We start from the raw sequence: 61,661 nt of genomic DNA, 5'->3' as shown, positions 1-61,661 counted from the left end.
GGCCAGTTATGTGGACAAAATTAAGTCCATAGGGAGCGATCCATACAGACTACCAACAAAGAAGTTTTCTTCTGTGATGAGTGCTGGCAATTATCCAAACATCTGTTATCCGGACATATATATATATATATATATATATATATATATATATATATTATACATAATCCTTCCCCATACAGAGGAATGGAATTAAAAGCCTACAAATACTTCACCGCAGGTTTTGTAAACAAGTTCATGGTCACCTTTATACAAGAAGCTGGATCTTTTGTTCTCACTGTCACTTGTAGATTTTTTTTTTTACACACTTATGTACCCACTGTCTTGATTCAAGATTGAAGATAGATCCGCATATAATAGTTACAATTTTCACAAACCGCAAACATGCTGTCATAATGACAACACTTAATTACATATTGATTTGTATGCTAAATCCACAAATACTTGTTATGCATCTAAGTTTAATTTTGAAAAAGCTAATAAAATCAGAAAAATATTGTTTCATTTTCAGGTTGATCATTTTCAAGCATTGAATGAGGTGCCTTTGAAAGTTTGGGTTATCACACTGTACTTGTAAGGCAGGCCTCAGTTAAGTTTGTTCACGTTACAGCAGTTTTGTTTGCCATGGAAGCTTAAGTCAAAGACAATCCAACATGTACACAAACAAGTTACTTGGTTATGACGAGATCCAGCATCAATCCGAGCAAATATGCAGTTTGAAAAACTGAGAGCTATTGATTTTACCAGACCACATCAGAAGGTAATGTCAATGAAACCAAACATCATTAAGAAACTAGAGAAATACCATGAGACATGACAAGTGGTGTAATTTGTGCTTGAAAATCGTAGCGCTGTGTAGCACATTCAGAAACCAGGGACCTTTTAATATTCAGTCTCACACTCTCCCAACTAAGCTATTTAAGCATTGTGTCTTCGGGACCATTTCTAGGTTGCAACTCATTCAAAGGGCCTAAAAAGACCAGAGGTGAAATAACGACAGGAGGAAATCTGCCAAAAACTTTCCATCATAGGGCAAGGTATTATGTGTAGAAGTGGCGCTAGTCAGGACAGTCAGATCTTCACTCTCACACTTACCTGGTTGCAACTCTTTCAGATAACCTATACATAAACACCGCAAAACACAACCAGATGTTTAACCATGCATCCATTTTCTTTGCTGCTTATCCTCACGAGGGTCAAGGGGAGTGCTGGAGCCTATCCCAGCTGTCAACGTGCAGGAGGCAGTGTATACACCCTGACACAAAAATGCCGCAAAACACAACTGGATTTTTAATAGGTGCCAGAAAAGCACACAACTCTGTACTAAATGCTGAAACGAGGGATTGAACCAGGGACCTTTAGATCTTCAGTCTAACGCTCTCCCGACTGAGATATTTCAACTCCATGGGGCATGAACTGTTGCGTGGTTGCAACTCATTCAAAGGGCCTAAAAAGCCAATTGGCCACAACCAGAGATAAAAGAACAACAAAAGGAAATCTGCCAAAAATGTTCCATCATAGGGCAAGGTTTTATGTGCAATCGCAAAAATATGAGGAGATTAGGCATAAGTGAGGACAGATGTTCACTCTCACATTTACCTGGTTTTAACTCTTTCAAAGAACCGATACATAAACAACACGCAGCACAACCAGATGTTTAATAAGTGTCATAAAAGCACACAATTAGGAACTAAACACCGAAACCAGGGACCTTGAGATTTTCAGGCTAAGCCTCTCTCAACTGAGCTATTTCAGCTCCGTGAGGTTAGCAACTGTTGCCTGGTTGCAACTTATTCAAAGAGCCTAAAAAGCCAGATAATTGGACACGACCAGAGATAAAAGAACAACAAAAGGAAATCTGCCAAAAACTTTCCATCACAGAGAAAGGTATGATATGCAGTCGCAACAATATGATGAGATCTGCCGTAACTCAGGACCATCACATCTTAACTCTCACATTTGCCTGGTTGCAACTCTTTCAAAGAACCAAAACACTGCAAAACACAACCAGATGTTTAATTAGTGCCAAAAAAAAAAACACATAATTCTGAACGCAGCGACTGAACCAGGGACCTTTGATCTTCAGTCTAACACTCTCCCAACTGAGCTATTTCCGCTCCATTAGGATGGCAACTGTTGCCTGGTTGCAACTCTTTCAAAGAACCAAAACATGCCGCAAAAAAGGATATGTTTAATAAGTCCCAAAAAAGCACATAATTCAGTACTAAAAGCTGAAACCAGGCATTGAACCAGGGACCTTTAGAACTTCAGTGTAACACTCTCCCAACTGAGCTCTTTCAGCTCTTACTACCATAACTCCCTCATTGCAGCATATCTGCCCCACTTTTGTCCAGTCTTGTTAATGTTTCAAGTTTTGTCTCACAGTTATAGGACCTCGTTTTTGGATTTTTGGACTTTGCCTTTTTGCCACGTGTTTTATGTGCTTCTGTCATTTTGGACTGCTCTCTTGCATATGACCCCTGCCATAATTAATTCATCGAAAATCATGTCCCAGCCTCTTATACCTTCATTTGGGTCCTACCCTTTGCCACATGCTTGTGACAACTTTCTACTTCAGGGACAAAGCAGCAACAAAGTCTCCATTTTGCTGTTTACGTGTTGCTTTCTGATCTCGACTCAAGTCCAACTCAGTCATATTCAAGTTTTTCTTTGCCCTTTAAGATACAAAATAAACATGTTTAATTATACAAATTTGTTTTTAATTGATAGTCATGCTCTGATTTAACGAAAAAGAGTTAAAGTTACTCACTCGCATGTGCATCTTAATTGGTAATTGAGATGACAAGTGTCAAACTCTCGGCCCGGGTGAAAGATCTGGCCCACCACATGATTTTGCATGGCCTGCGAAGGCAAATTAGGTTTGCCAAATTTCATAATTCTTGTTAAAATCTGGATCAAAATTTCAAATGGTCATATCAAAAATGATATTCAGATATTAAAAGCATTTTTATATTGAAAAAATAGTTGAAAAACCCATGACCCTTGATATCTAATTCCAAAACAAGTTCAGAAAGTTTATGTGTAAATATGATGAGACAACTAAAGATTTTTATGGTTTCATAACAGCCCTCTATGGGAAATCATACCTACAATGTGGGCTGTGACAAAATGAGTTTGACACCCCTGTGATAAACTAATGTGATCTTGATAAATCATACTTTTTAAAAAAATAAGAACAAGCACAGGAAAAACAGCATGAACAATAGCACAGTAACAGTAAATGAACACGATGCTCGGTTTGTGTGACGTCACAGCGCCGGAAAAAGATGAAGACCGTCAGGCACGAGATGCAAATAGCAGAATGTGCTTTCTGCATAATATTTCATGATTCAATTGATGCATCTCTGCGATATAATTACTTTAAAATGGCAGATGTGGTTTATAAAGGAGTTCTCGAGGTATCAAGAAAAATATATGTATATATTGGTGATCTAAACTTCAAAGAAGACATTTAAGGTGAACGTACCTAAAACATCATTCTGAACTGGTTTTGATAGCACATGCAAAAAAGACACCAAGCTAGCCAGGAGTTAAACCTAGAATCATCTGATCCTTCATCAGACACGGTATCCATTGCGCCACTAGCCCTACACAAAACCTACAGCTTCTTCAAACCCAGGTATACAATTTTCACTCTCCCACACCCGTCAAGTAACAGCATCGAAAAAGGCAACTGAGGGGCTTCATACCTGCTGTGACCCTGAATTGAAAAAGGATTGCGTGGCAACAAAGCAGAGAACTAACCACTACGCGATCACAGCTTTGTGGAAACTGCCACGAAAGTTGTCTGTATAAAGTTTTTGGCTGCAGTGAGAATGCTTAACGATCCAAGACTGACCCGTTTTGGGAATACCAAGTCAGATCGTCTCGTGGTAAGGATGCGGTGCTTTCATTGGCACAGGCCAAGTTCGTCTCCGGGTCGTGACAGGCAAATTCTTAAATTTGTTTAGTCAAGTGATGATCAAGATTGACAATTCTGTGGATTAACCTGTTTTATCAACGAAAATATCAACTTCAGCATTACATATGGATCCTCGATGCCAAGTCTCTCTAATTTTTCCACGTACCTGAATTTATTATTACCTTCTAAATGTTTAACGGTATCGGACAAACTCTGGGTGTCGTGCGATAAGATGTATTTTTGTTTTTCATCTCAACGTACTTAGCATTGAACAATGCTTTACCTGCAATATGGCGACGTCGAAAAAAGTCATGTGAATTTATGTGGAAGGCAGTGTACAGTTGATTCCATAATGTAGTGGTTATCACGTTCGCCTAACATGCGAAAGTTCCCCGGTTTGAGACCGGATGGAAACAGGCATCATTTTGTTGCTTGCTCGTAAGGGAGCTGTTGTAGGAAGGAGAGAAAAAAAATGAAGGGAACACAACAAAATGAGGGAGGAAGGGAACAGGAAATGACAAAGGGAGGAAAAACAGGGAAGGAAGGAAGGAAACAACGTAGGAAGGAAAGAAATAAGGAAGGAAGCAAAGAATGTACTGAGGAAGAAAAACGAGGATAAAATGATGGGGAAAGAGGAAGGAAAAGATATTGGAACAAGGAAAGAAGGAAGGAAGAAAGCAAACTAGGATTGGAGGGAGCAATGAATGAATGAAGGAAACGAGAAGAGAAAGAAGTAAACAAGGAAGGAAGGAAGGAAGGATGGAAGTATGAGGCAAATGAGATAACTGCTCCACTGGAAATTACCATGTTGTTTTATTGCAAAAAAAAAAATACATGAAACTCTATTTCAGAAAAAAAACTTTATTTATTATATTCAGGAGAAAAATGTTTTCAGGTCTGACTTTCCCTGGAAATTTAAGTTCAAGCGAAAAACAGAAATCAAAACAACATTCTAGAGGAATTAGTGTTGAGAGAAAAAGCCTGGACACTCAGTTTGCTCTTCCTTTCCTTTCTCTCGGTTTCCTAGTCCTGTTGCACTCAAGAGAGTCTGGCTGCATATATATATATAAAATGTATTTTCCACAAAAGGACATTTTGCATGATTCAGTCAACAAACAGCTTTGTGTGAATTTGAGAAAAAGTGGAACTGAATACAAGAAAGACTTTGACAAAAAGAAAAAGGCCATAACAGAAAAAAATGAAAAAGGGTACAGATGAAGATTCAGCTACAGAGCAAAGAAGAGGCTAAACATTTTGTTGTAAGGTCGGGAAAAAAAGCCCTCAAAAAAACAGCATCAAAGTCATCAACAGGAACACATGTTGGGAAATCATCCTCAACAAATGTTACAGAATCCAAACTTGCCACCACACAATAAAAAAAAGCAAGCAAAGCAAAGTAAAAAAGCACCGGACTTGGAACAAAAGTAGTTGAGTTTTTCACAGCAATCCAGGCTAGTTCGTCCTTTAAAAAAAAAAAAAAAAAGGCTGACTTCTTTTTTGAGAGGCGGAACGTCTATTAAGACAAGAGTCCAGTTCCGATTGATTTACTGCCCCGAGAATGTGGAGTTTCACTTTCTCCCCAAGCAATACTCCCTCCCTGTTACTCCCACATTCTAAAAACCTAAATACATACTTTTTTGGCTTCAGCCCTCATTTGAAAGCGGTTCCTCTGGATCACTGGCCTAGCTGCCAAGTAATTGTCAAAGAAACTTGTTGTCAGGGCAGTTATGTCAAGTACTGTGCTGCTACAATTGCGTAACGGTGGGGTGGAACAGGTCTTGACATTTTTGATTTGGTTGGGACACTTCACCTTCATATAACAAATTAAAATATATTATTAAACTGTAAAAGTGCCAGATTTTCCACAGGACTGAATCCCATCTGTCATCCCCAAAACATCCAACATTTGTTAGCAATGGTCTATTTAATGCAAAAGTTGCTCAATTCAACTGGCTACAATTGGCTGTCCTAAATTCGATTGGCTGGGTGGGTTGGGTTTTGTGAATTTCAGACAGCGAATTGTCCCCAGTTGAACCTCAGGAGAATTTTAAAGGTTGAATTTTTTTCACATGGCGAATTTCTTTACAGTGAAATGTTAAAGTGAAATACAGCTTTTGAAAATGTGATCACTTTGAAGCAACTATGAATTTTACAACGGGATTTTTTAATTCAAATTTTCGTGGCACATATTTACTCCCATATAGACGCATCTTCAAATAACAAAAGACCAACAAAGTGGTGGGCCCAAACCTCGGGGTCCCCATTCATTTACAATAAATAATACATTCATTGTTTGGTATTCATTTTCAGGAGGGCGGTGGCAAAAAGCTGCATGTGACTCGAGAGCCACGGGTTGTTCAATCCTGTTCAAGTGGCAGCCCCTCAGTCGCCTTTTTCGTAGCTGTTATTTGACGGGTGTGGGACAGTGAAAATTGTATACATGGGTTTGCAGAAGGTGCAGGTTTCGTGTAGGTGCGTAGTGGCGCAATGGATAACACGTCTGACTAATGTGACCAATGTGAACTAAGAAACTTGAGGGTCAGACATGCACCGCAGCGGTGACTTTTCAATCGCTTTGTGCAGGAACCAAGAACAGTGGAAGGGTCCTAAAGTAGATCTACAGGACACGTGAGTGTCAGAAGTAAAATATTACTCACAATCAGGGATTAAACCAAAATGATCTAGTGCAACGGGTAGGCATAAGTCCTTTGATCCTAACAGTTCTCAATCATATACATTTCACAGCTGGGATGAATATTGAATTGTCTACAGAACTAAAAAGTAGAAGAACAACATTGGTGGTATAGCTCAGTGGTAGAGCATAAGACTGCAGATCAACTTTGGTTTCCCCCTTCCTGCTGTTTTTTTCAGAGACTGCATGTATTTAGGGTTTTGATCATTTCATGCGAAAGCGTCCCCTCAAAGATGGGAGAAAATTGCCCACTCCTGACTTGAATGACAAATACAGTGCAAGCTATTAAGACAGCCATGTCAGAGACTTGTCTTGGTTGCCAATTATATACCGAACTATTGAGTTTATGTAATGGTGTGATACTATTGTGCTATAATAGGAACAGGATGTGGAAGCACACTTTTATTTTGACAGCCAGCACTTTCTCTGTAATTTTTTCTTTTTCGTTCTTTTCAATGTCATTGATGGTATAAGGAATTGTGTGTTTAAAAATGTTCATTGTAGAGGGGAAAATGCTGTTGAATTGAAACACAGGAAATTGGCTGCATGCTTTATTTTGAAGCCACACTTATCATGTGGCGGGAAGAAATAATTCCTCTTGTTTGTGAGATTCCCGGTGGAAGGTACACATTTTGTTCTCCTCCACTTGTTTTCATTGTTTTGTTGTAGAATGTGAATATCAGTTAGTTTAATAGGTTTGGAAAGCGGGTGGTCACAGAGGCGCGTTGTTGAATGTGTTTCATTAATTTCAAACATCAACTTGCTAGCTGGAGAAGTGGATAGAAATGTGTATGAAATTGAAAAATTCTGTTACAGGATGGTGTGTAAAGTACCACAAACCAGAAAAAGTCAGACATTTGGATTCACACGAGTATCAAATGGATTCCCTCAGGTAAATAAAACATTCACATTGACCACAACAGCTAGAGGGTAAACAAGCAGTAGGGGGGGCTGTGCGTTTACACAATTCAATAAAAACCAGACGAGAGGGAAAATCACTGATGGTGTCGTGGTACACACACCTGACTTTGTGTGGGCAGGGTAGGTTCAATTGACCCCTCCGTACAGGGCACTTAACCACGCCACGTGCGCCTACGTCAGACAAACAATTAGCAAAAAGGGCGGCGCAGCAAGAAAAGAATAGAGCGAAACTGTCCAATTTACCGGCTGATTTCTCACTTGCATTCTTAGCTAACAGTGAAATATCGTTGAAAAGCAGACAGCAGGGCTTCAAGTATTTCAGCGAGGGGTATTTCAATGGTATTTACATGCATATCAACAGAGAAACCATTGATATTAGCGCGAGATCTTTCCGGAGTCAGAGGAAAACCGAGAAGCCACATAATATAATATATTATAACCCAAAGACGAATTCGTCATTGACAGTTTCCTATTTTCGTGTTACCTGTCACACTTGTGTGCAGAATCTGTATGTGTTAAATGGTGGCTTTAGAACAAATGTGGGTACTGATGAACTACATTTACTCAGTTACAGCTACTTGAGTAACTCATAAGTGTGAGTGGCACTGTTGCCTACTTCCATGTGCCCCGCGATTGGGTGGCAACCAGTTCAGGCTGGACCCTGGCTCCTACCTGATGACAGCTGGGATAGGCTCCAGCACTCCAGCAACCTTCATGAGGATAAGTGGCTCATAAAATGGATGGATGGATTTTTTCCCAATCCAATATAATCAACTACAAGTGGAATTTGGCTCAAATTCACCAATCACACACAGAAGCAAGATTTTAAAAGTAATTTATTTCTGTGAAAATGGCATATATCTGTATTAAGCCAACAAAAAAATCATCCAGTGATCTGTGTGAGGATAAGCAGGACACAAAATGGACGTTAGGATTCTGAAAAAGATGGATCAGGATTTTTAGCTACAGTTGCCAAAAACAGGAGTGCCTAATGCAGTGACCAGTCGACCGCATAGTATTGGTAGATTGCATGACATTGCGTAACTTTTAAAAAAAGAAAAGAAAGTCCTCAGCCGATCATCCATCCCATTGCTTGATTTGATATATTGTATACAACAATAAGACCTCATCTCTGCACCCCAGCTTCATCTCTGCCCTGTGAAAGAAAATTTAACAAAGCTGGTGAAATACTTTCTCCAAAAATGAAACCGTTTAAAACCAGACTGTGGTTCATTCACATTCATACACATACATACATTCACACCTTTTTCTTGAACAAATAGTCATAGAATTCTTCACACTTTTGACCTCTTGGGCTTCTCCTACACGTGATGGCGCCATAAAGCAAATAAATCACCATGTAGTTTTGAACCATGTGGAAATTCATTGACTGCAAAGCTTCATTTGGCCAACATGACGAGTCAGACATGTTATCTATTGCACTATTAGCCTCAAGGTGGCTTCAAGCCCTACCCAAGACCATCTTGAGGATTCTCACTGTCCCATGCAAATTTCAACCTTAAGGTCTAAAAAAAAGTTAACCTTTCGGATTCCTTCATACCATGACCTGGTTTTGAACCGGGGTTGCTGCAGCCACAACACAGAGTACTAACCACTATACGATCACGATTGTTGAAAGTCGGCAAGGTTGTCTTTCTAAATCTGTCACAATGGCAACAAGGCTGAAATCCTGCAGGATGCTGAGCAGCACCAGTGAAACTGAAAGGTTTTATCTGTATTATCATAATCAAGTGAATCATCTCAACATTTTCCTGCATTCATAAAAATATTAATCAATAGTTCATCCAGAATACAAGTCCAACGGCTTTTATGCTCAAATCTTGGATAGTCATGAAAATCAACATTCACTCCCCACATTATTATATTGTTTTATTTCATAAATAAACATTGAACCTCTAATTAATCAACAATTAGAGTAATGACTGTATTCTACAATTAAATATTAACACTGCAATAACTGCCCTGTAACTGCAATGTTTGTGACAAAATTTATTTGAAAAATATGGAAATTCAGACAAATATGTACAAATTGGGTGGCACAGTGGGCACAGCTGTAAAGCATTGGCCTCACATTTCTGAGGACCCGGGTTCAATCCCAGTCTCACCTGTGTGGAGTTTGCATGTTCTCCCCATCCCTGTGTGGGTCGTTTCCAGGCACTCCAGTTTCCTCCCATATTCCCAAAACATGGAACATTAATTGAACACTCTAAATTGACCCCTCAGTGGATATTGCGCAATCCACGTCACTGACCAATCAGAGGCCAGAGATCTGCATAAACCAAAGCCTGTTTTTGCTCCCGCCATTTTCTCAGACAACATTGCATGGTCCTGTACAGGTTTTGTTAGCGTTTTATCACGTATTTGGGTTATTTAACAAAAAATATGGTTAAGAGGTGTAGTCACGGACTTTGTAAAAGTGACGACAGGTATCCTGAAAGGCTAGTTGGTGGAGTTCGATTCGTATCCTTTCCAAAACCGAAGACTCAGTACGAAAAATGCCTTCGATGGATAAAACTTTGTGGAAGACCGCATCATCAACTAAATCCATCTAATATCAACCGGAACAAATATGTTTGCACGAAGGTATGCCCTATATTTGATTTTCAATACATGTCTCGTATAAATGAATGAGACATTCTCCGCTAGCATAACACCGCTACGTGTGAACGATTGACACACTTATTCTTTGTTGAGCGATATTTAGCGATGATCGGACTGCACAAACGTATCGATTTCTTGCTGGCTCGTGGCCGAAAGTTAACCAGACTGTGTTTGCACAAAGATATGGCCTAAATTTGATTTTTAATACACGTCTCGTATAAATGAATGAGACGTTCTCCGCTAGCATAACATTGCTACGTGTGAATGATTGAATGAAATCAGAAGCATGGTTTCTCTCTCAGTTCAGAATGTATTGTATTGTATTTGCCATTTTTACTGTTTGTCTTACGTCAGCACACGTGGGGTGACGTAACTTCAGGAGGCGTGGTTAAGTGCCCTGTACGGAGGGGTCAATTGCCCCTAGGTGTGATTGTGAGTGTGGCTGTTTGTCTCTATGTGCCCTGCGATTGGCTGCGAACCAGTTCAGGGTTTACCCTGGCTCCTACCCGTTGACAACTGGGATAGGCTCCAGCACTCCCCGCGACCCTTGTGAGGATAAGTGGCCAAGAAAATGGATGGATGGATGTGTGAGGCGACATCATTTTGAGGTATTAGCTGTTGCTCATGCGATGCAACAATATACGATACACTATCAACTTTAACAAAGTGGTGTTTGGAAAGCTGAGCTTAAGAAGGTGTTTTTTTTCTTTTAACTTCTTGAAAAGTTTTAATTTTGAAGGTGAGGGAATTCCACCTGAGAGGAACGATGTATAAAATGACTCATAACTACCATTTCATAAAATGGTACATTCTTTTTCCCACACCAATGCTCACACCATACCAATACTTTCATGTTTGTTGATGACAAACTGTCCTGTTATTATAAATTTTCTTGAGTATGCATGCTTTTTGCCCAATGTTTCCGTGGTGTCAATATCAATTAAGTGAATAATTGTTTGAAACAGATTGGAAAGAATCTGATGTTTGGTGGTAAAATGTATTCGTGATTGTGAATAAAAGGTACATCCAAGTGAGGCTGGCTCCATTTGCTTATACGTCAAATCCATTTTCCCCATTAAAAAGAATTAAAATTTATTTTATCCTTTTTTATCTTTAAATCGTATAAAAGTCTGGACGCATACAAATACTTTGTTGCTGGATCTGTTCTCAATCGAGAATAAATCCCACATAGTGATGGACCCACTCAGATTTTTTTCAATACAAATACCAATATTTAAATTCGCATTCATTAACTATGATTGGGGAAAAAAATTAGGATGTCTCCTCCGTACACAGAAGCATATTGTTGCCACACAGTAACGTCCGTAAACCTCTCTGTGATAGACTTCACATCATTTTTTTACAATACGCATTGTTCTCAAATGAGTCGACTCGGTATGATAAATACTTCTTGATAATTCAAGATTGAGAAGAGTAATTCCTTCCTGAAATGAAATAATCGCAACATAGCCGTGTGTATTTCGTTGGGCACCGTCCACCCTATTTAATTGCCATCGATCTTTTCTTGTCTTTTCAGCTGGTATTCCATAGAATGATCTCTTTGAAAAACCGTGTCGTCTATTGTGACAACCAACAGCACAATAGGTCTGGGGCGTTGAGAAAAATCTGCTCTGGATCAACAACTGCCCCACTGCAGAGCAGCTAGGTTTGACTGTCAATATGGCGCCATACAAACTGTGACGTCATGTGCACAAGCTCTATTCAAAAAGCATCCTGTGGGCAAATGTTATGAATTAGCACTGGTCCCTAAACACACAAAGTTATGTATGCCTTGTTTCCTGATAATTTTGTGTCCATATCAAATGATTGATTGGACTAGACTTTAAAGAAGGCTCGACTTTTTGTGGAAACAAAATGGTGAAGATTAGGAAACCTTTCTCAGCTCATGGAAATTTGGGTAAAAGGGTTTTTCTGGAACTTTAAAACCTGACTTCTCAAGGTCAGAGGTAATCGAGAAGCATAGCACAAGAACAAGGCCCACAGAAATGAAAAAGATGATCACTTGTCATACTGGCCACTGTGTGACGATGACAAAGGATTCCTGGCTGTTGACATTTCCAAAGAGAGCTTGTCGGGAATTTTAACACCGGGATCTCTTTCAGTCCTGCTCTCCTTGAGAAGTGTTCCCCAAGAACAACAACCCTAAACAGAATAGTAGATGACTTCATAAATCATCAGCAACAATTAAGCACATAACTACATAACTCATTGATAATTTGGCTGCCACCCTAAACAAGAAAGACACAAAGGCCACCTTTAGAAAGACAGCAAGTTGAAATACTATGGAATACTGAGCCACTGCAGATGGCAACGCAGAGCTCATCCAGGAGTTGGACCTCTCAAACTCGAAGCGAGAATCATACCTGTAGACTAACGAGCCACTTGTTCCATCGGATCCCTCCAGCCAATCCCATCCTCGGAAAGCTTCACGGTCCCGGAGGGCCGGGTCATCTCTGTCACCCATCAAACACTGCTGATCCCGCTCTTCATCTCCGGCAATCACCGTGAAACCACATCACTCTTTGTCACTCCTTCCCCTGAGGTTCTTGGTATTCCCTGGCTTCAAATTACAAGACCACAACAGATGGAACTCATTTAACTACCACTGGATGGAGTCCTCACAGTCATTCCCACTACCGTCTTTCTGCTGCTCCAAAGACGCTCCACCTGTAGCTCACCCCCCCAAACCACCAGAAGACATCTCTCAAGTTCCACAAGAATATCGTGACCTCTCACCAGTATTCAGTAAGGATTTAACAATCGCTCTCATGAGTACGCTCACTGCACAGTATGTTGTTCCTCTGGAAAACTAATTACTCATTGTACTAGTTCTAGTACAATTACAAGTACATCATTACTCAGGTCACTGAAGTCTATCCTCTTCAGGACATAAATGAGGGTTGATGCCATTTTCCAAAGTTGACAAACACATTCGACAAGCTTCGATAATGGTCCATTTCAATAAATTATAATGATGCCAAAGGTTTTATTTCAATTCAAAAAGGTAAACTCAAAGAAATGCACTGCACACTGAAATATTTCATGTTTCTTTTTATACATGTACAATTTTGATGATTATAGATTACAACAAATGACAACTCCAAATGCACCCTCTCTAGAAACAAAAATATAACCTAAAACAGTGGTGCCTTCAGTTTTTTACCCCAAGATATAGTTTTCAAGCGGCCAGACTCACTCGATCGACAGGGGTGGGGGTGGGGGTTTGGTGATGCTTTTTTTTTTTTTTAAATAGAATGACCAAGTCACAAAGATCTATCCACTATAAAAATGCAAAACATATTTCTTTTAAAGTACATTGAGGATTCTATATGTAAATGTATTTTTGTGTGCCTTGTATAACCAGGAGCCAACATTGCACAACACAACATATTTAACTAAAAACTTTTTTTGTAACTCCCTGAATTCATGTGGCGGCACGGTGGATCAGCTGGAAAAGTGTTGGGCTCACAGCTTTGAAGACCCGGGTTCAATACCGGCCTCACCTGTGTGCGGTTTGCATGTTCTCCCCGTGGCTGTGTGGGTTTTCTCTCGGCACTGTGGTTTCCTCCCACATCGCAAGAACATGCAGCATTAATTGGACACTCTAAATTTCCCCTAGGTGTGATTGTGAGTGTAGCTGTTTGTCTCTAAGTGCCCTGCGATTGGCTGGTAATCAGTTCAGCCTCCTTTTCCTGCCCATTGACAGCTGGGATATGTTCCAGCAGTCCCCGTGACCCTTGTGAGGATAAGCAGCAAAGAAAATGGATGGTTGGAAGCACTAAAAGCTTTCCCACACAGAAATTTTCCATTGTTTGTTGTCAGTGTGACATGTCAAATCCCCTTCAGAAGTTTTATCATCTCTTCATCAGTGGGGAGAGTACGACATCATGTTGTCACTCATAGTGGAGCTCAGAGGCCGTCTGCTGGTGACCCTTCACAGTGCCCCAGATTTGCAGATTTTTTTCACTTGGGCCACATTTGTGTGAAGTTGAGGGCATTTTGTTCACGGAAGCTTCCCATTAACTGAAAGACATTCATTTCTTTTTAATGGGGAAAATGGCTTTGATATACTGGACAAGCAAATAGAGTCATACTCACTGCTTTAACAAGCGTCATTTTTTCAAGATCACAAATACATTTGGCAGTCTACTTCCCCATATTCCAATCAATTATTTGATTATTTGATTTTGACATCACCTAAACATTGGACAAAATGCATACAGTGTTCAAAGTATGGGTCTTTATGGTGTATATTTTTTATTGTTGTTGTTTTTGTTGTTATCCAAAATATAACTCGGACAAAATTTGGCTGAAAACCAAATATTTCATCACTATCGGACTCTAAAATTATGACTGCATCTATCTTGCTGCCCCCCCCTCCACTTCCCGCAGACATCGTTCATGATTCCAGATCTATTATTATTATTAATTATTATTATTATTATTATTATTATTAAGTGTCTATATAAGCCTTTTAAAGTTTCAACATTTGCCCACAGGAGGCAAAGATGAAATATATGAACAGGAAGATACAATAATAGCTGGTCCACAAAATACAAGAATGTATATTTTTGTAAGTCAACAACATATCAGCGACATCCCACATTGAGGATTCAAAACATTCGGTCCAAATTAAGCAAGATTTAGCAAAGCCCGATTGTCCTTACGCTATCATCGGAAGAAGGGACAGGAGATGTATTACTCATGATCCTCTATGGCACAAATATATTAAGCAACAGCCACCCACTCGAGAAGACCATCCATTCATTTTCCAAGCAGCTTATCCTCAACAAGGGTCACAGCAGTGCCGGAGCCTGCCCCAGCTAACATTGGGCAAAAGGCAGATGAGACTGTGCACTGGTTGCCAGAGAGTTCCAAGTAACATTGCAACACCACCACTGAGTGGGGAACAAACCCCACACTGCCCACATCAAAGTCAGGTGTGTGTACCACTACACCACCAGGGACCATATGAGAAGGGGCTATCTTACGGCATCAGGTCATGTGATTGTGATTCAGTGCGTTTTCATGTATTCGAAGAGCTTCTCTAACAGGGAACAAACCATAAGCGTCTCATTGTTAGTGTAGTGTACAGTATCACCACCTCTCATGCAGAAGATTGGGGGTTGATTCCCTTACGGGGAGGTAAGTAAAGTTAACTTTTGCTTATCATGCGGTTCTTATTTGCAGAAAGCAAGTAGAGCAGGTTTGTTTCCAAATGGGGACCTCATGCATCTTGGGCAAATATCACAACTACTGTAGTACACAACTGAAACTTGCTTGCGTGATATCTGTCAGCAGGACCATCAAACCGCCTCATTAGTCCGGATTGCCTATGGGTTCACATGCAGTTACAAGTGGGCAGGTGTGCAAAACAAAACAGCTGAACACTGAAACGTTGTAGGGCAGCACGATGGTGCAATTCGTTAGGCTGTTGGTATCAGAGTTCTTGGGACCGAGGTTCAAAGTAGGAGCAGTCGTTATATTTGCTTAATACGTGTGAGGTTCATGCTAGGAAAAAGGGCAGCTCAGCTTGCAGAAGAAGAGCCCCACAAAAAGCAAAAGATAGCATTATTTAATTCCCCGTCAGGAAATGAAACCCTGGTCTTCCGCGTGACAGGCGGAGATACTGTCCACCATACTAAAAACAAACTGGACACAAAAACAACTGGAAATTGGACACTAAATTACTCCCCGATGTGATTGTGAGTGTGGCTCTTTGTCTCTATGTGCCCTGTGATTGGCTGGCGACCAGTTCAGGGTGTACCCTGCCTCTTGCCCGTTGACAACTGGGATAGGCTCCAGCACTCCCGCGACCTTTGCGAGGATAAGCGGCAAAGAAAATGGATGGATGTATGCTCATATTTTCCTCCAAACACGTATGCAATGTATATATATATATATATATATAAAAAGTGTCCCCAAAAATGTATTCACACTTTAGATAATTGTAAACTTGATGTTTATCAAAATTAAAATCATTTTTAACATGTAAAATAATTTACAAATATCATTATTTGAAGTGTATGTAAATTTTTTTGGACACCCTGTATTTTTAAAACTGATGCTCCAGTTAATATTTCCTGTCCTAAAGTGCTCAGCTGAGGTTAATGAAGGTGATTGATGAAATGGCAACCATCACTAATTAGGACACAGGTGTTGGGCACTTGTCCTCCACTCCGATTGGTCCTCAGAGCTCCTCAGTCTGGTTCTTCATTCTCATCATGACGACTAACCTATTTGCAGTTCTGCTGTGGTGCGCCGCAGCGCTTTCCGGTCTGCTCGCGGCGCCATCTTGGCCGGCAGTAACCTATGACAAGGAAAACGTGACAGCGGCTGCGCCTTTTGGTGTCCGACACATCAATGGAATGCACAAGCATGGATTCAGGTTCAAGCTGCAGGAGGTCCAGAGGAGCAAATATCAACAGGTTGGCACTTTTCAAGTTTTCATGCTAGTTAATAGTTGTCACCCTCCTCCTTTTTAAAAGAAAAACAATAGAAACTAGTGATGCTGATGATGAAGGCTCATGCAGGCTCTGATTACTTCAGCAGTTTTGTTCGTGAGAGAGTTCCTTTCTTGATGCTTCATGTGGATCTCACCATCTGCTGGCCATGTGTATAATGACCTTGTGTGATGCATTGAATTATGACATCTGCTAAACAAAACATTTAAGTGTAAATTCCCAAAAAATATTGACATCTTCCTGTCTATAAGATTCCAGAACAATGTTAAGTATACCCCCCCCCCACCCCCCAAAAAATACACACATTCTAAGTCAATATTTCAAGGAGTTTTGAATAGAATTTCACGGGTTCATATAGTGGCTGTATCCCAAGACATGAACGTCTTGAATTTGTTCCTCAAATCTTGTAAATGTCACTTCCTATATTTGCAGTGGTCGTGGAACCCAGCTGGGAAAGCGAGGCTTCAGATATAATTTCTGGCCCCTCTCCCTAATGAAGCAAGTCTTGATGCGCTCTTTGCATTAAGGCCCCTCAATTTATTCGACATGTCTTGAAGGGCAGCTCATCACTAGTAGCCAAATCATGATGTCCGTATTGCCCCAAGTTGTTTCCTCTGGATGACCCGACAGCTGTGAAGGCTGTGCATGACTCTGTGGTCAAGTTCAACCGGGAGAGTCAACACCAGAACTATTTCACCCTGATGGAAGTGGCTCATGTGACAATGGGGGTAATATTTCATTTATTTTTACCCTCTTCTCCCCCATTTTTGCTTACTCTGTTACATAATTTGTAACTCTTTCCATCTCAGTCTGTTCCATCCATTGGCACGGTTACCTTGCTGAAGTTTGCCCTGGTTGAGACCACGTGTCCCGGAGGCGCCAGGAATACTTTTGTGCCCTGCACGCCTCACTGTCCGGACAGAGACTGCCACACTAAACTACAGTAACATCACTAGGACAAACCTTCTCTGTGTCATTTGCGTTGCCTGCACGACAGAAATCACATGTACAGTATGCCGTGATGAGGGCTCCGCGAGCCAGACATTGCTCGCGAGCCATAGGTTCCCGACCCCTGACCTAAGGTATGTTGTGCATTTTGGAGAAAATTTAAGACATTAAAGTACATCAACATTTTGTCCTCGACTTTGAAAGTTAATACGCTTGCAACAAGTGAACCAACCTGATCTTTGTAGCGCAATTTGAGGCTGCAGATTGAACATAGCGTCCAGTAGAGGTGGCTTCTTCTCCTCTTTTGGGCCTCAAAGGTCATCCTCCCACTCCTGTCCTTCTTGCACACATTTTCACACAGCAATCACACTACTTTCACTTCCGCGCTTAGTCTGACAGTTGCAAAACTCCACTTTCCTTTCCAATAAATGTAATTGACCTGCAGTTCTTGTTTACCCAATTCCAAAAACAATTTGGTGTAGTCTGGATCAGGTCCTGGGGATTCTTTTGTACCTAATGGTGACATGTGAATTATTTCGGTACTGCATGTAGCCTCCCAGTCGGACCTTCCCGTGAGCTACTTTTATTACATTTTCAACGCCACATTCCTTTTCAGGCAAATCCAGCGACCAATAATAATGTGCCCCATTTTCTTGAATTTGGATGTTAGCTTCCATTCGCCCCTGTTTAGTAACTGCGATGTTAATCTCTAATTGTGTCAATGCATCACGACCTAATAAATTGAGCGGGCACCGTGGCTGTAGAACTGCTTCCACATTCGCCTTTTTATTTGGGTCATCGTGACTCCGCAACTCAATAGTACGGGACAAAACTAAGGGTTGAACTAAACCATGAGCTCCGCGTGTACATTTTTTTTTCGGCTTGGTTTAACTGTAGCGGGGGTCCCATTTTCCTAAAACGGTCACATCAGCGCCCGTATCAACTAGGAAAAGTGTTGGTTTTCCCTGGACTAGTAAAGTTAATTCTGGCTTCATCATGGGTTCAGTCTGACGCATTAAATAATTTGAGGTCGAACATGTTTAGTGTCTTCCTCAACATTTTCATCATTGTCGCTATCGGAGGAGTCCAGAGGGTGGGTAACCAATCTGCGGTCCGTGGCCCCTCTGGAGTCGGGGCCTAGTAATTCATCATCAGATGAATCGTCAACATGGCGTCGACTAGGCTTGGCCTTATAATAGCGAGGACCATGACTATCTTTGCCGCAGTTAAGACACTTGCCTTCTCGAAACCACTTTTGCTTTTTGGGTGATAATTTGGACACATCAAATGTAGGTTTTTTTTGTTACTCCCGTCATGTGCTCCCTCTTGTGTCACAAAAATTTCCTGTAAAGGTTTTTTTTTTTTTTTTTTTTAATGTATATAATTTTACAAAAATACAGTGTAAAAAAAAAAAAACACAGTATGCACAGACAAAAGTGTAAAAAAAAAAAAAAAAAAACACATCACAAATAATTCACTTTCTTTTCAAAAACTCTTCTAAGGGTCTCCATATATCCTCAAATTCCTGAGCTTTTCCTCTCATAATATACGTGAGTCTTTCCAGTGCGACACAAGATGCCATTTCCAAGATCCATATTTTTATTGGAGGAACGTCCAATTTTTTTTCCAAAATAATGCAATTGTTCTCCTGGCATGCAGGAGACTAACGTCTATAAGCGTGGCCTTCTTTTTATTAGCAGCAAAATCCTTGGGATATATACCTAAGATACACAGTGTTGCGCAATGAGGAATCTGAATTCCAACTATTGTAGAAATTGTCTGAACAATAGATTTTCAATAATCTTTGACTTTCCAACAATTCCATAAACAATGGTATAAAGTACCCTTGTCATTAGAGCACTTTCTACACGTATGGAATGTCAGGGGTCCACTGAAGTTTAACAGGAGTCACATAAATCTTCAGCCATTTATATTGTAATAGCCTCATTCTAGTATTTTTTTTTTTTTTTTTTTTTTTTTTTTGTGCTTGAAGGCATGTTCCCAATCAATTACTTCAATATTTTCTTTATCTAGTTTCCATGCCTCTAATCTATTTTTACTTGATTCTGTATCATGTGAGACTAGAGATTTATAGAGCATAGATATCTGTTTACATCCATCCAAACCTGACTGGACAATATCTTCTAAACTGGACAAAGGGGTTCATACATTATGCTTTTGATTTGTGCTGACAGTGTTTTAACAGTAGATATTTGGAAAAAATGCTTATTGGGAATAGAGAATTTCACCATTTACATAAAGGTCACCTATTGATTTTATACCATTATTTGCCCATAATTTAAAACCTCCATCTGCTCCTTCAGCTTTAAAAGTCACATTACCCCATATGGGAGAGAAGCGTGAAAGTAAAGTAGTGTCCCCCTATATGTTTGTATGGTTCAAACCAGATATCTATAGTATTTTTCAAAAATGGATTCTATGTCTGCCATTTTAATACTCTATTCTCAGCAGAATATAGATAATACTTTAATAGAAGGTGTGGTACTGTTGCTTGCTCTATTTTTACCCAAGAGGGTGATGTTGAAAAATAATACATAGGTGAGCGTAGTTGAGCAGACCAGTAATACCATTTTAAAGTTTGGAAATTGTAACCCTCCAGTTTCATAAGGCATATAAAGCAACCGTAGTCGTAATCTGTCTTTTTTATTATTCCAAATAAAATTCAGGAGCATTCTGTTGAGTCTAGTGAAAAATATGTCAGGTAATGGAAGAGGTATGTTTTGAAAAGAATATATAAAAATGTCGGCAAAACGGTCATTTTAACTGTTTATACGTCCCAACATTGAAATTGGCATAATCGTCTACCTGTCTAGTAACTGTTGTACCTCCAAGATTAAAGGGTCATAATTAACCTGAACGATAGTAACGTCAGGGGAAATTTTGACTCCCAAATAAGTAAATCCATCTCTCGCGTTCAAAAAAAGGAGTCTCAACCACATGATTAAATCTATCTTCAATACTTAAAAATAAAATGGATGACTTTGTATCATTAATCACATAAACTGAGAAACTACCACACTTTTTAATTTGCTCCAATAAATTTGGAAGGCTCGTGGATAACTTAGTCAAAAAGAGAATTATGTCATCAGCATAAAGAGAGATTCTGTCATCTTGATCAGCAATTTGGATGCCCGTCAAGCCTCTATCCATACGAATGGACATGGCCAGGGGTTCTAAGGCTAAAATGAAGAACATTGGGGAAAGAGGACAGCCCTGGCGTGTGGATCTTTCCAAAACAATTGGTTTAGAAGAAATACTGTTAGTGATAATACTAGCAGTAGGGTTTGGATATAAAAGTAACCATTTAAGAAAATTGCCAAATCCAAACCGTGGGAGAACATCAAATAAAATTGACTATTCAATTCTGTCAAAGGCCTGACGTGCATCCAACGACAGCAGTGCTGTGTCTTTATACTCTGCCTTTTCATGTAATATATTCAAAACTCTTTGAATATTGTGAAATCCATTTTTTTTTTTTTTTTTTTTTTTTTTTTTAACAAAACCGTTTTGATCATTATGTATTAAACTTTCCTGTAAAGTTAACGTTTACAACAGGACGTTTTTTGGGTTTTTTTTTTTTTTTTTTGCTTGACCCGTTCATAATTTCTCGTATAATTTATTTTTTCAGTTATGACTGACTTTCTCTGGCCCTATTAAGAAGGGCCTTACAATAAATGCACTGTTTACAGTGGGTATTGTCTTTTCTCTTCTGCCAGTCTTTAATAGATAATTTACTGAGAAGTTTGTCCAATTCCTCAGTTGTCTACATTTCCAGAAAATCCATACTTTTTCTGGCACTTTTTGGTGAATTTTGTTGTTCCCTTGGAATCAATTTCAGCTAAATGACATTGTTCATTTACTTCAACATGGGAAAGTGGACAGTTGGAATTTTTGGTCAACATTGCCGCCATTTCTGATGGTCTTATTTCTTACAAGCGTCTAGATATGGTTCCTCAGTTTTGAGAAAAATTCAAAGTGCCTGACTTTGGTTTGAATATCAAGCTTCTACTCCCAATTCGGAGCGGGTATTACCTGGGTGTTTTAACTCACGACCCTCAGTCAGTTTTAGATTTCTCAAACTTTGGACATCCACTCTGTACACATTCACTCTCACAGTCTGATCAATTTCTGTGTCCTGAAACTAAAAGTTTACTACTTTTCCAAGTGTTGTACAAACTAGGAAATATACTAGTCTTTGGACTAGATATTCGGTACTATTTTTCAAAGTGTAATGCAAACAATGACCTGTGACAACTGTTGGTTGAGACACATGCAATTCATAGGATGAAGTTTGTGTTCTCCTGGCGGAAGATGTCCGAGGGGTGGCCTCGTGGAAAGGAGGCCTTCCCAGGTCTCCTGGAGACTCGGACGGTGCACCGATTTCAGTCGTTGTCGATCATCCGCTGAAAAGAAAACGTTGTCATCCGGCTCGAAGGACCAAGTTTTAGAATGTCAGAGATGTTCCTAGGAAAAACAGCTAAGACAAGCCTGAGGACTGTAGAGTGTGAACTCAAACCAACCAAGATTGTCTTTCTCGCGAGGGACAGATGGAAGACACCTTTTGTGAGTGCGCGTCCTCAGACTGCCAAAGTGGTAGTCCCTGTCTTCTCTTTTTTTTTTTTTTATTGCATTCTCAGGTCAAAGGATTACATGGTTACACACAGTGAAAATGTTGACACAGATGGCTACACCAACAGCACATAAACACTAAGGTACATGTTTCTTCAAGGCTGTAAGAATGTCCTGATAAACCCACAAGAGAAAAAGCATGGCATTGTTTAAAGACATGTTTATGGCATTTGGGTGTATCCTCTTGCGGTAGAAGGGTCTGATCTCCTCCCAGTGTTGGGGAGTATCTGCTTAAGATCAGAAGGGGGGCATTGCCTCCCAGGTGTCACTGGGTCACACTTCAAGACACGCACGCAGCTCACAAAGAGAACAATTTAGACTAAGACTAACAGACACAAACTCATGATAAAACGATACAAACAGCAACTATAGGAGTAATGATATACTTTTATCATGATAGCTAACATAGTAATAACTTCCTTATCAGGAAGCAATTTGGAGAGATGGCTGTGGAGTTTTTGACCAACTTGTTCAACAGTACTAGTGTGAGAAAAGATGCCTGAATGGAGGAAAGTGTACTAGTTCCCATTTTTAAGAACAAAGGCGATGTTCAGAGCTATTATAGAGGAATTAAGTTGATGAGCCTCACAATGATGTTATGGGAAAGAGTAGTGGAGGCTAGCCTCAGGACAGAAGTAAGTATCTGGGAGCAACAGTATGGTTTCATACCTAGAAAGAGTACCACAGATGCATTATTTGCCTTGAGGATGCTAGTGGAAAAGTACAGAGAAGGTCAGAAGGAGCGACATTGTGTCTTTGTGGATCTAAAGAAAGCCTATGACAGAGTACCAAGAGAGGAACTGTGATACTGCATGCGTAAGTCTGGTGTGGCGGAGAAGTATGTTAAAAGAGTACAGGACATGTATGATGCCAGCAGACCAATGGTGAGGTGTGACAGAAGAATTTAAGGTGGAGGTGGGACTGCATCAGGGATCAGCTCTGAGCCCCTTCCTGTCTGCAGTGCTAATGGATAGGCTGACGGATGAGGTTAGACTGGAATCCCCTTGGACCATGATGTTCACAGATGATATTGTGATATGCAGTGAAAGCAGGGAGCATGCAGAGGAACAATTAGAAAGATGGAGACATGCACTGGAAAGGAGAGGAATGAAGATTAGCCGAAGTAAAACAGAATATATGTGCGTGAATGAGAAAAATGGAGGGGGAAGAGTGAGGCTACAGGGAGAAGAGATGGCGAGGGTGGACGACTTCAAATATTTAGGGTCAACAATCCAGAGCAATGGTGAGTGTGGTAAGGAAGTGAAGAAACGGGTCCAAGCAGGTTGTGACAGAAGAGTATCTGCTCGGATGAAGGGCAAAGTTTACAAAACAGTGGTGAGGCCGGCCATGATGTACAGATTACAGACGGTGGCACTGAAGAAACAACAGGAAGCAGAACTGGAGGTAGCAGAAATTAAGATGTTGAGGTTCTCACTCGGAGTGAGCAGGTTGGATAGGATTAGAAATGAGCTCATTAGAGGGACAGCCAAAGTTGGATGTTTTGGAGACAAGATTCGAGAGAGCAGACTTCGATGGGTTGGACATGTTCATAGGCGAGAGAGTGAATCTATTGGTAGAAGGGTGCTGAGGATGGAGCTCCCAGGCACAAAAGCGAGAGGAAGACCAAAGAGAAGGTTTATGGATGTGGTGAGGGAAGACATGAGGGCAGTTGGCGTTAAGGAGGAAGATCCAGGAGATGGGCTAAGGTGGAAAAAGATGGCAAGCTATGGCAATCTAACTGGACAAGCCGAAAGGAAATGAAGAAGATCAAAGTCAACAAAAGGAAAAATGTAATAATAAGACTTAGACGGATGCCGAGGATGGAGCAGCCAGGCAAAAGAGCGAGAAGACGACCAAAGAAAAGGTTGATGGATGTGGAGAGGGAGGGGTGAGGACAGTGGGTGTTAGAGAAGATGCAGGATATAGACTTAGATGGAAAAAGATGACACACTTTGGCGAGCCCTACCGGGACAAGCCGAAAGGAAAAGAAGAAGACTAAATGCTCAAAATAGAATTAAATGGGGTGGATGGTTCTGTGGACTGAACTGACATGGGTCTTTGACCTGTGAATGTTGGTGAATGGGAACAGATTTTTAAAAAATGTTTTCATTATATCCACAAGTGTGCATGTACAAGCTGCATAACCATGGAAACAACAGAAGTAAGTTTTTGTATGGAGCTCGTGCATGTGACGTCACCATTTTCACGGTGCCATATTGCCGGTCAAAAACAGCTGGTTGACAGTGTGGGAGACATTAAACTGGAGCAGAATATTCACAATGCCCGAGACTTGTGCTGTTTGTTGTTACAACAGGCGAGACAGGTATTCAAAGATATCATTATATGGAATACAAAGTGAAAAGACGAGAAAAGATCGAAGGATTTCGGCAATTAAACGTGATGGATGGTGCCCAACCAAATACACATGACTGTTTAGTAATCACTTCATTTCAGGGTGGAATTATTCTTCTCAATCTCAAATTCAAATTAAAAAAAATTTGAGAATGAGTTACAAAAAAATAACGACTGAGTCCTCTCCAATGTACACAGAAGTGTGTTGTAGCCACACGTTAAACATCAGTAAACCTCTCCCTGACAGACTTTTTTTTTTTAAATATGCATTGTTCTTAAATGAAATCCAATGCGTATTTACAAAAAGAAACTAAACAGTCACAAAGAGGTTAACGTAGGTTAACGTGTGGCCGCAACACGCTTCCGTGTGCATGGGCTGAAGCCTATCTCAGCAGTTAAGTTTATTCTTTTAAAATACGCATTGGACTGATTTGAGAACAATGTATATTTAAAAAAGTCCATCACAGAGAGGTTTACCGAAGTTTTCACGTGTAGTTGCAACACGCTTAGTGTACGGAGGAGGCGACTCGCTGTCTTTTTTTTTTTTTTTCCCCAGTTAATGAATGTGAGTTTGTGTAAAACCAAGGGTCATTTATTTAAATATTGGTATTTGTATTGGAAAAATCTGAGTGGCTCCATCGCTATGTGGGATTTATTCTTGACTGAGAACAGATCCAGCAACTAAGTATTTGTATGCGTCCAGACTTTTATACGCATCCAAACTCTTTCGTGTAAATCTCAACGACTTACTCACCAGATACATGTGTATATCCAGTTGTCCAAAACAAGGGGAAGCGAATTAACAGTGCAATTTCTTGTCAGCTAAAACATCCACTTCGTCATTTAAAATGGGTCCTCAAGTGTCTCTCATTTTTCCACGTACCTTCATTTATTTTTACCTTCTAAATGTTAAATGGTATCCGACAAAACTCTGGGTGTCGTGCAATAGGACACATTTTCGTGCCGTCTCCAACCGACTTAGCAGTGAAGAATGCTTTGCTAGACCGGCAATATGGCCAGTCATGTGATTTTGGTGACGTAGGTGCATGAGCTCTATGGGTTGTTTTCAAGTGATGTCACCCGTTGTGCTGCCTTGAACGGCGACCATTTTCGAGCCCTGAGCTCCGTTACTCATACATAGGCAAGGTGGACGACATTATGTTTTTAACTGCATTTATTGAAGACGGGACCGGCAGCACATAAAGCCCAGACTGACTGTTAGGCTACCTGGCATACACACATCATGGGACTCAGGATAGTGTAACAAAGGCACAGTATTCTGCCCTTGACCTTTTACTCTATGTGACAGAAATCATGAAGGAAATCCGAGCAAACTTTATAGCGGAAATCCTGCTCAGTTGATCCTCGACAACCTTACTAGGTTCCATCTTTTTGTCGACAGTTGCTTAGTTTTACTTCCCTGGTTGACAACGACCTTTGGAATATAAAAATACTACCTCTTTGTTTGCCCAGATTCAGCGTGGCTAATACAGCCCCAAACTACGTATGTGTGGCCCATATTATCAGACGAAAGGCACTTGCTTCCCTTGCTTCAGACACACAAAATGGCAGACAAGGGACTCCTGGGGCTGTGGTGACATCTTCGGAAACCTATCCATTGCTGTATTAGATTACTGCCATCAAATATAAGACCATTAGTTAGTTCTGGCAGTAACTATACCTCACTAGCATAAATAAGTGAACAAAGATGCCTTATTTTGTATAAATATACAAGTACTTTTAAGCAGTTAAGTGCACATAGTAAATGAACAGGTCATTTAAATAGTCATTGAACACAAATTAACAACTCAGACAATCGAGAACATTCTCCTCTCAGACAAAGCCTAAACATTTTATTTGTTGTTGGTGCATGTTTGTTTTAACCCGAGGCAACCCAAGACATCCAATTCCAATTAAATTTTCATACACTCAAATAATAAGCGTCAAAGATATCACATTCGGAAAAGTTGACGAATTTACTTCCAGTTTAGATAATGGGACACATGTGACCCAGTGGGCCTTAACTACCAAAAAAACAATGCATTTAATGCAGACACATGCGAGACGTTTGAGAGTAACTGTGGTGCGTGGTGAGCCCTTCATTACACTGGGTCATATGTTGACCCCATGGATTCCCTAGGGTTAAGCACACTTGTCAATCCTTACCAGTCGGTGGCGGAAAGAAAGACTTTACTTCAGCCTTAATTTCTGCTGAGAAAACTTTTGATCTCAAGCAGGTCTTTTTGTTAGCAAGGTAAGCTAAGCTATGCCGAGAAGCTTCAATGTGCACTAGACGACTCCAACCGGACACGAAGATTGCACGAATTATGTTTTAGTCCATGAAAGTCGTGATCAGGGGCGTCCCGTGTCGAGGATTCACAATATTCGGTCCAAATTCAGGAAGATTTACGAAAACCGATCGAGCCTACAACCACACCGCGTGAAGGAAAAAGAAATATAACGCCTCGGATCTCTTGCGCCACAAATATTTAAGGCGACAGATCACCGCTGCTGCCCCTTCAAGATAAAAGCTCTTCTTTCGACTCCGGGTGGAGGTGCTGCAATAAAAAGAAAGGAAGTCAGTCAACCCACAGCATTTTCAAAATTGAACAACACTTGACCAAACACGAACTCAGGCGGCGGTGGTGAGAGAACTAAATCATTACCACAAGACCCTAACCCTATCAAGACGGTCTTGAAACATTTATTTGCTTGGTAATCTACGCCACAGAATTTACAGTTACATCAACATAAACCAATGACTTAAATAAGTGTTAAATCATCAATTTAGTGCAGAATTGACATGACTACACAGTACAGTACGTGCCTAAACATCAACAAGGACGGTATATATCCGGTAATCCACTTCTCTAAAGACTCTGAACTGATAGACAGATGGATGCCGATTGTGTTCCATTATTATGCCCACTCCCTCCCCAGATAAATGCAGAGGGGTTGCGTCAGGAAGAGCATCCGTCGTAAAAATTGCCAAACAAATGTGAGGGTTCATCCATTGGCTGGCAACCAGTTCAGGGTGTACCCCGCCTCCTCTTGCCGTTGACAGCTGGGATAGGCTCCAGCACACCCGCGACCGTTGTGAGGATTAGCAGCTAAGAAAATGGATGGATGGATTTTTGTGACATGACAGTGTTATTAAGTAATGCATTCTGTTATTGTAGAGCTAGATCCCAAATTCACAGCCAGGCACTTGGATTTTGTCAAGATTAACCACGATCTTGTGGCAACCGTCACCTTGCAGATTGAACGCTTGTGTCCCACTTCCAGGTTAGAATTTGCCTCGAAAAAGGGGCACCACTTTCTTTTTTGAAAATGGGTTACGTTAAGGAAAAAGGAAGGAAACCCCATTTATTAATCAGTCTCAATTAATCAGAAGGTTGCTACACGTTAAATAGTCAAAGTTTTTCGTTCCGTTGAGAGAAAGCCACGCTCCAACTGATGCTTTATTTGTTGTGACGCCCTGGAGGCCGAAGAGCGGATATAATATTGAAAAGGGGCAGCTGGCTTGAATTCAGTACACTGGAATGGGTGTTCTGTCGCTTTAAATATTACTGGCCCAGGCAATCATGGGTAATAATTCTTCCTTTCTCGCCCTACGGTAGGAGATTTGATCGACTTCAGCACATCTTTTACAGAATGTTGTGAAACTTAGACGCGGGACGCCCCTGATCACTACTTTAGTGGACTAAAATATCATTCGCGCACTCTTCGTGTCGGGTTGGTGTCGTCTCGTGCACGTTGAAGCTTCTCGGCATAGTTTCTTTGTTTAGCTTGCTAACAACGAGATGCGTTTATGATCCCCACTTACCTCAGCAAAAATCAAGCCTGAAATAAAGTCTTCTTCTTTCCGCCACCAGCTAGTAAGGTAAGACAAAGCTGACACTTAAGTGCTTAAAAAACACACCATCAACTAAAATCTATCGGTTTTGTCCGGGAGTAAAATAATCTCCATTTTCTGAGTTGTTGTTATTATCATCGTAATCTGGATTCTGAATCCGGCGGCGCGGTGGACGACTGGTTACTACACAATTCTGAGGAATGGAGTTAAAATTCCTTTAACACAATCAAACATTTTGGTGGCGATCAGCAAGTAAAAAAAAAAAAAAAAAAAAGAAAAGAAAAAAAAAACAATCCGATCACAAGATGAAGCAATGACTATATTTAAATCACATGATCATTTACTACATACACTTGTGGACGTAGTTGCTGAAAATATACAATTGTAATGAATGATGCATCTTTGTTTATCTCTTTGTGCAGTTTATTCTATTTATCTACTGTCTTTCCTAGAGTAAAGGTGGGAAAAGAGCTGTCTTTATGTCTCTTTTACAATACACAATTACGTTTTAGTCTTTCCTTTTGTTGACTTTGATCTTCTTCATTTCCTTTCGGCTTGTCTCATTAGATCACCACAGCTTGTCATCTTTTTCCATCTTAGCCTATCTCATGCTCTAACACCCACTGTCATGCCTTCCCTCACAACGTCCATCAACCTTTGATGCTTTGCCATTTTCACTAAGGCGTACAAAAAAAACTTGTTCCGATTTCCCAACTGACCCTAAAAATTAACACTAATATTTTTACACCATGTAATAAATATATCTGCGGCGTGGTTCTCCATGGAAGCACAGAGTTAAGTCGGGTGTTTAACAGCAGCCATGGCGGGGGAAAGCGTGGCCGTGCCACTTCGTCGTGCGCGCTGCTGCACTTCGCTGCATCCTGATTACGTAGTGTCTTTAAGCCTTGTTTTTCATGCCACCTGTTGCCAGATCGTTGTGTGTACAGGGAGTCCTCGCTCTACGACAGAGTTGTGTCCCTGCACTAGAGACAACCCAAATTTTGGCGTAAATGAGATTTCACCTTTAAAGTCAAAATTTACTATGGCAGCTGGGATTGGTGCCAGCACTCCCGTAACCCTCATGAGGATAGGTGGCTTAGAAAATGGGTGGGTGGTGGTACTTTGTATAAAAAGACTGAAGTGCATGAAAAATAAGATGCTGTACTTAACATGACTGCGACAGGTGAATGACAAAGAATGAGGGAAGGCTGTGCTTAGCTAATGCTAGCGGTAAATTCTTCCTCAGTGTAGTTGCCTTTTTGTTTTTTCAAAGTTAGGAAAATATGCCGTGCCTTTTCCCTTCATGAACAGTAGGCCGATATTAAGCCTACGTTGATTCTGATCCTCCATCTATAACTAATATTTCCATCAATGCAATGATTGAACAACTTTGCTTCTTTTTTTTCTTTATGAGGTTAAAATTTGCTTTGCGGTCACTGTATGTGTCATAGGTGCCAAACCCTTCACAGTTGCTAAAATACAGGCTTTGTCCTGAAAAATAATCGCTACGAACGTCCGACTGAAGCACAAATCTTGACAAATGTTCGTTACTATTACTCCTTTATCCGACCCCCCCCCCACCTTTTCCATTTAGATTCGTTTTAATGGCAATTGCTTTTCTTTCGGCTGGACCTTCCATCTATTTTCTTAGTCGCTGATCCTCATGAGGGTCACGGGAGTGCTGGAGTGTCTACGGGCAGGATGTGGAGTACACTCTGAACTGGTTGTCAGCCAATCGCAGGGGACATAGAGACACACAGCCACACTCGCAATCACACCTGGGGGCAATTTAGAGTGTCCAATTAATGTTGCATGTTTTTGGGATGTAGGAGGAAACCAGAGTGGTCAGAGAAAACCCACGCAGGCACAGGGAGAACGTGCAAACTCCAAACAGAGAGGGCTGGGATTGAACCCGGGTCCTCAGAACTGTGAGGGCAACCCTTTCCACCTGCCTCACCGTGCTGCTCGGCTGGACCAGCAGCTTTCTTTTTCTGGGCCATAATGTGTAAAAAGCTGGATGAAAAAGGCAAATATAATCACAACGCACAAACACAGATAAGCAATATGGACAAGTGAAGCAGAAATACGATGGCGCTTGGGTCAAAATGACTGACGAGACACGGGCGTCGTAAAGTCGAAATGTTGTAGGTCTAGACCGTTTTAACCTGAGTACTCCATGGATACTCATGTGTGTTCACGAGCGTAAGATAGCGAAACTACTTCGTCCCATGTCATCGCGTTACTATTTTTTATTTTTTTTAAAGATGTTTAGTTTAAATTGCACGGTAATTGGTTATGTTTTAGCTGGACCAGCATTGCAAAAGAATCCAGCTTTCTTCTTTTGGGCCATGATGTGTTAAAAAGTGGTGGGAAAAAGACAAAATATACTCTTTGCGCACAAACACAGAGAAGCAATATGCATGAGCTAAGCAGAAACACTGGTACTGGGGACAAAATGGCAGACGAGACACAGGCGTTGTGAAGTCGAAACATTTTAGGTCGAGACCGTTTTGACCCGAGGACTCACTGGATGTGTGTATTTGTGTTCACGAGAGTCAGCTAGCGTAGCTGCTTCGTCTCATGTCGTAGCGTTTCTGAGCCATATCAAGTCAAGTTACATTTTCATGTTTTGCCATATCTGATTTTTGACATTGTTTCATGTTTTTGGGACCAGTCCCTTTTTTCCTTGTGAGTTTTGTACCATCGCCCTGTTGGCCTGCCTTCCCCCTTTACGACCACTGCCTGGCATTAAACCTTCCGAATATCCACGCTTACGTCTCAGCTTCCTGCATCTGGGTTCTACCCTCCACCGAGTTCATCACAAACTCAGGTTTATTTATCATCTCTGCTAAGATTCTGGTCTTTGGCAATGCGAGATGCATGAATTTTGATCGCGTTATGGATGAGAGCGTGAATTAAGGAGAACTGACTAGAAAATGGCAGCACTATGTATTGAAGATGGAGTGAAGATATTTTGTAAAAAAAACTACCTACTGATTATAGTTCTGAAATGTAGGAAGCCACAAAAATATTTTTGGGCCAAACGTACTGTTTTACAGGCAATGTCCAAATCTGAATATATTAAGATGTTTTGATTTTCACTTGGTTTTCTCATCCCTCGTATGTAGTGCAGAAAGTGTTGTGAACATTGTGTGGAGATGTGTGCAAGAACGACTGGAGAGTACAAGGAAAAACTTCGTGGATCAAAAAAGGAGGAGGAGCCTCAACGTCACCTACTTGACGCTGTGTTCAATCTGCAGCCTCGAATTGTCCTACGGAGAGCAGGTTGGTTCATTTGTTGCATGCATTATAATTTAAATGATATTCTTATTTACAGGCCCTGTTTGATGCAGTTTCCATCCATCGATTCATTTTCTTTTGCTCCTTATGCTCATGAGGGTCACGGGGAGTGCTGGAGCCTATCCCAGCTGTCAACGGGCAGGTGGCGGGGCACGCTGAATTGGTTGCCAGCCAATCACTGCACATGGTGACAAACAGCCGCACTCAGAATCACACCTTGGGCCAATTTAGGGTGCCCAAATTAATGTTGCATGTTTCTGGGATACGGAAGGAAATTGGAGTGGGTGGAGAAAACCCACGCAGGCACGGGGAGAACATGCAAACTCCACACAGATGGGCCAAGATTGAACCCTGGACCTCAGAACTATTAGGCCAATGCTCTGTGATGCATTTTAAATAACACTATTATATAGTCCACTCTTTGCCCAAAGTCAGATGAGATGGGCTCCAGCATTCCTGCAACCCTTGTGAGAACAAGTGGGCATGGACTGTTTGTGCGCTCTTGCCCAGTTAGAGTTTACAGTTTGTGGGCCCACTAATTTTTTTTTTTTTCATACTTGTAACACCTGTAACATTTTGAGCATAGATGTCATCATGTGTTTTAGCATCTATGTAATATACCACATGATGGCAATCATGAGACAATAAGGAACATTTACATTTCACATCTGTAAGCAGAAGATGCTTTCATCACCCACCATGCTGCCTGTGCAGGCAGGTCATTACTGACGATGTTGTACACTTTCACGGTGTCACGTCAAAACTAAAATTATCACACAATAGCATAACTAGCAAGTAATAAAACAGATAAAAGAATGACTCGAGAAATAATTGACACAAAACATGCACTTTAAATACTGTTTTCATCATCCCAGCATGCTTTGTGTCACTGAGCAGGTCCTTAGTGCCGCAAAGAATGCTGGGTGGGTCTGTATTCTTCTGCTTTCAGATGTAAAAAGCAATTCTTCCTCTCTGCTTTGTGAGCGCCATCTCATGGTACCTTACATACACACTAAAACGTGCTTGCATACATGGTAACAGTCTAACCAGTGTGCTCAAGTGTACTTTGTTGGACAAAACAATTGTGCACAAAAGGAACGCTGTACATTTTGAAGAAAATGTTAAGACTTTTAAGTTGATTTTATGGTTACAAAAATATGGTACATATCTTACATGTAAGGAACACAACCCTTGCGAATCGTGCAGCCACATCCCATGTGTGTGTCTAATATATATATATATATATATATATATATATATATATATATATATATATGGCGGCACAGTGTCTCAGCTGTAAAGCATTGGCCTCACAGTTCTGAGAACCTGGGTTCAATCCCATCCCAGCCTGAGTAGAGTTTGCATGTTCTCCCCGTGCCTGCGCGGGTTTTCTCTGTGCACTCTGGTTTCCTCCTACATCCCAAAAACATGCAACATTAATTGGACACTCTAAATTTCCCCTTGGTGTGATTGTGAGTGCGGTTGTTTGTCTGGATGTGCCCTGAGATTGACTGGAAACCTGTTAAGGGTGTACCATGCCTTCTACCCTCATGAGGATAAGCGGCTGCGAAAAAGGATGGAGAAATATATACATACACGCGCACACACCTACGAACACACACACAGTATGTGGCTGCAGTTTTGAGGACAAAAATCTCTCGCTAAAGGGTAACATGTTTTTCCCAATTTTCTCCTCATCATACAGCCGGGGCAATCCATGCTGCCAAGGTAACGTTTGAGTTTACTCAATAAAACCCCATAATCATAAAAAACAGGACGCCGTGGTGTCAGAATACAAGTTTTCAATCCAGTAGTCTTAACAATGTGCAAGCGTGAAAGAACAAAATTTGTCTTCTATTCAGAACCGAGCATTACAGTACATATCTGTCTGACGTGTCGTCTGCCCCACTCTGCTGCTTTTTTTTTTTTTTTTTTTTTTTAACTTTCATGTCCGTCAGGTATTTACAGTTTTATCTCAAAAGACATGCAAGAAGGCATGCAAGAATGAAAATAAATGGCATTCATTCATGACACGGATTTTTTTGTGAATTTTTTTTCAATGTTGCTTTTTTTTTCCCCAATCAAGTCAGCCTGTTAACTCAAGCAAACATTATATGACAGAAGTGATGAGTGCTAACTTATTGTAATTAAATTACTTTATTGAAATAAAATTACTTCACCCACAACAAAACTTAAAAGCATGTTCTGACAGAATGTTGCATGCATTTGTTGATCTTGATGTTTAAAGATCTGCGCATGGTCCCTTTCACGGATGTTAAATGGTGGAGTGGAATGCAGTGCAGCTGGGTGGGTGCGTGGTGTGGTGTGTATTTTGAATCTTTGCCGAGCCTGCACTTGTTTTCTACTGGGGCAGAACGTCCCTTGTAATTAGTGAGCGATTCTAATCCACCCCATACTGATGTTGCGTGTTTACACACAACCATTAGTGCTAGCTTACTAGGCTACATTACGTAGTGTTGCCTGCTGGCTAGGAATAATAAAAGTACATGAACATACTTCAAGCAAGATTTACACACACTTGTTGAAGTCACCACGGTAATTTTGGACTTTACTAAATAAAACCCAAATGATTGTAAAGATTGGCGTGCAGTGGTAGTGGACTCGAAACCAGCTGACAAAAAAAATTAATACCACAAAGAGGGACTATGGAACTAAACTGGAAAAACACCTTGATGCTAATTACTCCAAATCAATATGGGGTGGATTATAATCGCTCACTAAGTACAAGGGATGGTCTCCCCCAGTAGAAACAAGTGCGGGCTCGGCAAAGATTCAAAATACACACCACACCACGCACCCACCCAGCTGCACTGCCTTCCACTCCACAATTTAACATCCGTGAAAGGGACCATGCGCAGATCTTTAAACATCAAGATCAACAAAGCGCCGGGCCTAGACCTTGTGTCGCCATTGTGCCGCAAAGTCTGCGCAGACCAACTTGCTCATGTCTTCACACAGATCTTCAACAGGCCTTGAACTGTGTGTAGTACCAACCAGGTTCATATACTCCACCATTATACTGGTCCCCAAAAAAGCAGCAGTCTCAGGTCTTAATGACTGCAGGCCTGTTGCTTTGACATCTGTGGTCATGAAGTCCTTTGAATGCCTTGTACCTCTAGAGCGCCACCGGTCCCAAGCTGGACGCACTGCAGCTCAAGCTAACAGGTCTGCGGATGATCCCGTCAACATGGGTCTACACTTCATCCATGAACATCTCGGTAGTGAGGGAACCTATGCAAGGATCCTGTTCGTGGACTTTAGGTCTGCATTTCACACCATCATCCATGACATCCTCTCCTCCAAACTTCTCCATCTCAGCGTCTCGCTTGCAGTCTCCCTGTGGATCTACAACTTCCTGACGGACAGGACACAGCAGGTGAGGTTGGGGCACTCCACCTCATCCACGTGCACTATCAGCACCGGGGTACTCCAAGGATGTGTCCTCTTCCCTCTCCTCTTCTCGCTCTACACGAACGACTACACCTCGAGGCACCCAACTGTCAAACTCCTGAAGTTCGCAGATGACACCACAGTCCTTGGCCTCATCAAAGATGGTGATGAGTTTGCGTATCGATAGGAAATGGCAAGACTGGAGCTTTGGTGTGGCCAAGACAACCTGACATTGAACATTCTAAAGACTGTAGAGATGATTGACTTCAGAAGGCATCCCTCACCCCATCTGCCCCTGATGCTATCCATCTATCCCATGTCAACCATTGAGACCTTAAAGGTCTTGGGAATTACAGGAAATTACAGTGCTCTAGCCTCAAAAAAGCCCAGCAAAGGATGGACTTCTTGCACTTCTGAGGAAGTATGGCCTGTCACAAGAACTACTGACACAGTTCTCCACAGCGGTCATCTAATCAGTACAGTGGACCTCCATCACAGTCTGGTTTGGGGCCGCAGAGGAACTGCAAAAAACAATCAAAATTGCTGAACAAATTATCGGCATTGCTCTAACCGCTATTGAAGACTTGCATGCAACTCCAACTAGGTCCACAGTAGGCAGGATCGTTTTGGACTCTCTACATCCGGGCCACATGCTCTTCCAGCTCCTTCCTTTGGGTAGGTGCTACCGATCAATGCAAGTCAAAAGGAGCAAGCATTCAGTTTTTTTTCCCCTTCTGGTAATTACATCATTAAATTATTGATCACCGAATTACTATTTTCTGTCTTGTTCCGTTGTTGAGACACACCCTCATATTGAGCTGATGAATTAGTAGGAGTAATATATTCTGTAGACTATCACATGACTTGTCACTTCAAACTGCTCCCTTTGCACAAATGTCATTGCAGCTTAAAGGGATCCTGTCATGAAATGGATGATTTTTAGTATGTTATTAATGAAAAAACGTCAGCCAATATGGGCCCATGTGTTTTTTCACCACAAAACATGATTTTGACGTGTGCAGCTTTTTGTAACTCTTGCCATGAAAATCCTCTCGAGGGATTTGTTTTGGAGGAGAAGCAGGAAGTGACGTAACGGACAGCGGCGACCCCAAATGGACTCGTTTGTTTCCATTAGTTTTACCTCCGGGAAGGTAGCTCGTTGTTCCTTCGTGTTAGCCAAAATGCCGGTTCGTTGCATTGCTGGACATTGCTTGAACACTCGGGAGAATGGATTCACCCTTCATAAGTTTGCAAGAGACCCGGTTCGTTGTGAAAAATGGATTGCATGGGTGCAGAGGACAGGAGCTTCGTGAGTTCCAATGATCAGGTAGGCAGTAATGCGCCCCGGCTCGACGATGTTCAACAAGTACTGCGGCAGCTTTGAGCATCCCCCTAAAAGCAGCACGGCTCTGCTCCATTATATGCCACCACGGCGCAGAAAATCAACCACACCAGCTGAGGCGCCACGTTCGGTGGTCACTGCTTCTGCGAAGGCTTCGTGTCGGGCTTTGCGGATGGGGGCGGTCCTGAAGAACCCAGCCGAAAATGCCTCACTCAGCCACGTGTATGCAGAAAGCGCCCCGGCTCGACTGTGTTGCTCAGTACTGCGACGTCTGAACATCCCCATAAGCAGGACGGCTCGCCTCTGTCATAAACCACACTGGCCGGATGTCTCATTTCCGCCGCGGAAGTGGATCGGACGGGGATGCGGTTTGGCGGTGATATATGCTCGAAACAATTGTGATATTGCCCCAAGGGCTCGAAACAATAGTGTAATATTGCCCCAGTAACTTCACTCGGTTGTGTGGTGCTCTCCTTTTCGAAAAGAGCTTCCGTGTCAGAAGGGGCACATTTGTCTCCCATAGTTATGGTGCACCGTGTGTTTTCATTGGTGAATGTCTGGGTGACATCATGGACGGAGGATGCAGCCAATATGGCGACCACTTGGATATCGGAGAATGACACGCTCTCCGCTCACATTTATTTTTTCGTATAGACATTGAAGTGAATAATGTTGTAAGTATTTTTCATGACAATATCTATTTTAGAATGTTAATAGGGATGACACCCGGGCTTTAAGCAGTAAGTGCTGTTTTTGTAAAGATGTTATTAATTTTTTTTTTTTACCACAGGCTCTAAAGAAGTGAGTTATACGATATAAGTGTACAATATTTAAATAAGGCATGATCTTGAAAACTTCTAAACCTGAAGCCCGTCTTTATTTCTAGAATATAAACACGTGTAACGGCTTTAAGAAATCCCAAACAAAGAAGCTTCTAAGAGGAATCAGCTTGAATCATTTACTGGATATCACGCTCATCACCAGAAGTTGGTCCGTTATGGAAGTAAATATGTGTATTTTTCATTACAATATCTATTTTAGAATGTTTATCGGGATGACACTTCGGCTTTAACATAATGTGGGCCGTTGACACACTCTAAACTGTTCTAAAAGAAAACTACATCCTGCACTTCTGTAACTGAATGTCCCTTGTTCTTTGTTCTTGTTAATTTGTTTGTTCTATGTTCTGAATGTCGTACCAGGGTGGCACCGACTACCTGAGACAAATTCCTTGTGTGTTGTTGCACACGCAATAACGCTGATTCTGATTCTATTGCACCACTTTCAAACCAAAATGCAGGATGTTTATGTTTGGTGGAATCCAGCACCATTTTCTTCCTTTCGGATCCTGAATTTCTTTCGTAACTGGAGACAAAAGTTTTCTGGGGAGGCTTTTTTAAATCTGAATCATTCGTGAGTACAGACTTTCGTAAGTAAAGATACCACAGAAATGGAGGCAAGTTTTCAAGTGCAATTAATGGTGTTGAAAATGACTGATAGTTTCATTGTATTGAGCAAAAAATAAGACTGTTTGAAGATGAATTATGGCCCATGTGAAGTCCTTCCCCATTTCTGTTATGGAATTTTTCTACTGCTGGCTAAGACCAAGCCAAGTTGTCCTCCATCACTATGTAAGTTACTCTATTCATGGCTATCGGTCGCAATTGTGAGTTACTTAATAATAATAACAGCCCATACTACTACAGTGTGCAGTTACATTTGAAGTTAAATCTTCTTCTTCTTTTCCTTTCGGCTTGTCCCATTAGGGGTCGCCACAGCGTGTCATCTTTTTCCATCTAAGCCTATCTCCTGCATCTTCGTCTCTAACCCCAACTGCCCTCATGTCTTCCCTCACCACATCCATAAACCTTCTCTTTGGTCTTCCTCTCGCCCTTCTGCCTGGCAGCTCCATCCTCAGCACCCTACCACCAATATACTCACTCTCTCGCCTCTGAACATGTCCAAACCATCCAAGTCTGCTCTCTCGAATCTTGTCTCCAAAACATCCAACTTTGGCTGTCCCTCTAATGAGCTCATTTCTAATCCTATCCAACCTGGTCACTCCGAGCAAGAACCTCAACATCTTCATTTCTGCCACCTCCAGTTCTGCTTCCTGTTGTTTCTTCAGTGCCACCGTCTCTAATCCGTACATCATGGCCGGCCTCACCACTGTTTTTTAAACTTTGCCCTTCATCCTAGCAGAGACTCTTCTGTCACATAACACACCAGAGACCTTCCGGCAGGTGTTCCAACCTGCTTGGACCCGTTTCTTCACTTCCTTACCAAACTCACCATTGCTCTGGATTGTTGACCCTAAATATTTGAAGTCGTCCACCCTCGCTATCTCTTCTCCCTGTAGCCTCACTCTTCCCCCTCCACTTTTCTCATTTACGCACATATATTCTGTTTTACTTCGGCTAATCTTCATTCCTCTCCTTTCCAGTGCATGTCTCCATCTTTCCAATTGTTCCTCTGCATGCTCCCTGCTTTCACTGCATATGACAATATCATCTGCGAACATCATGGTCCAAGGGGATTCCAGTCTAACCTCATCTGTCAGCCTATCCATTCCTACTGCAAACTGGAAGGGGCTCAGAGCTGATCCCTTATCAGTCCCACCTCACACCGAAAGCACACCTTATCATTGTTCTGCTGCCATCATACATGTCCTGTACTATTTTAACATACTTCTCTGCCACACCAGACTTACGCATGCAGTACCACAGTTCCTCTCTTGGTACTCTGTCATAGGCTTTCTCTAGATCCACAAAGACACAATGTAGCTCCTTTTGACCTTCTCTGTACTTTTCCACTAGCATCCTCAAGGCAAATAATGCATCTGTGGTACTCTTTCTAGGCATGAAACCATACTGTTGCTCGCAGATCCTTACTTCTGTCCTGAGTCTAGCCTCCACTACTCTTTCCCATAACTTCATTGTGTGGCTCATCATCTTTATTCCACTATAGTTTCCACAGCTCTGAACATTGCCTTTGTTATTAAAAATGGCAACTACCACACTTCTCTGCCATTCTTCTGGCATCTTCTCTCCTGCTATTCTTCTCTTGAATAAGTTGGTCAAAAGCTCCACAGCCACCTCACGAAATTGCTTCCATACCACCACTGGTATGTCATCAGGACCAACTGTCTTTCCATTTTTCATTCTGTTCATTGCATTTCTAACTTCCCCTTAGTAATCATTGCAACTTCCTGGTCATTCACGCTTGCCTCTTTAACTCTACCATCACTCCCGTTCCCTTCATTCATTAACTTCTAAAAGTACTCTTTCCATCTATTTAGCACACTACTGGCACCAGTCAAAATATTTCCATGGCTATCCTTAATCGCCTTAACTTGCTGCACATCCTTCCCATCTTTATCACTCAGTCTGGCCAACCTGTAGAGATCCTTTTCTCCCTCTTCCGTATCCAACCTGGTATACATGTCGTCATATGCCTCTTTTTTAGCCTTCGCCACCTCTACCTTTGTCTTATGACACATTTCAATGTATTCCTTACCCCTCTCCTCAGTCCTCTCCGTGTCCCACTTCTTCTTCGCTAATCTCTTTCCTTGTATGACTCCCTGTATTTTGGGGTTCCACCACCAAGTCTCCTTCTCCCCTTTCCTACCAGATGACACACCAAGTACTCTCCTGCCTGTCTCTCTGATCACCTTGGCTGTCGTCGTCCAGTCTTCCGGGAGCTTCGGTTGTCCATCGAGAGCCTGTCTCACCTCTTTCCGGAAGGCCGCACAACATTCTTCCTTTCTCAGCTTCCACCACATGGTTCTCTGCTCTACCTTTGTCTTCTTAATCTTCCTACCCACCACCAGAATCATCCTACGTACTACCATCCTATGCTGTCGAGCTACACTCTCCCCTACCACTACTTTACAGTCAGTAACCTCCTTCAGATTACATCGTCTGCACAAAATATAATCTACCTGCGTGGTTCTACCTCCGCTCTTGTAGGTCACTATATGTTCCTCCCTCTTCTGGAAATACTTGTTCACTACAGCCATCTCCATCCTTTTTGCAAAGTCCACCACCATCTGCCCTTCAAAGTTCCTTTCATGGATGCCGTACTTACCCATCACTTCTTCATCGCCCCTGTTTCCTTTACCAATATGTCCATTACAATCTGCACCAATCACAACTCTCTCGCTGTCTGGGATGCTCAGAACTACTTCATCTAGTTCCTTCCAGAATTTCTCTTTCAACTCTAGGTCACATCCTACCTGTGGTGCATAGCCGCTAACCACATTATACATAACACCCTCAATTTCAAATTTTAGTCTCATCACTCGATCTGATACTCTTTTAACCTCCAAGACATTCTTAGCCAGCTCTTCCTTTAAAATAACCCCTACTCCATTTCTCTTCCCATCTACTCCGTGGTAGAATAATTTAAACCCTGCTCCCAAACTTCTAGCCTTACTACCTTTCCACCTGCTCTCTTGGATGCACAGAATATCAACCTTTCTCCTAATCATCATGTCAACCAACTCCTGAGCTTTTCCTGTCATAGTCCCAACATTCAAAGTCCCTACACTCAGTTGTAGGCTCTGTGCATTCCTCGTTTTCTTCTGACGATGGATCCGGTTTCCTCCTCTTCTTTGTCTTCGACCCACAGTAGCTGAATTTCCACCGACGCCCTGCAGGTTAGCAGTGCCGGGGGCAGGCGTTGTTAACCCGGGCCACGACCAATCCAGTATGGGATTCTTTAGATGAACGCTCATATTTGTTTGGCACAGTTTTTACGCCGGATGCCCTTCCTGACGCAACCCTCTGCATTTATCCGGGCTTGGGACCGGCCTACAGATTGCACTGGTTTGTGCCCCTATAGGGCTGCATTACATTTGAAGTTAAATATTGCAAACAAATTACATTTGAGGGCTTTGTGTTTGTCATTTGTCTTGCAGATGTCAGAGAAAATCTTCCAGAGCGGCAGCGGTCAGTGTCCCGTCACGTCAAAGAGGAAGAGGTGGGTGAAGAGGTGCAATGCATCAAAGAGGCGGAGGAAGTGTTCCGACACACGAAAGAGGAAGAGCAGGAAGAAATCATCCAGGTTCCATCAACTGGTGTCCATTTGAAGCGCAAATATGAAGGTCAAAGTGAGGAGAGACGAGGGGCAGAGCCTCCAAACAGGAACAGCTCAAGTGACGGAGAGTGCAACAGTGGAGGATTACAAACAGATGATGGTGGTGATGATGATGATGATGATGATAATGAACAGTCGGAAGTTAATATGACATGTCGCACTGCCAACAAATGCTGGAAATGTTCTCAGTGTAGGAAAGCTTTTGCTTCTATGAGGAGTTTGAAACAGCACATGAAAATACACACAGGAGAGAAGCCTTTTTCATGCTCAGTTTGTGGTCAAAGATTCACTCGGAAGGAACACTTAAAAATACACACAAGAACACACACTGGTGAGAAACCTTTTTCCTGCGCAGTTTGTGGTCAAATATTCTCACAGAAAGGACACTTAAAAATACACACAAGATCACACACTGGTGAGAAACCTTTTTCCTGTGTAGTTTGTGGCCAAAGATTCTCTGACAAGAAAAGCTTAAAAATACACACAAGAACCCACACTGGTGAGAAACCTTTTTCATGTCCAGTTTGTGATAAAAGATTCACTGAAAAGGGAAAATTAAAAATACACACAAGAACACACACTGGTGAGAAACCTTTTTCCTGCTTATTTTGTACTCAAAGATTCTCTGACAAGAGAAACTTAAAAACACACACAAGTACACACACTGGTGAGAAGCCTTTTTCCTGCTCAGTTTGTGGTCAAAGATTCTCTCAGAAAGGAAACTTAGAACTACACAAAAGAACACACACTGGTGAGAAACCTTTTTTCTGCTCCATTTGTGGTCAGAGATTCACTCAAAAGGGATACCTAAAAATACATACAAGAATACACACTGGTGAGAAACCTTTTTCCTGCTCAATTTGTGGTAAAAGTTTCGCTGAGAAGGCAACGTTAAAAATACACACAAGAACACACACCGGAGAAAAACCTTTTTTCTGCTCTGTTTGTGGTCAGAGATTCACTCATAAGGCAAACTTAAAATCACACGCAAGAATGCACACTGGAGAGAAACCTTTTTTCTGCTCCGTTTGCGGCCAGAGATTCACTCATAAAGGAAGCTTGAAAATACACACAAGATTGCACACTGGTGAGAAACCTTTTTCGTGCTTAGTTTGTGGCCAAAGATTCACTGACAAGAGTTACTTAAAAATACACACAAGAACGCACAGTGGTGAGAAACCTTTTTCTTGCGTAGTTTGCGGTCAAAGATTCACTCGGAAGGGAACCTTAAAAATACACAGCAGAACACACACTGGTGAGAAACCTTTTTCCTGCGCAGTTTGTGGTCAAAGATTCACTCGGAAGGGAACATTAAAAATACATACCAGAATACACACTGGTGCTAAACGTTCTTCGTGCTCTGTTTGTGATCAAAGATTTTCTTCTAAGTATCAGGCTGAGACACACAAGTGTGCCGGAAGGAAAAGCCCTGCCCAAGAAGCTGTAAAAGCATAAATTGAAAGTCACGCTGACCATGTGTTTTTGTTCACAACGCCGTTTTTTGACAGCAAGATTGTGTATACATATCATGGCTAGGAAGCGGTAAGTGTATACTTGAATGTTTTAGTTACGGTTATCGTTTGATCTTTTGTCTTGAACAGTGATGAAAGTCCTCCAGATTTTCCCAGAATTCCGAATTTTTTCATTTTCATGAAAATTGCTCCAGAAAATTGAGGAGAAATTGTCTAAAATTAATCTGGATATTAGTTGACAACATTGAACGAACATGCGTTTGGGTTCGTTGTTTTGCTTTCACGAGCGTAGCCATGTTGAGGCACTATCACTAGGTCACAATAACACCCCTCCCCTCGCATTCTCAAGAGGTTGCTTATTTTGTGTGGTCTTGACATTAATTTACGTTTATTTCATAAGCGTTGTTAACTAAATGAGCATGCTCCAAAACAACTGTTATTCTCCCGGAAACAGGAAATGCAAGTTAACTGTACTGAACATGTACGGAGCATGTACGAAAGCTCACGTTCAAAACTGCTTCATGTAATGCGGGCGCATTTACGGCGAAAGTCATCAACATCATGAGCCATGTCAAAGGAAATTCAGTTACACCAGGGGTGCTCATTGCGTCGATCGTGAGGCAGTTTGACTTTACTGAATAGTTAATTCATTTGTCTTGAGATAAGATGTCATATTTTAAGCATATTTTAATGACGAATATGATTTTGTGCTATACAGTGATAGTGGATGGGGGGGAAAAAAATCTGGGCTTGGCCCTTGGGGAACTTTTGCCCAATTTTTTTTTTTTTGGTCAGGACTTAGAAATGTTACTTTAAATTTTTGTCTGAATTTTGACATCGCCAGAATGCACCACAGCCACCCATTTTTTTTGCATTTGTATTTTCAGGAAATTTCACCAAAGTCCGCTTTCATCTTAACTTGAAAGTCCTTTGACAAACACTGTAACCAGAGTTGATTAAGGCACTTGTGCTGGAGTGGGGAATAAAGAAAGAAGCCACATGTGAAACTCGAGAGCAAGCATCATCTTGTTATTATTAGATTGAGCTATACTACTTCTCGTATATAGCAATTGCGGTGTGATTGTGGCTGTGTTGATGTCAGCTGGGCGCGACGAGACAGGACGATGGTGGGGGGAATGAAATCACCCACGTTAAAAAGTAGAGTTGGACTCATGTCTACGTTATTCAATAACACAACAGCAAGATCATAACATGGTGTCAGAGTGACGGTAGTATAACTACAGACTCACGGGGGGAAAAAAAAAAAAAAGACAACAAGGAGGCATTCAGTGTTCCAGGTCATCGTATTTACCAAATGCGTGCCGGTGATTCAAGCAACACGCCAAACTCATGTTCACGGGACCGCTTATAAACAGCTAAAGAGAAAAAGTGCAGTTTCCTCCTGCTGTGGATCGGCGATAAATGACGGGATGTCAGCAATACGTGGACACTGACTGGAGACGAATATACATTGCTCAAAACTTATTACAAAAAAATTATCTGATTACTGTTATTACTACTATATAATACTATTAGTATTTGCTAAATATAAGTTTCACAAGAAGGCGCAAGGTAACTGTGAGTCATGTGAACACTTTGTGACAGAACTCAAGCTGTTGGCTAAAGACTGTAACTACACAAACAGCGATGAGATGGTCAGAGACCGCATAGTTTTCGCTACCAACTCAGAGAGAGTACGCGAAAAGTTACTCAGCCAGTGGCCGCAGCACACGCTCGAAAAAGCGATCGACATAGCATGCTCCCACGAGTGAGCAAAAGTTCAGCTAAAGGTTAAGGCTAGCAACAGCCACGAGGTTATCCACCACACACCTGGAAAGGAGAGTTTCACTGCGGGTGCTAGTAGGCATATTGACAGCCCAAAGACCTGCATAAAAATATGTAACAAGTGTGGAGGATACCACAGTAAATTAGCTGAAGGCCCAGCAAAAGGTAAACAACGCCTGAAGTGTCAGACCGCTTTTTCTGTCCGTTCTTGCGACCATAAGCCACACAAATACCATGATGAAATGGCCATAACACGCTTATAAGCATGCCAATATTCACAGAAAGCTTACTAAAAAAACACAACTTGTATTATAGTTTTGCGGTCCAGTATGGCATCGTAAACAAATGTCATATGACTCATGACTTCACGTGAAAAGTATCTATATGGCGGAGAGAATTTGATCACAAACTGAGCAGGAAAAGGTTTCTCTCCAGTGTGTCTTCTGTGCCCTTTGGTTTTACAGGTAAAAGATTTCCGACAAAGAGATAATTTCCATCGCTTGCTGTCAGTGTGATGTGTCATATCAAGTTTTGACTTTTCATCATCTCTTCATCAGTGATGAGAGTGCGACATCATGTCATCACTATCTGATAGTGGACTTCAGAGGCTGTCTACTCGTGATCCTCCACATTAACCCAACTGTGTAGTTTTATTTATTTTTTTTTTTTTTGTGCTGTTTTGCTTGGACATTTGTTTGAAGTTGAGAGCATTTTGTTCTTGGAAGCTTCCCAATGGTTGAAAGACATTCATTTCTTTTTAATGGAAAAAATGGATTAGATATACTGTACAAGCAAATTGAGTCAAATTAATGGTTTTGAAAAATGTAAATATATTAAAGATCACAAATACACTACTCATTCAATCATTTGCTCATTTAATGTTGACATCACCAAAACATTGGACAAAATAATGTTAAAAATATGGGTCTTTGTGGTCCATATTCGAAAAATGTTTTTTTTCAAGAACTTTTCTGGAAATTAAAAAAAGAAAACAGCTTGGTTGAGTTTCCAAACACGGCTTTGTTCAAATTGAAATTATATCATCATACGTTGCTGTCCTATATCATTGCACCACATGAACAACAGCTCATACCCAAAATTTATGTGAATCACTAATTTAATATGTGGAAAAATCCATTTATTTGGGTGTCATCATTAAAATCGTAAAAACACGGTGTGCGAGTGCCACATCTTGCAGGCCTCACGCATGAACCCAAAAAACTGTCAACAATGATCACCACAATTTATGCAGACATCTCAACTCTTTTCAACTTATACCTCTGAAATATTACTACAGTTAGCCCAATATTTTATATAGATCAAATAGGGGCAGCACAGCTAACCCTGTAGAGCGTTGGCCTCACAGTTATGAGGATCAGGGTTAAAATCCTGGACCCGGCTGTGTGGAGTTTGCTGGTTCTGCCTGTGACTGCGTGGGTTTTCTCAAGGCGCTCCTGTTTCCTCCCACATCCCAACAACGTGCATTCATTGGAGAGTCTAAATTGCTCTTGACTGGAGTCCGTTTCCATGTGCCCTAACCCTAACCCTGCCCTTCTTAGCTACAATTGCCATGCCCCACAATCTTCCAAAATGTTGACTAAACATAACAGGTTTGAACTGGATTCTCTATCGCCTATTCCAGATAATATTTGTGTATGCTTTTTGCAAAATGCGTCAGACTTGTCCAAGAGAGTTCTACAGAGAGGTCTCAACTATTTCATGCAAGGATAAGTATACGGAATTAAGATTTTGGACGGAGCAGGACGCAATGCCAAAGTTAGAGCGAAACGTTGCCGATCGATGCAAAAAAAAAAGTGATGCCTCACGAACGTCATATTGAAATCCAACAGGATAAAATAGTGGAGTTGTACTCCGCATGTAAAGCAGGGTGAGTACTTTTTACTTGGAAAGATCACGACTAATATCATTGATGTCTTTGTAAGGGAGTATGTGTATTCATTTGACTTGGCTCCTAATGGAACCCAGTGCCCTGTCTTAAAAGTCCGATGTGATACAAATAGGCAAACAGACATTTCTCTTGCATGACATGGCGCATTTACGTATCACTAACATGACTCTTGGTCATAAAATATTACACACTTCATTCAGCAGGTCAGTGATACAGTAACAAAATGAAAGTTGTTCTCCTGCAATGTATAAAGCACTGATAATAATGAAATCAAACTCAGACAAGATACTTCTCCCTCACTTACATTCAAACATACAGCCTTGTGTTTGTTGATATTCTCCACACTTAGTTGTACGCGCGCTTTTCTGCGAGCCTTCATCCATCGTAGACACTTCGCCAACTGTGTTTAAGGCTTTGGAAAATGAATCAACCAGGCCCCTTGTAACCTAGCAGGATACAGTATCTTTCATCAGAATTGCACATTCCCCAAGTGCATCTGAGGACCATTTTGTTCGGAACATTTAACTGTTCCAAGCGTACGCGGCCGAAAACCAACATTGCTTGTGGGACATGACGACAAGAGGGGCGTTTCAATCCAGGGGTTCAGACAATGCTGCTATTTGATTGGCTATTATTGTATGAGTGATTGAAAGGTCCGTTGGCTCCAGTAATAATCCTGCAGCACTGGTGAGGATCAGCGGCTAAGAAAATGTTTGGATGGATATACCTTGAATAGGTACCTCAAGAAGCTCTTATTCTGGTAAAATTTTAAAACATTTAACGGTCAAGTGTCATCCCTATAAACATTCTAAAATAGATATTGTAATGAAAAATATATATAACATTATTCACTTCAATGTCCACACAAAAAAAAGAAATATGTGCGGAGAGCCCGTCATCCATGCGCACAGTTGCGGAAGTGTCATTCCACATCCAAGCGGTCGCCACATTGGCTGTATCTCCCGTCCGTGACGTCACCCCGGACATTCGCAATTGAAAACACGCTGTGGCCCCTACTATGGGAAACGAACATGCCCCCTTCTGACATGGAAGCTTGTTTCGAAGAAGAGAACATCACACAACCGAGTGATGAAGTTACCGGGGCAATACCGCCTACCAGTTCGATCCACTTCCGCGGTACAGATGACCCATTGCGGCCCAGCGCCGCAAGCCTTGTCAGCCAGGGTGGCTCATTTTCGTGACGCTTAACTGCATTGTCATCGCTCGCAGCTGAGTGCGCCATAACCACTGTTTATCGCTGCCCCCATCGGTGGTGTTGTTCATCGCGGATGACGGCGGCGGCTATGAACAACCCTGTCGACAATGGCGCACTCAGCCGCGTGCGATGATAACACATTAAAGCGCCCCGGCTTGGCACCGTGATAAGCCACCTCGGAGCCGAAGATGAGCCAGCCCAACCAAAGCCGTGACCGGCGGACGTGGTGCCGAAGCAGTGACGGGCGGCGAAGAATCCCAGAGTGTATGTATGAGCCAGACTGGCCGAAGCCGTGCTCATCCGCGAGGCACAATGTGGCAGCCTTTGCTGGCGAGCCATCACGGCAGCCTTCATGGGTGAGCCGACATGGAAGCCTTCGCAGTCGTCATACGACGTGGATCTTTTGTTACATTATGAGAGACGGAAAACGTTATCCGCCCCAAACTATAATAGCAATAGTGTAATATTGCCCTGAGGGCTCGAAACAATAGTGTAATATTGCCCCGGTAACTTCAATCGGTTGTGTGGTGTTGTCCTTTTCGAAAAGAGCTTCGGTGTCAGAAGGGGCGTCGGAAAAATGCGAATATCTCTGTTGTTCGGCTTCCGTAGTAGCAGGCACTGCGCGTTTTCAACGGCGGAACTGACGATGACGTGAAGGACAGATGACGCGACTAATATGGCAACCACTTGGATGTCGAGGGACACTCAATTGCGCAACTTTGTGTATGGATGATGCGTTCTCCGCTCACTTTTTTTTTGTCTAGACATTGAAGTGAATACTGTTATATGTATTTTTCATTACAATATCTATTTTAGAATGTTTATAGGGATTAGAGTCCCACTTTAAATCTGAGTGTGATTTGAAAACAAGGGGAAAGGGGAATCCAGAGTTGAACTGGAAAACTTCTGAGATGCAGTCAAATACTCTACCATTAAGGTATTCCACTATGTTGTCATCATTCCTCTTAGTACTATAGACAATTCAATATTCATCATTTGTACTGCTTTTGGTTCCATTTGTGAAAAGTATATGATTGAGAACCGTGAGGATCAACGGATTTGTGCCTACCTGCTGCACTAGATCATTTTAGTTTTATTTTATTATTATTATTATTTATTTATTGTGAGTAATGTTTTACTTCTGAAAGTCACATCTCCTGTAGATCTGCTTTAGGACCCTTCCACTGTTCTTGGTCCCTGGACAAAGGTATTGAAAAGTCACTTCTATTGTGCAAAAGTAGGATGTCGGACCCTCAAGTTTCTTCATTCGCATGGGGTTAATTCCGTTACAGACGAACATTAGTGAAAGTCAAAATGATGTTAGTTGTGACCATAGTAAACACACTCAAAGTGGTGAAGACTGAAAATGTTTCTCAGCTATTTTCAGCAGTCCCTTCATGAATACAAACATCAACAGTGAAATTTTGAATGTCGACAAACTTGGAACATGTGGACGTTTCGATTTACACCCAATAAATTCAAGTTTACTCCTCAGTGAAAAATGAAAGATTCCTGACAAAAGCAAAAGTCAGTCAAACGCTCGACCAGTCAGCTCCAATCCCATGTTGTCATTTACAGTGGAATGGGATGAGATTTTAAAGCAAAACCTTTGATATCCATCAGAATGCCAAAGAAATGACCCTTATGTGATTTGACCACAAAACCTTCTAATCTGGAGTCAGACGCGCTACCGTTGCACCACAGCGTCAGTGAAAATTGAAGTCTGTAGAGGTGTAAACTCAACAGTAGGGTATATAACTGGCACTACAAGTCACTGACATGCCCGACCGGTGAATTAGTGTAAAAAAAACTTGCACTGTATTTCTTACAAATGAGGAGTGGGTAATTTTCTCACATTTTTGAGGGGAGTTTTTTTTTTTTATCATGAGATGATCAAAACCCTGAATTCATGCAGTTTCTGAACAAAACAAGGGAAAGGGGGTATCCAGAGTTGAACTAGAGAGCTCTTGATCTGGAGTCAAATGCCCTACCACTGAGTTACACCCTCATGTTGTCATGTTACTTCTTAGTGCTGTAGACAATTCAATATTCATCATTCGTACTGCTTGGTTCCAGTTGTGAAATGTGTATGACTGAGAACTGTTCGGATCAAACGACCTTTCCACTGTTCTTGGTCCCGAGACAAAGCTTTTCAAAAGTAAACTCTGTGGTGCAAAAGTAAAATATCTTACCCTGAAGTTTCTGAGTTCACATTGGGGTCATTTCCTTTACAGACGAACATTGGTGGAAGTCAAAATGATGTCAGTTGTGACCAGAATAAAGACTCAAAGTGGTGAAGACTGAGCAATGGGAAAATTTCTCAGCTATTTTGAGCAGTTGCTTCACGAATACAAACATCAATGGTGAAATTTTGAATGACGACAAAGTTGGAACATGAAGTTGACATGTGGATATTCATTCATCCATCCATCCATCCATAATCTTTCACTATTCCAGGTTGGGTCTCAGGAGAAGTAGCTTCAGCAGGGATACCCAGACCTCCCTTTCCCAGCCACTTCTTCCAGCTCTTCCAGAGCGATCCTGAGGCATTCCCAAGTCAGCTGAGAGATATAGTCTCTCCAGTTGTCCTGGGTCATCCTCGGGGTCTCTTTCCGGTTGGACATGCCCGGAAAACCTGACCAGGGAGGCGTCCAGGAGGCATCTGAATCAGATGCCCCAGCCACCTTATCTGGCTCCTCTCAATGCGGAGGAGTAGCGTCTCCCCACTGTTTGTCTGTCTCCATGTGTCCTGCAATAGACACTTTTCACTGCCGTCCCCCCAACCACGTGGTTTTTGTTTACATCGCCATTTTGGACATACTACTACTTATCATGGCGAACTCGTTGTCGTCGGACCTAAACGCGACAGTTTTATCAGATATTGCACAACGGTTGAACAGTTATCATAAACAACGGTACACAGAAAAGATACAGGCAATCGGTATCGATCCCTATTGCATATCTTTACACAATTTTACTAGTTTAATTGATTTCATTCGCAAGCCAAGAGAGGCCCTCAAAGCTTACAAAATTTTAGATGCCTACAGTTTCTTTGCTGCTGGTTGGGTGCAAGATGTTGTTATTTCGCCAAATGAAAGTACGGAATTCTTAGTATTGAAGGCTAGAGCAAGTAGTGATGCCCACAGATATAAAGTTGCAGGTGTGATTCGGGATGGAATACCAGTACAGTATATTACTAAATTAGGGGGAAAAAACCCTCATTTTAAAACTTCTTCTTATATTAATATAATAATATTCATATTATGACATAACTGTAAATTCAAAATAAAATAAACAAATACAAAGCTAAACCAACCGCAATGTTTTGAAATTGCTGAAAGTTTAGTTCTACATAATCTGCGTTAGTGGCAACAAACTAGCGATACATTGTAACAAACATTCCTGTCGGCAATCAAATCTAACGTAATTTAGCCCTCACCACCAACAAAAATATGTTCAGAACATGTACCTACCAGAAATGAAATGCTTGCTGCACAGCCGAGACTATACAGTGGGCGCCCAGTTGTCCCTCTTCATGACAGATAGCCATTTGTCGCACTTTTCTTTGTTCGCTGGGAAGCGAAAAAAAGTGTATACCGGAGTCCTTTTTGTGTTTGTTCTTATAACCGTAAGACACACAATAAAAAAAAACATGATTATAAGGCCGTAACATGCTGAGAAACAAGTCAGTATTCACAAAAAGGCCACTACAACACATGGGCTGTATTGGAGTTTGTCCATCCGGTAGGTGTGGTAAACAAAAGTCATGTGACTCATGACAACACGTGAAAAGTATCTATTGAACTCAGGACCTTTCACAACCAAAGCAAGACTCGTACCCCTCGAGTAGAAGTGTCAAAATCATTTTTGTCCCAAGACACATTGTAGCTATGATATGACTTAAAGGGCTGTGATTACTGAAACCATGAAAATATGTAATCACATCAGATTTTCAAATGATATTTATGTAATTTGAAATTTTGGTATGTATTTTTACAAGAATCATGGAAGTTGACACACATGATTTGTCTTTGCGGGCCAGAAAAAATCATGTAGCGGGCCAGATCTGGTCCCTGGACTGTGAGTTTGACACCTGTGCTCTCGCTCAACAAGCCATGACCATCTGGTAATATTCAGCATGGTTACCTTGCTCAAGTTTGCCCTGGTTGAAACCACGCGTACCAGAGGCGCCAGGAATACTTTTGTGCGCTGCACACCTCGCTGTCCGGACACAGCTGTGAGTTGATTTTCATGCTAATGGTTAGTCCGAGATCATGGGTGCTCAATGTTGCGATCGGCCATTTCAGACACAAAGCCAACAAATTCGTACAGTTACAAAAATAAAAAGAACAGAGTTATCTTCAGTCAGGCCTTTACGTTGTGTAGAATACGATCATTGATGTTGGTAATGCTTGACAATGTAACAAAGTAATGCATCATTCCAAAATGCTGCCATTTTGAGGAACAAAGTAACACGTTTCTTTTCCCAGGAAAGTAATAAGACTACAGTTACTCTTTCAAATCATTTTTTTTGAAAATATTCAACTAATTTCCTTAAATGCTGAAATGGAGATGGAGGCGCCCCCACGGTGGCTGAGCTGGAAAGTGTTGGCCTCACAGTTCTGAGGTCCCTGGTTCAACCCCCGCACCCACCTGTGTGGAGTTTGCATGTTCTCCAGTTCAGGGTGTACCCCGGCTCCTACCTGTTGACAGCTGGGTTCCGTTCATGGAGGGGTCTGAAATTTTCATCGTAGGTGCATGTCCACTGTGAGAGAGATAAGCTAAAAAGAAAAACCCAGAAATCACAATGTTTTGATTTTTTAATGATTTACTTTCTTTCACCAAAAAAACTTACATCTTGAACTGCATCGGTCTTTGAGGATATCCTTGCAGGTGGCACAGATATGTGATGTACTCAAGTTTTTTGGAATGTGTGTGATTTTTGGAAACTGCCTCGCTTATTGAGTCCATATCTGGCTGCATTGATGCATCTGAAATAAAGTAGATGAAAATAATTTAAATTTGTGTATTTTCAGAGGCAAATATTTAATACCCATCATTTAATGGAAAAAAATGCACAGCTAATGATTATCAATTGGAAATCAGTGGAATTATTTTAATTGATTCTACAGGACTTCAGATTTATTTGGATTAAAAAAAACAACAACGTTGTGAGAGTTCCGTTCATATTTCATCTTGTTTTATGTATCAAATAAGGAATTCACACATGTGGTTGTCATCTTTCTTGAATGGGGTACAGTAGAACAATAAGAGTATTAAGTATATACAGTACATGTATACATACAGTCACACCAAAAAGTTGATTTTTATAGCTTTGCACCAGTTACATATCTTTGACAGTAATAGCACGGCTGCAGGATTTACAGTGAAACTCCAGAGGGAACATGGCACTCGAAGATTGACCAAGCCTAGCTTCATCCTCAATAATGGAAGGGTTGTCTGTTTCATGTAGGCCAACATCTTCTGTACAACTAGCAGCTGCTTGTTCGGGATCAGATGACATTTCATGAACACCCACAACAAGGATCACAGGGGAAAGCAATTCCTCAATAAGCTGAAAAATGGCAAGGAGAATGAATATTTCTAAAAAAAGTATGTCTGTGAGGTCCAATCGCAATTACGAGCAATATATCTTTTGACTGTGGGCAAACATCATCTGGAAGCAGGTACATGTGAAAGAAAAAGGTGTATCGTGATTGGATGAGTTATGCCTAAGGCCAGGGGTCACACGGGACATGTAGGCCCTACTGTAGGAAAAATAACCAGCAGCATGCCTGCTCAACTTTAGGCCCAATATTCTACACAACTGAATGTAATGGAATGGATTTGTTGGCTAGGGCAGAAGCTGGAATGCCGAAGGCTCCCCGATAAGACAGTAACTATACAGACTAGAGGTTAGGATCACTTACCTTTCTCTTGGTTGAAGCTGCATAGCGTGCCCTGCGTCGCATTGCACTTGAACTACTAGCGTCGCTGGTGCTTCCAGGCTGTGTTCCTTTTGTCCTGCTCAGCAAATCGATCAAAGAACATCGAAGGGACTATTCCCGGGTTGAGCATAGGTTCCTGAAAAAAAAAAAAAAAAAAAAAAAAAAAACAGCGTACCGAACCATACTCTCAGAATTAGTGATGAAAGTCCTCCGGATTTTCACGGAATTCCGGATTTTTAAATTTTCATGAAAATTGCTCCGGAAAATTGAGGAAAAATTGCCTAAAATTAATCCAGATATTAGTTGAAAACTTTGAACGAACATGCGTTTGAGTTTGTTGTTTTGCTTTCATGAGCGTACCCATGTTGAGACACTAACACTCGTAACGACCCTCCCCTCGCATTCTCTCAAGTCGTCGCTTATTTTGTGTGGTCTTGACATTAATTTACGTGTTTATTTCATAAACGTTGTTAACTAAACGAGCCTGCTCCAAAATAACCAGTATTCACCTGGAAACAGGAAATGCAAGTTAACTGTACTGAACATCTACGGAGCATGTACGAAAGCGCATGTTCAGAACTGCTTCCCGTAATGCGAGCGCATTTACGTCGAAGTCATTAACATCATGAGCTATGTCAAAGGAAATTCAGTTACACCAAGTGTGCTCATTGTGTCGATCGTGAGGCAGTGTGACGGTGTAAAAACAACAACATTAGACTATCATCCACCTCATCACTTGATTTAGGTGTGCCCAATATGTCGAGCGCATGCACATAAAGGCGCGTTCGAGCAAGCCGGCCTCCTATTTATGGCAGTCCTGCAGTGCGTGCCCCCCCTTTCCACAAGAATACGTCACCATTGCCGACAGTAATGTTTGTTCCAATGTATTGCGAGCTTGTTGCCACTAACGGCAATTATGTTAAACTAAACTTTCAGCATCTTCAAAACATTGCGGGTATAGACTGTTCGTGTTCATTCCTTGACAGGCCAATCGCAGTTGTGCTTTCTTAGTCACGTGACATCACATACTAAGAAAGCGTAACTGGATTGGCTGTCTGTTTGGTGCCACAGAAGGTGAGTTTTTGACAGCGAATTGTAGCAACTATTGAAAATGTGATCACCTTACATTTCAAATTAAAATCCCGGTGGCACATATTTACTTCCATAATGGACCAACTTTTGGTGATGAGCGTTATATCCAGTAAATGATTCAAGCTGATTCCTCTTAGAAGCTTCTTTGTTTGGGATTTCTTAAAGCCGTTACACGTGTTTATATTCTAGAAATAAAGACGGGCTTCAGGTTTAGAAGTTTTCAAGATCATGCCTTATTTAGATATTGTACACTTAACATATTTATCGTATAACTCACTTCTTTTGAGCCTGTGGTAAAAAAAAATTAATAACATCTTTACAAAAACAGCACTTACTGCTTAAAGCCCAGGTGTCATCCCTATAAACATTCTAAAATAGATATTGTAATGAAAAATACTTATAACATTATTCACTACAATGTCTATACGAAAAAATAAATGTGAGTGGAGAGCGCGTCATCCATGCGCAAAGTTTCAGAAGTGTCATTCTACGATATCCAAGTGGTCGTCTTATTGGCTGCATTCTCCGTCCGTGACGTCACCTGGACATTCGCCAATGAAAACACGAGGTGCACCCTAACTATGGGAGACAAACGCCCTCCGTCTGACACGGAAGCTCTTTTCGAAAAGGAGAGCACCACACAACCGAGTGAAGTTACCGGGGAGATATCACACTATTGTTTCGAGCCCTTGGGGCAATATTAGACTATTGTTTCGAGCCATATACAAATCGAAGACAAAGAAGAGGAGGAAACCGGATCCAGCGTCAGAAGAAAAAGAGGAATGCACAGAGCCTACAACTGAGTGTAGGGACTTTGAATGTTGGGACTATGACAGGAAAAGCACAGGAGTTGGTTGACATGATGATTAGGAGAAAGGTTGATATTCTGTGCATCCAAGAGAGCAGGTGGAAAGGTAGTAAGGCTAGAAGTTTGGGAGCAGGGTTTAAATTATTCTACCACGGAGTAGATGGGAAGAGAAATGGAGTAGGGGTTATTTTAAAGGAAGAGCTGGCTAAGAATGTCTTGGAGGTGAAAAGAGTATCAGATCGAGTGATGAGACTAAAATTTGAAATTGAGGGTGTTATGTATAATGTGGTTAGCGGCTATGCACCACAGGTAGGATGTGACCTAGAGTTGAAAGAGAAATTCTGGAAGGAACTAGATGAAGTAGTTCTGAGCATCCCAGACAGCGAGAGAGTTGTGATTGGTGCAGATTGTAATGGACATATTGGTAAAGGAAACAGGGGCGATGAAGAAGTGATGGGTAAGTACGGCATCCATGAAAGGAACTTTGAAGGGCAGATGGTGGTGGACTTTGCAAAAAGGATGGAGATGGCTGTAGTGAACAAGTATTTCCAGAAGAGGGAGGAACATATAGTGACCTACAAGAGCGGAGGTAGAACCACGCAGGTAGATTATATTTTGTGCAGACGATGTAATCTGAAGGAGGTTACTGACTGTAAAGTAGTGGTAGGGGAGAGTGTAGCTCGACAGCATAGGATGGTAGTACGTAGGATGATTCTGGTGGTGGGTAGGAAGATTAAGAAGACAAAGGTAGAGCAGAGAACCATGTGGTGGAAGCTGAGAAAGGAAGAATGTTGTGCGGCCTTCCGGAAAGAGGTGAGACAGGCTCTCGATGGACAACCGAAGCTCCCGGAAGACTGGACGACGACAGCCAAGGTGATCAGAGAGACAGGCAGGAGAGTACTTGGTGTGTCATCTGGTAGGAAAGGGGAGAAGGAGACTTGGTGGTGGAACCCCAAAATACAGGGAGTCATACAAGGAAAGAGATTAGCGAAGAAGAAGTGGGATACTGAGAGGACTGAGGAGAGGCGAAAGGAGTACATCGAGATGCGACGTAGGGCAAAGGTAGAGGTGGCAAAGGCTAAACAAGAGGCATATGAAGACATGTACACCAGGTTGGACACGAAAGAAGGAGAAAAGGATCTCTACAGGTTGGCCAGACAGAGGGATAGAGATGGGAAGGATGTGCAGCAGGTAAGGGTGATTAAGGATAGAGATGGAAATGTGTTGACTGGTGCCGGTAGTGTACTAAATAGATGGAAAGAATACTTTGAGAAGTTGATGAATGAAGAAAATGAGAGAGAAGGAAGAGTTGAAGAGGCAAGAGTGAAGGACCAGGAAGTGGAAATGATTACTAAGGGGGAAGTCAGAAAGGCACTACAAAGGATGAAAAATGGAAAGGCAGTTGGTCCTGATGACATACCGGTAGAGGTATGGAAGCAATTTGGAGAGATGGCTGTGGAGTTTTTGACCAACTTATTCAACAGAATACTAGCGGGCGAAAAGATGCCTGAAGAATGGAGGAAAAGTGTTCTAGTTCCCATTTTTAAGAACAAAGGGGATGTTCAGAGCTGTGGGAACTATAGAGGAATAAAGTTGATGAGCCACACAATGAAGTTATGGGAAAGAGTAGTGGAGGCTAGACTCAGGACAGAAGTAAGTATCTGCGAGCAACAGTATGGTTTCATGCCTAGAAAGAGTACCACAGATGCATTATTTGCCTTGAGGATGCTCGTGGAAAAGTACAGAGAAGGTCAGAAGGAGCTACATTGTGTCTTTGTGGATCTAGAGGAAGCCTATGACAGAGTACCAAGAGAGGAACTGTGGTACTGCATGCGTAAGTCTGGTGTGGCAGAGAAGTATGTTAAAATAGTACAGGACATGTATGATGGTAGCAGAACAATGGTGAGGTGTGCCTTAGGTGTGACAGAGGAATTTAAGGTGGAGGTGGGACTGCATCAGGGATCAGCTCTGAGCCCCTTCCTGTTTGCAGTGGTAATGGATAGGCTGACAGATGAGGTTAGACTGGAATCCCCTTGGACCATGATGTTCGCAGATGATATTGTCATATGCAGTGAAAGCAGGGAGCATGCAGAGGAACAATTGGAAAGATGGAGACATGCACTGGAAAGGAGAGGAATGAAGATTAGCCGAAGTAAAACAGAATATATGTGCGTGAATGAGAAAAGTAGAGGGGGAAGAGTGAGGCTACAGGGAGAAGAGATAGCGAGGGTGGACGACTTCAAATACTTGGGGTCAACAATACAGAGCAATGGAGAGTGTGGTCAGGAAGTGAAGAAACGGGTCCAAGCAGGTTGGAACAGCTGGCGAAAGGTGTCTGGTGTGTTATGTGACAGAAGAGTGTCTGCTAGGATGAAGGGCAAAGTTTACAAAACAGTGGTGAGGCCGGCCATGATGTACGGATTAGAGACGGTGGCACTGAAGAAACAACAGGAAGCTGAACTGGAGGTGGCAGAAATGAAGATGTTGAGGTTCTCGCTCGGAGTGACCAGGTTGGATAGGATTAGAAATGAGCTCATTCGAGGGACGGCCAAAGCTGGATGTTTTGGAGACAAGATTCGAGAGAGCAGACTTCGATGGTTTGGACATGTTCAGAGGCGAGAGAGTGAGTATATTGGTAGAAGGATGCTGAGGATGGCGCTCCCAGGCAAAAGAGCGAGAGGAAGACCAAAGAGAAGGTTTATGGATGTGGTGAGGGAAGACATGAGGGCAGTTGGGGTTAGAGAGGAAGATGCAGGAGATAGGCTAAGATGGCAAAAGATGACACGCTGTGGCGACCCCTAACGGGACAAGCCGAAAGGAAAAGAAGAAGAAGAAGTTTCGAGCCATATTCAGATGATATGCGATCACGGCCAAACGTCATCCCCGTCGCACAGCCTTCGCAGAAGCAGTGACAGCCAAAAGTGGCGCCTCAGCTGGTGTGGTTGATTTTTGGCGCCGTGGTTGCATATAATGGAGCAGAGCTGTGCTGCTTTTAGGGGGCTGTTCAAAGCCGCCACAGTACTTGTTGAACACCGTCGAGCCGGGGCGCATTACTGCCTACCTGTTATTTGGAACCCACGAAGCTCTCGTCCTCTGCACCCGTGCAATCCATTTTTCACATTGAACCGGGTCTTCTTGCAAACTTATGAAGGCTAAATCCATTCTCCCGAGTGTTCGAGCAAAGTCCAGCAATGCAATGAACCGACATTTTGGCTAACACGAGGAACAACGAGCTACCTTCCCAGAGGTAAAACTAATGGAAACAAACGAGTCCACTAGGGGGCGCCTCTGTCCTGTACGTCACTTCCTGCTTCTTCTCGACAACAAATCCCTGAGATGATTTTCATGGCGGGAGTTACAAAAATCTGTCTCGCGGGAGTAACAGTCAAGTAATGAATGTTATCTGTATACGTCAAAATCATGTTTTTTGGTGAAAAAACACGTGGGACCATATTGGCTGTGGGTTTTTCAATAATAATATTCCAAAAATCATCTATTTCATGACACATGACCTTTAAAGTTTCACTAACATCCTTATATACATTGTGAAATATATAGTTAAGAAAACTACATATAATATTATTCACTTCAATGTGTATACAAAAAATAAATATAAGCAGAGAGTGTGTGACCCATGAGCAAAGTTGCGGAAGTCTCAGTCGACATCCAAGTGGTAGCCATATTGTCTGCAACGTCATCAGCAGACGTCACACTGGGACATTCGCCATTGAGAAGACGTCGTGTCACTTGCTATGGGAGACAAACAACAAAGATTTTCAGATTTTTCCGACGCCCCTTCTGACACGGAAGCTCTTTTCGAAGAAGAGAACATCTCACGATCGAGTGAAGTGACCGGGGCAATATTACCCTATTGTCTCAAGCCACATTTAGATGATACGCGGATCACTTCCAACTCACAACAGACTCCCCGACAGTATGAGAGTATGTAGCGTACTCAGCCGCGAGCGACAACAAAGCCACGGTCGCTTGCTGAAAGAAGGATTATATCGCCCCCCCCAACTATTTTTTTTAAATAGCTCTATACACACCTACCTGTCATTTGGAACCCACGAAGCTCTCGTCCTTCGCACCCGTGCAATCCATTTTTCACAACGATCCGGGTCTTTTGGAAACGTGTGAAAAGTGAATCCATCCTCCCGAGTGTTCGAGCAATATCCTGCAATACAACAAGCTGGGGTATTGGCTAATACACAGGAAAAAACAGCTACTTTCGCGCCGGTATAACAGGTATAAACACAGGAAACCGCCAGTGTGGGCTTCTGGAGAAAATGTCACTTCCTGGTTCTTCTCCAAAACGAATGTCTTGAGAGAATTTTCATGACATGAGATACGAAAATCCATATATGACAACATCATGACGTGTGGTGAAAAAAATGGATGGGTCCATTCCGGCTGCCTTTTTTTTTCCCATTTAAAACACAGGTGCCAAACTTAAGGCCCGAGGATCAGATCTGACCCACCACATTGTTTTATGTGGCCCGTGAAGCCAAATCTAGTGTCAATTTCCATGATTCTTGTAAAAATCTGTACCAAAATTTGAAATTGTAATATATCGTAAATGATAAAGTTGCGCTGAATAAATATTATAATAAATAAATACAATGTGTGTGTTTCTTTCAGCTTGTCCCTTTTGGGGTCGCCACAGCGTATCATCTCAGATGAACGCATATAAAAGTTTGGCACAATTTTTACACTGGATGCCCTTCCTGACACAACCCTTCTCAGGGAGTGGAGGCCCCAGCGGGATACAAACCCACAACCCCTGGTTTACCAAACCAGTGATCTAACCACTGAGCTACAGGGTCTCTATCAATAATAATAATAATAACAATACAGTGAATATATATATATATTATATATATATATATATAGAGCAAGTTTCTTTCAGCTTGTCCCTTTCGGGGTCGCCACAGCACATCATCTCAGATGAATGCATATATATGTTTGGCACAATTTTTACGCCAGATGCCCTTCCTGACACAACCCTTCTCAGGGAGTGGAGGCCCCAGTGGGATACAAACCCACAACCCCTGGTTCACCAAACCAGTGATCTAAACCACTGAGCTACAGGGCCTCTATCTATCTATCTATCTCTCTATCTATCTATCTATCTATCTATCTATCTATCTATCTATCTATCTATCTATCTATCTATCTATCTATCTATCTATCTATCTATCTATCTATCTATCTATCTATCTATATCTATCTATCTATCTATATCTATCTATCTATCTATCTATCTATCTATCTATATATATATATATATATTTAAAACATACTAAAATCATGCTTTACATGTCAGTAGCCCTTTAAATTGACTTCTAAATATGAGTAGTTTACTTATTTGAATGCTGTTAAGCAACTTTGAAACCTCCTCCTTTTAAAGCCGACATCTGCTCATTTCAAACCATGTCAAAACATTCGTACGCATGCTTTTAAAACGATTTGATATGATGACACACATTCAAATAAAAATAAGGGAAGACTGAATACTGTCATTTTAAAATGTTTACAGTTCTTTATTTCGGATAACAGTTTTCCATCCGACCACAATGCGCCAACGGTTTATTTAGAGCTTCATTTGCAGCTTCTGTTTCATTGTCACACTTGCATTCTTACCAATGTGTACTTTTATGTGCTGCCAAAATGTCTTTCAGAGAATCTTTTATCACAAACAGAGCATAAAACACTTCCTCCCTATTTCGCCATTCTCTGTCTTGAAACCAATCCTTTCCAACCTTTTCTGAAAGTTGGGTGGCAGATTCAGCAGGCAAAAATTGACACTCGGGATGACCAAAGTGGCCCTTTTTCG

At 41.7% G+C, this 61,661-nt stretch overlaps 1 protein-coding gene and 2 long non-coding RNA genes across 12 annotated transcripts; 1 reads left to right on the top strand and 2 right to left on the bottom strand.

Moving 5' to 3' along the window:
* Positions 1-16,332: 16,332 nt before the first annotated feature.
* LOC133493799 (gastrula zinc finger protein XlCGF57.1-like) lies at positions 16,333-44,352 on the top strand. 10 transcript variants are annotated; one of them, XM_061807607.1, is made up of 5 exons: positions 27,981-28,324; positions 28,421-28,472; positions 31,120-31,275; positions 31,574-31,730; positions 41,417-44,352. In XM_061807607.1, the coding sequence occupies exons 4-5, from the start codon at positions 31,604-31,606 to the stop codon at positions 43,048-43,050; spliced, it is 1,761 nt and encodes a 586-aa protein (XP_061663591.1). In that variant the 5' UTR covers positions 27,981-28,324; positions 28,421-28,472; positions 31,120-31,275; positions 31,574-31,603; the 3' UTR covers positions 43,051-44,352. The 10 variants fall into 10 exon arrangements, 9 of the variants coding, with proteins under 9 accessions (XP_061663596.1, XP_061663595.1, XP_061663594.1 ...); XM_061807612.1 differs by lacking the exons at positions 27,981-28,324; positions 28,421-28,472; positions 31,120-31,275; positions 41,417-44,352 and adding exons at positions 16,333-16,603; positions 34,886-34,984; positions 35,085-36,081; XM_061807611.1 differs by lacking the exons at positions 27,981-28,324; positions 28,421-28,472; positions 31,120-31,275; positions 41,417-44,352 and adding exons at positions 16,333-16,603; positions 34,886-35,027; positions 35,099-36,081.
* LOC133493850 (uncharacterized) lies at positions 25,746-27,250 on the bottom strand. Its single transcript, XR_009793202.1, has 2 exons — positions 26,756-27,250; positions 25,746-26,223 (listed from the first exon to the last, which is right to left on the bottom strand). It is a non-coding gene; the product is annotated as an uncharacterized LOC133493850 (long non-coding RNA).
* Positions 44,353-53,289: 8,937 nt separating the features above from the next.
* On the bottom strand, positions 53,290-54,872 carry LOC133493845 (uncharacterized). Its single transcript, XR_009793196.1, has 3 exons — positions 54,654-54,872; positions 53,908-54,061; positions 53,290-53,552 (listed from the first exon to the last, which is right to left on the bottom strand). It is a non-coding gene; the product is annotated as an uncharacterized LOC133493845 (long non-coding RNA).
* Positions 54,873-61,661: the final 6,789 nt, after the last annotated feature.

Source organism: Syngnathoides biaculeatus, chromosome 20 (assembly GCF_019802595.1).
Source record: "Syngnathoides biaculeatus isolate LvHL_M chromosome 20, ASM1980259v1, whole genome shotgun sequence".
NCBI classification, from domain to species: Eukaryota; Metazoa; Chordata; class Actinopteri; order Syngnathiformes; family Syngnathidae; genus Syngnathoides; species Syngnathoides biaculeatus.
This window is presented reverse-complemented; position numbering and strand designations above follow the sequence as displayed.

What these genes read in the sequence shown, in the direction of transcription:
- LOC133493799 (XM_061807604.1), top strand. Translation starts at nt 16,400, where the DNA reads ATGACGACTAACCTATTTGCAGTTCTGCTGTGGTGCGCCGCAGCGCTT. An exon ending in AGAGGAGCAAATATCAACAG is followed by an intron (nt 16,604 to 31,573) that starts GTTGGCACTTTT and finishes CCTCGTATGTAG; the next exon opens with TGCAGAAAGTGTTGTGAACA. An exon ending in AATTGTCCTACGGAGAGCAG is followed by an intron (nt 31,731 to 41,416) that starts GTTGGTTCATTT and finishes TTTGTCTTGCAG; the next exon opens with ATGTCAGAGAAAATCTTCCA.